At 37.9% G+C, this 53,048-nt stretch overlaps 1 protein-coding gene across 2 annotated transcripts; it reads left to right on the forward strand.

Moving 5' to 3' along the window:
• The first annotated feature begins 11,975 nt into the window (after positions 1-11,975).
• LOC127453666 (tubulin polymerization-promoting protein-like) lies at positions 11,976-45,019 on the forward strand. 2 transcript variants are annotated; one of them, XM_051720232.1, is made up of 5 exons: positions 11,976-12,119; positions 23,315-23,398; positions 28,707-29,039; positions 36,142-36,295; positions 39,190-45,019. In XM_051720232.1, exons 3-5 carry the CDS (start codon positions 28,711-28,713, stop codon positions 39,397-39,399), a joined length of 693 nt encoding a protein of 230 aa, XP_051576192.1. In that variant the 5' UTR covers positions 11,976-12,119; positions 23,315-23,398; positions 28,707-28,710; the 3' UTR covers positions 39,400-45,019. The 2 variants fall into 2 exon arrangements, with proteins under 2 accessions (XP_051576192.1, XP_051576191.1); XM_051720231.1 differs by lacking the exon at positions 11,976-12,119 and adding an exon at positions 21,938-22,055.
• The last annotated feature ends 8,029 nt before the right edge of the window (positions 45,020-53,048 follow it).

The following is a 53,048-nucleotide window of genomic DNA, read 5'->3' on the forward strand; positions in this document are numbered from 1 at the left end:
TCCAACTCCCTGTGCTCCTGGTCAGAGTACTCAGGCTCAAATAAATATGGCTGTGCAAAAACTTGTATCTCCTCTTCTCCTCTTAAATAAAAATCTAAAACAGCGCTGCTCTTCCGTGTGTCGCGCATGCATCACTTCTCGCATGAACATGCCAACGCCAATACGTCACACGAGAGACCACATGACCTCAGCCCTCCCGTGAACGCACATACTGCTGCTTACCGGACACGATGATTTATAGTTAAAAAGTAGTTAAATATTGATCTTTGCACCAAAAGTGATCGTATCGCTTTATAAGACATTCATTTAACCACTGGAGTCGTATGGATGACATTAATGCTGATTGTCTGTGCTTTTTGGAGCATCAAAAATCATGTTACCATCCACATCCATTATAAGGACCTACTGAGCTGAGATATTTTTCAGTTTTTCTTCAAATGTGTTCTGACGAAGAAAGGAAATAATATACATTATTGGGTGAGTAAATGATGAGAGAACATTCATTTTTTGGGTGATCTATCCCTTTAAGTTGATTATTTCTCTATAATAGATGTTGTTTACAATGTAAAGCTTGTTTATTTAAAAAACAATATATATTAATAACTCATTAAGGTTGAAATGCAAACAATGTTATACACTATTTCAGCTATTAGATGAATTAATGCACCACTGCATTCATGTTCTGCATTTGTTGTTGTTATAATTTAAAATAAATGCCCATAGGTTTTTTTCTCCAGATGCCTTATGATTCATACACCACATGATGGGGCTGTTGGGTGATGATGTCATCTTTACACTGCCCGTCCTGCTCATTTCTTTCACATCATGGCTGAAAAATCCTCTGAAAGTGTGCTCAGTTGCCTCATTTCTGTTAACAGGGGATCTTGGATTATTGCAGGCATTTTTAGGGACTATAATTATATATTATATATATTTTCTACTATTGGTATATACATTTTTACTGTGTAGAGGAGACCGGGGCTAGTTGTCACAGGGGCTTAATCTCAGTAACTATACAATTTTGAGCCAAAAGTCCAATTACACAAATGCTTGTTTTCTCTAGTAGTGGTGTTGTATGTTGGTTTCAAACATCTAGTACAAAAGTGTTTTATTAACAACAACAACAAAACGGTTATAGTGAAGCACTTACAATGGAAGTGAATGGGGCCAATCCGTAAACGTTAAAATACTCACTGTTTCAAAAGTATAGCCACAAAAAGTAAACATTGTACCTGTTAACATAGTTTTAGTGTGATTAAAAATGGATTACTAACCTTATCATTGTAAAGTTATAGGCAATATTACAATTTCGGTCACATAACACTGTAATACCTGTTCTTGGGTATAACTTTACACAAATAAGGATGGAAAACTATTTTTTCTTTTTAAATAGTCAAAATACTTCTTTGTGTAAATCAGCATTATGCTCTATTATCTTGTACCCAGAATATAGAGATTTTGTCATTCAAACTATAATGTAAATAAAAAAATATTTATTGTTTTATATATAGTAAAAGCTGTTGGGTAAGAAAACAATAAAAGCTCAGAACTCTCAAGAGAATATATTTCATGTTGAGGCAAGTTGTCTCAAAAAAGTTGCTACTAAGTTGTTTAAAATGTTGTAGCTTTACACAATACTGTACATTAACCCTCCTATTGTATTGAAAAATGGCACCTCCCTTTGGTATTCACGGTCATTTTTGACCGGAAGGTTCAGATGTGTAATTTTTTTTTTTTTTTTTTTTTTTTTTTTTGGATGATGATAATGATACCATTATCATGAGGAACAATACAATTATGCATTTCTTTTGAGATTTTATGCTATTTTCATCTTATTTACATGTACATTTCTAAATTTTAACATTAATTTGAATATACTGTACAAATAAGCAAATAAACAAAAATCAGAACCTACACTTCTATAAGTTGAAACATGAAGAAAATATGAGAATGTGACAAGATATCACAAGATTTGCATTTGGATATATATTTAGACATTATCAAACTATTATTTGCAAAGTTTAGCATTTTAAAATGGATTTGAAGTGTCAGTTTTTGCAGTTAAACCTGACCATGGCGTTACAAAAAGAAGACAGAGAATAAGCATTTTTCTACCAATTCTACCAATAATTTATTTCAAACATATAAATGTAATAACTTAAAGTAAATGCATAATAATGTCAAGAAAATGAACATAAAAACAAGAAATTAACTGCAAAATTCAGAAAATTAAATTAGAGTATAAAACAGAAGAATCAGAATAAACATTTTGCAATTTCAAACTTTCTATATTAAAAATGTATTTTGCAAACGTGTGTGTGTTCTGCATTATGAGTGTGTTATCATCTCATTCCTTAATTTCTGAGTGTGTGTGTTTAGCATTGTGATTGATTTATTTATATTTATTTTTTTGACAAAAGTGTGTGAGTGTGTGCAGGGTTGGGAGGGTTACTTTTGAAATGTATTCCACTACAGATTACAGAATACATGCTGTAAAATGTAATTTGTAACATATTCCGTTAGATTACTCAAGGTCAGTAATGTAATCTAAATACTTTGGATTACTTCTTCAGCACTGGTAGATTTTCACTTGTTTTGACTATAAAAACTCTGCCAGTACAGTAAGACAAAATACACATGTTAAAAAATGCAGTGTTGTTTCTAAAACAAGATATATCATAGTGGTGGTGGTGTAGTGGGCTAAAGCTCTGAACTTGTAAGCAAAAGGTTGTTGGTTCAATCCCCGCAGCCCCCACTGTTGTGTCCTCAAGCAAGACACTTAACTCCAGGTTGCTCCAGGGGGATTGTCCCTGTAATAAGTGCACTGTAAGTCACTTTGGATAAAAGCATCTGCATAAATGTAAATCAATTTGATCTTGTTTTAAGGATTTTTAGATATTTTTACAGGAAAACAATACAAAAATGTTTGCCCTAATATCAAAGGTCTTACTAGAAAAAAAATCATTATTATTCAATGTGAATTTTCTTGATAAAAAATATAATCATGCCTGGTAACATGTGACTGTAAAATGGCTAGAAATAGCATTTTATCTTAGCATAAAGTTGACAGTTTACACAAGGTTTATTTCTATTTCTTCTGCTCCAGACTTACTTCAAATTTACTTCTCTGTCTGCTCGTATGAATGTAACACATCATAAGAAAGTATTTCACCGCTGTTCAAATGCACTTTGGATCGCATCATTTATATGTATAAATGTTTTCCATCTGAAAGGACTAAATATTAAATGAAACAAATGACAATAAAAGACAAAGTAATCTCTTCAGTAATCTAAATACTTTTTGAATGTAACTGTATTCTAATTACCAATGATTTAAATTGTAACTGTAGTGGAATACAGTTACTTATATTTTGTATTTTAAATATGTAATCCCGTTACATGTATTCCGTTACTCCCCAACCCTGTGTTTGTGTGTGAGTGGGTGTGTATGTTTTGCACTGAGGATGTTTTAGAGTCTCACCCTGTAATTTCTGTCTGTTTTTTTCTGCAGTGTGGCTGATTTGTTGATTGTATTTGACAGATCAAAAAAATAATTGCTCAGTTTTTTGGTCTTTCCAATTCTTTTTTTTATGGTCGCTCAATTTTGCACCAAAGGTGTAGCTTTTTTTAAAGACCATTTAGACTTCTTGAATCAAGCCAAATTTTTTTTATTTATTTTTATTTTTTTTATTTTTTGTATGTTCAAATGGCAAATGGAGGAAAAGTCACCAAGTCTTGTACTGCTCAGATAAAGGAAACCATTTTTATTAAATGAGGAACATTTATTTTAATCAAAAATGCTTGAATACCATAGGAGGGTTAATTAGTACTTCTGATGGTCAAAGGAATTGTTTGATATTTTTGAACAGTATGTTACCTTATGTATTTTACTGTGTCATGAATCATTTTATGTTTCAAAATATATTACATATTAATTTAGTTAAAAAGCCAATAAAAGGCTATGCAATGACAACTTACCCCATATATTATGAAAACCTGTCCCACTATGGGTCAGCATTTGTTAAATGAACTGTAATAGCTTTTTTGTAGCCAAGAACAAGCTATGTGTCTATATAGAAATTGAAATTTCACAGTTGCAAAAAGTTTGACAACTAGCCCCGATCTCCCCTTTATATTATTCCGACTATTATGCATTCCCTGTCACTAGTGTAATGTTTAGTGGATTTTATGCTTTATTTTTTTTTATCTGTATACAACATATATCAGAATGCTGAAAACTGATACTGCATGAAAAGAGTCAAATCTGGAAAAATGCGGGAATAGTACAGTAGTGGCCAAAAATATTGGTACCCATGGTAAATATGAGCAAAGAAGGCTGTGAAAAAAAGGCTGCATTGTTTATCCTTTTGATCTTTCATGCAAAAAAATTACAAAAATCTATCCTTTAATTTAAGTAAACTAATTGAAATGGGGGAAATCTCTCATTAATAAATAAATATTTTTCTCCAAAATGCATTGGCCATAATTATTGGCACCCTTTTATTCAATACTTTTTGCAACCTCCCTTTGCCAAGATAACAGCTCTGAGACTTCTCTTATAATGCATAATGAGGCTGGAGACCACCTGGCAAGTGATCATTCCTCATTACAGAATCTCTCCAGATCCTTCAAATTCAGAGGTCTATGTTGGTGGACTCTCCTCTTCTGTTCACCCCACAGGTTTTCTATGGGGTTTGGGTCAGGGAACTGGGATGGCCATGGCAGAACCTTGATTTTGTGGTCAGTGAACCATTTTTGTGTTGATTTTGATGTTTGTTTTGGATCACTGTCCTGCTGGAAGATCCAACCACAGCCTATTTTAAGCTTCCTGGCAGAGGTAGTCAGCTTTTGATTTTTTATCTGTTGGTATATGATAGAGTCCATGATGCCATGTATCCGAACAAGATGTCCAGGATCTCTGGCATAAAAACAGCCCCACTACATTTAAGATCCAGCACCACATTTAACCGTGGGCATTGGGTACTTCTTCATCTTTGTGTGCACTAAACCTGTCTCTGGTGTTTGCTGCCAAAAAGCTCTGTTTTTGTTTCATCTGACCATAGAACCCGGTCCCATTTGAAGTTCCATTAGTGTCTGGCAAACTGAAGATGCTTGAGTGTGTTGCTTTATGAGAGCAGAGGCTTTTTTCTTGAAACCCTCCCAAACAACTTGTGGTGATGTAGGTGATGTCTGATTTTAGTTTTGGAGACTTTCTGTCCCCAAAACCCAACTAATTTCTGCAATTCTCCAGCTGTGATCCTTGGAGATTCTTTGGCCACTTGAACCATCCTCCTCACCTTGTGTGGAGACAATATAGACACACGTCCTCTTTCAGGCCGATTCTTAAGATCTCCAGTTGATTGGAACTTGTTAATTATTGCCCTGATGGTGGAAATGGGCATTTTCAATGCTTTGGCTATTTTCTTATAGCCACTTCCCATTTTGTGAAGCTCAACAACCTTTTGCTGATTAAGGGAATTTGGCTTTTGTATTACCTCATATTTATACCCCTGTGAAACAGGAAGCCATGGCTGAACAATTTCATGTTCCTAGTCACCCAGGTGCACTAAAAAATGTAAAATATGAATGGGAATATACTTCAGAAATATTTTACTCATAAGAATTTCTAGGGGTGCCAATAATTGTGACCAACATGTTTTGGAGAAAAATATTTATTTAATAATGAGATATTTCCCCTGTTTCAATTGTTTTACTTCAATTGAAGGATAGATTTTTGAAATTTTTTTGCATGAAAGATCAAAACTGTAAACTTCCACGTAACTTCAAGTTTGTCAAATGTATTAGGGGAAAAAAACAGACCCAAGTAACATGTAGCCTAACCGTTAACGTCCACAGAAAGCCACATACATTATTTCATTTTTATGAATTCATTTATTTTACTTGATATTTATGACAGATATTTCAGAAAAAACTTTGATATAAAAATTAAGAGATTTATCTGTATTTATTATTGTTTTTGTTATGTAAATTTTCAACATGTACACTGTTACCATTGTGCTGACATAATAGTTCACTGAAATGGATTATGGATAATTCATAACAACTGCCTAAAGCATTTGGTCAATAGCCATGATCACTTGGTCAAGAAATGTCAACCAAACTGTATTGCAGAAAATCGCATAACAGTTTATAATTATACATTTTATATATATATATAAAAATTATGGGAACTAAAGAAATTGAATGCAAACAATATAATCTGTCAAATTAAAAATATTTACTGTACAGTAGTAAAACAAAATTAAGAAGTTAATTAAATAATAATAATAATAAACATAAAATAAAAAGTAATAAAAGCAAAAGAGTAAAGTTAAACTAAAAATATCAAAAATGATCAAATTTATGTTGTTAGGTAGAAACATTGCTGCGGAGTCAGTCTCTGTGCCCTGCAAAGTCCACACCACCACAGGGCTCCCAAAAAATGTCTGTCTGGGCAAGGGTGCAAACATGTTACCTTTACAACAACATGCTGTTAGGTCACTGTGTGCTACAATGTGTATATTTTTCCTGGGCAATAATGTGGAGGAATTCAACAGCTTTTTTTGCAACCAACCCTGCTTAAAAGACTAGCTTAACAATTGCGTAAAATATATCTGAAGTATATTTCCATTCATATTTTACATTTTTTAGTGCACCTGGGTGACTAGGAACATGACATTTTTCAGCCATGACATCCTGTTTCACAGGGGTATAAATATGAGGTAACACACAAGCCAAATTCCCTTAATCATCAATCACAGTGGGTTAGACTAAAGAATATAGTTCTGATATGCGGCAAAAGGTTGTTGAGCTTCACAAAATGGGAAGTGGCTATAAGAAAATAGCTAAAGCAATGAAAATGCCCTTTTACACCATCAGGGCAATAATTAATAAGTTCCAATCAACTGGAGAGTTTAAGGATTGGCCTGAAATAGGACGTGTGTCTATACTGTCTCCACGCAGGTGAGGAAGATGGTTCAAGTGGCCAAACAATCTCCATGGATCACAGCTGGAGAATTGCAGAAATGAGTTGGGTCTTGGGGACAGAAAGTCTCCAGAACTACAATCAGACATCACCTACATCACCACAAGTTGTTTCAGAGGGTTTCAAGAAAAAAGCCTCTGCTCTCATCAAACAACAAACTCAAGCATCTTCAGTTTGCCAGACACTACTTGAACTTCAAATGGGACCGGGTTCTATGGTCAGATGAAACAAAAACAGAGATTTTTGGCAGCAAACACCAGAGATGGGTTTGGCACACAGAGATGAAGAAGTACCCAATGTCCACGGTTAAATATGGTGGTGGATGTTTAATGATGTGGGGCTGTTTTTATGCCAGAGGTCCTGGACATCTTGTTCGGATACATGGCATCATGGACTCTATCAAATACCGACAGATAAAAAATCAAAACCTGACTGCCTCTGCCAGAATGCTTGAAATGGGCTGTGGTTGGATCTTCCAGCAGGACAATGATCCAAAACAAGCATAACAATCAACACAAAAATTGTTTACTGACCACAAAATCAAGGTTCAGCCATGACCACCCCAGTTCCCTGACCTGAACCCCATAGAAAACGTGGGGTGAACTGAAGAGGAGAGTTCAACAGCGTGGACCTTGAAGGATCTGGAGAGTTTCTGTATGGACGAATGGTCTCAGATCACTTGCCATGTGTTCTCCAACCTCATTAGGCATTATAAGAGAAGACTCAGAGCTGTTATCTTGGCAAAGGGAGGTTGCAAAAAGTATTGAATAAAAGGGTGCCAATAATTATGGCCAATGCATTTTGGAGAAAAAGATTTATTTAATAATGAGATATTTCCCGTTTCAATTAGTTTACTTCAATTAAAGGATAGATTTTTGTACATTTTTTGAACGAAAGGTCAAAATGATAAACATGCAGATTTTTTTTCACAGACTTCTTTGCTCATATTTACCATGGGTGCCAATATTTTTGGCCACTACTGTAACATTTCAGCTGGGATGGCTTTAAGGTGTGTGTATATGTAATGGGATTTAGCTTGTACATGCTGTGCAGTGAGTAAACCTCACTCCCCTGGCCTCAAGAGGCGCACTAGTGACTGACGCTAGGGGCTGTAGCATGACCGCCTCCCATGCTGGAGACCCAGGTTCGAATCCCACTTGGAGCAGGTCAAGCAGGACTGGTTACAATGGTGCCGTGACCCAGGTGGAAGTGAGGTTTAGGGGGGTGAGTATAATGTTTGCCAGCTGGACGTAAACCTCAGAGTGTAAGCCTCACTCCCCTGGCCTCAAGAGGTGCACTGATGACTGACGCTAGGGGCTGTAGCGCACCCGCCTCCCATGCCAGGACTCTGGTTTGAATCCTGCTCGGAGTGGGTCAAGCAGGACCTGTTACAGTGGTGCTGTGACCTGGATGGAAGTGAGGTGTAGGGGATGAGTGTAATGGTAGCCAGCTGGAAGTAAACCACAGAGTGTAAGCCTCACTCCCCTGGCCTCAAGAGGTGCAATAATGACTGACGCTAGTGCACCCGCCTCCCATGCCAGAGACCCTGGTTTGAATCCCGCTCAGAGACTCGGAGCAGGACCGGTTACATATACTGTATACAGAAAAGACTTTAAAAAAATAAACCTACTCTGAGAAATATTTACTGGAGTAAAAAGTGTAACAACTAGCCCCAGTCTCCCACATTGTTGGCTATTCGTGATTGACCCCCCCCCATCCTCACATACACACCCCACCCCCTCCTGCATAGACTTGTGTTGTTTTGATCTCTGGTCAGACTTGAGTCATTTCAAACACATCTACAGATGCTACAGACAGACTGACAGGCTGCAACATTCAAAGAAGAATCTTCATAAAAATGTTCCTACTTTCATCCTGGAAAAGGCAGAGCTGAGAGACTCAATCAAGATTGTGTTGATGTATCTTTTTTAATGCATATGTTGTTAGGAGTTCTTTGAGTGGGTGTTTTCAGTGGTTAAATGACTGTTCTGTTTTGCAGTTGCTGGAGACCAGGTCAACAGAGACAGACACAGGAGTATTATGTGGACATGATGTCTGATGAAGAAGATGGTGTTTTTAGGCCAGTGTGGGTTGTAAAACCATCAGCTTTGAAAAATTCTGTTCCAGGAGATACAGAAGAGACTTGATGCAGACCCACATTATACTATACAGATGCCAGTTCATTTACTGAACTCTAATTGAAGCTTCACAATGTGTTTCAGATGTTTGTATATTTCATGTCTTCCTTTTAAATAAAGATCTTTTAACCCAAGTATTGTCTCTCAGCATTTATGTTGTGTCAACATTGATTAAAGGCCTGTAATAAGAGGCATAAGCTAAAAGCTATTTGGGATTGGGTGGGGTAAATTGAAAGTTTAACCAATAACATTGAACCCAATTCATGCAGTGGCCCAATAGCTGTCAAGATTTAGAGATGTGCTAAATAAACTGTAACCAGTACAATGAAAGCCATAGTATGCAGTGACCCAATAGCTGTCAGGATTTAAGGGTAGGCTAAGTTTAAGGGCAGCCAATTCAGTTTGAGATATATGACCAATAGGGTTGACCGTTTTATCTTGAAGGTGAGAAATGCAAGTGTGACTCAGGTGTGAAAAGTCTCCTGACAGACACTTAAAAAGATAACTTACTGTGGGAACAAATGGTATAACACATAAGGAATCGTCAGTCACTATACATCCAAAATAGTATTTAATCGGATGTATACGGACCTGTGGAATTTGAGACTCCGGGCCAGTAGATTTCTGAATACGTCTTAAATTCAGCGGTTTATACAGGAGTCTACTGTTCCAGATACAGCTCTTTTCGTGCAGTGTGAGCTCTGGAGAGATTAATGCATTCCCAGCGGTTTGTGAAGACATCTTTGCTGCATTCCAACATTACGATCTTAATCTTGTTTACTGTCTCAAAGGAAACAGTTATTCCCAAAGGGAAAAAAACATTGTCCAGACTACTGAAGATATTCTGTTCCAGGCTGCATGCCACAGCATATTTATCCTCATTTTAATTAAGTTGTTTTTAAGCATGTTTAGCTTAAGAAAAATTCACTTGGATGTAAGAATGTGAAGCTTTGCTTCTACTGTCTGTCTTTATGCATTACTTAATCACTCTTAAGATGCACAATTAGGGTTGAATTAAATTTGAAAAATCAATGTTTATATATTGTATAGAGTTTGACTCTTGGCTCACTGTTCAGGATGGCGTAATTGAAAGATTGTGGGTTTGAACTATAACCATTGTGCCCTGAACATCAGGTTATAGTGTTCTGAAACTCTAACAAGTGTACTCTAGGCTTTTTATTTTTATTGCTACATGGAAAAAACTTAACAGCATTTGAGCTTGGAAGGACACAAGGGTAAGTAAATAATTATACATTTTAATTTTTGGGTAAACAATTCCTGTAAATGTCTTTTGAGGGTCACTGATTTTTCTCTGTAAACACTCTAAAATATACCATAAACGAATGGTTTAAATAAGATTTAGTCAAATATGTTTAACATTGCTAAGTATAAAATGAGTTAAATTAATGCCAAAGCAAATGTACACCAAAAACACTAATAAGTTGACTTTACTCAATTGATTGAATAAACTTGTTCACTCAACTGAATTGAGTAATGGCGTCTCTAAAACTGGTGTAGTTAAGTTTACTTAACTTGGCGATCATATAGAGTGAACTTAACTATTTAAGTTAAGGTAACTTGATGCAAGTAGACAACTCAGATTTGCTACTTAAATGTTGTTGTTTCTACTTAATAATTTGAATTGAATGAACTCAAATTTAGGTCATGCAATAACACACCTTAAATAAAGAAGATTATATCTGATTCTAGGTTAATTATTAAATAAACGTATTTATCCACAGTAATGCATAGACACCTGTACTTCAGTTGCACATGCACAAGAAGAACTTAAATAGTGTAAACATGGTATAACTTGACACAGATTACCCTAATGGTGACATCACACCAAACAACTATTTGCAACAAAACAACATAAATAATATTGTAAAAGGGTTTAAACCTCTATGAATTCTTAATAACAACTATTTTAAAGCCCCTTTTAGTTCCCTTTCACCAAGGAAACATAATTAAATCATTCAAGCGCAAGCCATTGTGGGTATTCCCCATAGCTTCAATATTGTACTCAATTAGTTTGAGTTGTTAACACTAAAATCTCACACTTAAAGTGATAGTTCACCCAAAAATGAAAATTATCTCATCATTTACTCACCCTCATGCCATCCCAGATGTGTATGACTTTCTTTCTTCTGCAGAACACAAATTAAGATTTTTAGAAGAATATTTCAGCTCTGTAGGTCCATACAATGCAAGTGAATGGTGATGGGATGTTTCAAGCTCCAAAAATCACATAAAAGCAGCATAAAAGTAGTCCATATGACTCCAGTGGTTAAATCCATGTCTTCAGAAGCAATGCAATCATTTTGTGTGAGAAACAGATCAATATTCAATCTTTTTTTATTATAAATCTCCACTTTCACTTTCAGAATGTGAAAGTAAAAGTGGAGATTTATAGTAAAAAAGGACTTAAATATTGAACAGTTTCTCACCCACACCTATCATATCACTTCTGAAGACATGGATTTAACCACTGGAGTCTTATTCATTGCCTTTATGTGCTTTTTGGAGCTTCTAATTTCTGGTAACCATTCACTTGCATTGTATGGACCTACAGAGCTGAGATATTCTTCTAAAAATCTTCATTTGTGTTCTGCAGAAGAAAGAAAGTCATACACATCTGGGATGGCATGAGGATGAGTAAATGATGAGAGAATTATTTTTTTATTTTTTTTTGAGGGGGGTGAACTATTCCTTTAAAGTCAATGGGGGGTACAGCCTGAAGCATTTACATGTTTCCATTGATCATGGTATAATGGAGGGTTACTTCTCCCCCATCCCCCCTGGAATGTACGCCCATGGCCATATATGATGATTTATCATGTCTGAATGATCCACGCGGGTTTGTTGAGTATGAAGTGACGCGCACATTGCAGCGAGCGTTGTGTCTCGTTTCGTCTGTTATATTCCAACAGAAATCTCATGTAAACACGTTCTTTTAGACACTGAGAGCAGAAAACGACAGAGGAAACAGCATTCAGGTAAGCGCAGTCTGTGATTGTTGTTGAAGCGCATTTTGCCTTAATATCATTTGATTTAAACACGCGTTATGATACAATGTTGCATGCGGGTTCACAGGAGGGTGTTTGTGTTTGTCATTATCCATTTCCAAAAACAAACAGAGCAGTATTTATGCTTTATTAATGATGAACTTTGTCACGGAACTCATTTTTATTTGTTTGGTTTCATTTTCGCTCTGTGCGTTGCGCAATTCTGTGTTGTTGCGGGTTATGTAGGAGCAATATTGATACATTGTTGCGGGTTATTTAAGAGCAATATTGATACATATTTGCGGGTTATGTAGGAACAATATTGATACATTTTTGCGGGTTATTTAAGAGCAATATTGATACATTTTTGCGGTTTATTTAAGAGCAATATTGATACATTTTTGCGGGTTATTTAAGAGCAATATTGATACATTTTTGCGGGTTATTTAAGAGCAATATTGATACATTTTTGCGGTTTATTTAAGAGCAATATTGATACATTTTTGCGGGTTATTTAAGAGCAATATTGATACACTGTTGCACATAAGAATGCAATATTGCAGTTATACGTGCAGTGTTTATGGACAATAACAATGATCACGTGGATTTGTGCTCCCATCAGGAACATGGCCATGGTGAGTTTATGTAACGCCTCTGAGTGAATTCATAGATATTACATAAACATCATTCAGTGTCATGCTATCGTGTAGGATCAAATGAAATATACACATTAAAACATATGGAAAGTAATATTAATGATATTAGCTGAAGATGGCCTGCCCTTTAGATGTGGTATGAACCAGGTCTGCTTGTATTATGCTTCTATACTATGGATATTCATATAGGAATGCCTCCATCCTTCATTTCAGAATCAGAATGAGCTTTATTGCCAAGTATGCTTACACATACAAGGACTTTGTCTTGGTGACAGGAGCTGCCAGTGTACAACAATACAAAAACAGCAGCAAGACATAGATGATAAGAAAAAAGAAAAAATAAAAAATAATTATACACTTACGTACACACACACACATACATACACACATACACATGGGTAGTGCAAATCTAATACAATCTGTTATGTACAGTGAATGAAATGGCAGAAGAGGTTGGATGTGTTGGATAAATATAAGAAAGACTAAACTGTGTATTGCACATAGTTATTGCTCAATGGGGCAATTTAACTGTTCATGAGATGGATAGCCTGAGGGAAAAAAACTGTTCTTGTGCCTGACGGTTCTGGTGCTCAGAGCTCTGAAGCCTTGGCCAGAGGGCAACAGTTCAAAAAGGTAGTGGGCAGGGTGAGTGGGGTCCGGAGTGATTTTTCCAGCCTTTTTACTCACTCTGGAAGTGTATAGTTCTTGAAGGGGGGCAGGGGGCAACCAATAATCCTCTCAGCAGTCCAAACTGTCCTTTGTTGTCTTCTGATGTCTGATTTTGTAGCTGAACCAAACCAGACAGTTATAGAAGTGCAGAGGACAGACTCGATGACTGCTGAGTAGAACTGTATCAGCAGCGCCTGTGGCAGGTTGAATTTCCTCAACTGGTGAAGGAAGTACAACCTCTGCTGGGCCTTTTTCACAATGGAGTCAATGTAGGTCTCCCACTTCAGGTCCTGTGAGATGGTAGTGTCCAGAAACCTGAATGACTCCACTGCTGCCACAGTGCTGTTTAGAATGGTGAGGGAGGGGGGGGGGTCAGTGTTGGGGTGTTCCTCCTAAAGTCCACAATGATCTCCACCGTTTTGAGTGTGTTCAGCTCAAGGTTGTTTTGACTGCACAAGACAGCCAGCTGTTCAACCTCCCTTCTGTATGCAGACTCATCGTCATCTCGGATGAGGCCGATGACAGTGGTGTCGTCTGCAAACTTCAGGAGCTTGACAGAGGGGTCCTTGGCGATGCAGTCATTGGTGTAGAGGGAGAAGAGTAGTGGGGAGAGCACACATCCCTGGGGGGCACAAGTGCTGATTGTACAGGTGCTAGAAGTGAGTTTCCCCTGTCTTACAAGCTGCTGCCTGTCCGTCAGAAAGCTGGTAATCCACTGACAGATAGACATGGGAACAGAGAATTTGTGTAATTTATTCTGGAGTATAGCTGGGATGATGGTGTTGAAAGCCAAACTGAATTCCACAAAAAGGATCCTTGCATATGTCCCTGGTCTGTCCAGATGTTGCAGGATGTGATGCAATCCTATGTTGACTGCATTATCCACAGACCTGTTTGCTCGATAAGCAAATTGAAGGGGATCTAGAAAGGGTCCAGTGATGTTCTTCAGGTGGGCCAACACCAGTCTCTCAAATGATTTCATGACCACAGACGTCAGGGCTGCGGGTCTGTGGTCATTAAGTCCTGTGATTTTTGGTTTCTTTGGGACAGGAATAATGATTGAGTGTTTGAAGCAGCATGGAACTTCACACTGCTCCAGTGATCTGTTGAAGATCTGTGTGAAGATGGAGGGGCCAGCTGGTTAGCACAGGATCTAAGACATGCAGGTGAAACGCCATCTGGGCCCTGTGCTTTCCTTATCCTTTGTTTTCGAAAGACGCGGCTCACATCATACTCGCAGATCTTAAGTGCAGGTTGAGTAGCAGGAGAGGGGAGGAGGGGGGTTGCAGGAGGTGTTGGTGTTTGTGTGAAGTGAATGTCAGAGTGGGTGTGGGGTAGGTTGGAAGAAGATGAACCAGACAGTGATCAGAGAGTCCCAAAACTGCTCTAGGAACAGAGCGATATGCATCCTTTATTGTTGTGACCAGCGCGCCTGCTCGTCTCCCTCGCCTGCGTCTCTTGAACTGCAGAGCTGCGCCTCCAACTAAAATGTCCAGCAAAACGTCTGAATATTCAAAAACCAGGAAAACATTATCTGGTATATGCTGTCAAATGTTCAGCAGTTCGTCTCTGGTAAAAATTACTGGAAAAAGATTACTAAACACAGGACAAACAAACAAAAACAACAAAACAATAGGAGGAGCTCCACACCGAGGCAGCCATCCGTGGCGCCATCATGATGTATCCGCTATATCATCATTTCCACTATATTAATTAGGATATACATGGTGATGTCAACCAGATCTTCAGATTTGGATGTTAAATTTACATTCATATGTTTGAGAATTGCCTGTGCTGGTCATGTATGTGATAATGTTGTAATTTGTTTTATTTAAACATGCCATCACATTTGTTTTGTCACATATGGTTGCAAATGAGCTACGCTTGGCAAGAGGATGCAGCCATTTGCTGAATTTGCCTGAGATTTTTCACATCTAGGTTGCATTGTGACTGTCTGAAAAAACACATTGACCTTTGGCGCCATGTATTAACCCCAACATCCAGAATGTATGTTAAAATATAAACAATTATAGGCAAACACCTATTGGTGAAGACTCTAAAAAAAAAAAAAAAAACATCGATTTAACAACTGAGATGTCATAGTCTCCACTAACGCTTGTATTGTTACACACTGTAGAGCATTGTTACAAAATCAGGGTATGTAACGGTCATACTGGAGATATAAAAATAGTTTTGAGTCTTGAGAGAGTGTTCAGGGATGTGGAAGAGAAGAAAGACTCGTGCCCTTAAGACCATCATGTCGAACCGTTGCAGTGGGGTGATCTGAGGGCATCTCTGAATGCTTGGGCGTTTGTGCCGCTGTACAGAGCAGAGACTTAAAGCAGATGGTACACTACATGCTCAGGACATCATGGAGACACTATTCCTGATTTACATGTGCTTTTTGATTGCTAGTATAACAGACAGACTAGTACACAGTATAATAAACACTGCATTGTAGGAGACATCCATCCATCCAAAACAAAATAGAGTTTATGGGGGATTCGAAAATATAATATTGTGATACCTTACTTTTTTATTATTATTATTATTTCAAACAGAGTTAAAGAGAGATTTGGAAATGTATTATTTTGATGCCTTAATAAAATAAATAAATTTTATATATATATATATATATATATATATATATATATATATATATATATATATATATATATATATATATATATACACAGTATTCAATATATTATTTTGTGATAGCTTAAAAAATATTTAAAAAATATTTTTTATGATTTATGGGAGATTCTGAAATGTATTATTTTGATGCCTTCATTTTTTTTTTTTTTTTACATTTAATACAGAATTTCGGGGGAATTCTGTATTGTGATACCTTAAATTATTGTAAAATAAAATACAATGTATTATTATGAAATATTTAAAAAATATTTTATGGGATATTCAGAAATGTATTATTGTGAAATTGTATTTTTTTTTTTTTTTTTACAAAAATGTTTTTTTTAAAATTATTTATTATATATATTTTTTTTAATTTAAAACAGAGTTAATGGGAGTTTCGGAAATGTTTTATTGTGATACCTTAATTTTTATTTTTATAATTGTTTTAATCATTTACTATCAAGTTTATTGGGGATTTTGAAATATATTATTGTGATACCTTAAAAAAGGGTATTTTATCATTTATTATCAAATTAAGATGAACAAGTCCAACAAAATAAAGAGTAAACAATATATTCAAGACCCTTATGTTTGTTTTCATAAAATAAAGTATTTCAGTGTAAACATATTAATATAGTGAATTCACAATAATTCTAAATAATTCATAAGTTGTGCCTCAAAATCTTGAATAATGTTACAATCTAAAAATAAATGAGTTGGGGTTTCTTTTATATTATCATTACAGTGAATGCATACATTATTTTTACCTTATCTCTTCCTGTTTTCATGTGACATCATTCCCCTTTTTTTTTTTTTTTTTGTCAATCTTTTTATGTCACTGGCATTCCATTTGATTCCATTGCCATTTTCTCCAGATATGGATAGTTTATTTTTTGTTGTTTGTTTAAAATAGGTCAAATTATTGTGTGAGCACTGATCTGTGCCACGCATGATCAGAAGGCAGATGCATGAAAGCATGCACTCCACCAATCACAGCTGGATGGTCTGTATGCATACAAAAAAAGCTTTCTCTCTCCCTTACAGCTCTGACTGTCTGTCCCCTCATCTCTCTGTTCTCTTTATGAAGTAAAATCATGCAAGAATCACCTCCAGCATTAGACCGCACCAGATGTCTGCAACATTCGCCGCTTTCTGAAAGTTGTTTAATTGATTGCACATGTAATCAACATGATCACCTCATTTAATGCTAACTAAGAACTCGTTTATATTATTATCAATTTAATATTTACTCACCCTCAAGCTGTTATTTTTCATGGAACTTAAAAGGAGAATTTATTGAAGAATCTTCATGCAGCTCTTTTCTATACACTGAGAGTTCATAGTGACCACGATTGTGGATTTGGATTATCAATGCTTCCTTGTTTCGTGACTTGAGAGAATCAGAGCGTTAAGACAGTGATTTTAATAACAAAAACAATGATAGACTTCCAATCATTTGTGTGAATTAGTTTAAACTGATAAAGGATTGTTTATAGATAATCAGTAAAATGTGTTTGTGCACATCATTGCATGGAATTATTTTATACATATATACATTTATGTGCATAAATATTTTGATATTGGTGCAAAGAGTAATTCTCCCAAAACTTGCAAAGAAAGAATACTATTTTACTCCAAAATCAAAGTAAACAAATGAGAAACTGTATTTTGTATATAGAAAATAATTAAGATTTTTTTACATTGTGACATGATTTTCACCCCCAGTTCTCATCAACAAAACAGGAAAAAATGATATATTATTTAAATATTGCCAAGTATTTACAGTATACATCAGAGTAGTACTCTCTTAGTACTGCCTTTCATTTTCGCTGCTTTTAATACATTTTTTTTAATTTTTTTTTACTATAATATAGTAATGAGAATTACTATGTTTATATACAGTAACAATGTATATACAGTATATATAAATATGGAAGTACATTAATGACAAATGTCTTTGAAAAAAAAAGCACGCTGAGTTGCACAAATTGAAAAATAAATGCATTGCATTCACAGTGCTTGCATTTCTGGGGGATGCAGTTTTATATGGTTATATATTTAAGCTGTGAATATTTCAATGTAATTTTTTTAAAAAAAATTTGTTTTACAAAATTTCATCATTAAAAATTAAATAATACATTTTTATCTTCCAAAATTCAGTTCCGCATTTTTTATTTTTTTTAATTTATTATTCAACAGGCTACATTCGTTCCGTTATATTTATTTTTACAAATTTGCCTCTTAAATTTCAGTTGTTTAAACTGAGTTGGGAATTCAACATTCCAGCAATGACAGGATGTTCAAGGTTGAATTTGCAAAGCAAAATATAAATGGACCAAATATTACCTGTCAAATACTAAAGAGAAAAAAAAATACTGTAGCTATATTTTTGAACTTTGGAAGGTGAGTATTTATTATTGAATTTTTAATAATGACATTTTTTCATATTTTTAATTTAAATATTCACAGCTTAAATATACAACTATATGAAACTGCATTCCTAAAATATGCATGTACTGTTAATGCAATGGTTTTATTTCACAATTAAGTGAGCTTTTCGTTTCAAAGACATATGTCATTAATATACTTCCATAGTAATTAGAATCAGAATGAGCTTTATTGCCAAGTATGCTTACACATACAAGGAATTTCTCTTGGTGACAGGAGCTTCCAGTGCACAACAATACAAAAACAGCAGCAAGACATAGATAATAATAAAAAACAACTATACACATACGTACATACACATTTTTTTTTTTTTTTCCAGAGGAACGAAATGGCAGAAGAGGTTGGATGTGTTGGATAAATATAAGAAAGACTAAACTGTGTATTGCACATAGTTATTGCTCAATGGGGCAATTTAACTGTTCATGAGATGGATTGCCTGAGGGAAAAAACTGTTCTTGTGCCTGACGGTTCTGGTGCTCAGAGCTCTGAAGCCTTGGCCAGAGGGCAACAGTTCAAAAAGGTAGTGGGATGGGTGAGTGGGGACCAGAGTGATTTTTCCAGCCTTTTTTCTCACTCTGGAAGTGTATAGTTCTTGAAGGGGGGGAGGGGGCAACCAATAATCCTCTCAGCAGTCCGAACTGTCCTTTGTTGTCTTCTGATGTCTGATTTTGCGCTGAACCAAACCAGACAGTTATTGAAGTGCAGAGGACAGACTCAATGAATGCTGAGTAGAACTGTATCAGCAGTGCCTGTGGAAGTTTGAACTTCCTCAACTGGTGAAGGAAGTACAACCTCTGCTGGGCCTTTTTCACAATGGAGTCAATGTGGGTCTCCCACTTCAGGTCCTGTGAGATGGTAGTGCCCAGGATCCTGAATGACTCCACTGCTGCCACAGTGCTGTTTAGAATGGTGAGGGGGGTCAGTGTTGGGGTGTTCCTCCTAAAGTCCACAATCATCTCCACCGTTTTGAGCGTGTTCAGCTCAAGGTTGTTTTGACTGCACCAGACAGCCAGCTGTTCAACCTCCCTTCTGTATGCAGACTCATCGTCATGTTGGATGAGGCCGATGACAGTAGTATCGTCTGCAAACTTCAGGAGCTTGACAGAGGGGTCCTTGGCAATGCAGTCATTGGTATAGAGGGAGAAGAGTAGTGGGGAGAGCACACATCCCTGGGGGACACCAGTGCTGATTGTACAGGTGCTGGAAGTGATCTCACAAGCTGCTGCCTGTCCATCAGAAAGCTGGTAATCCACTGACAGATAGACATGGGAACAGAGAGTTGGTGTAATTTATTCTGGAGTATAGCTGGGATGATGGTGTTGAAAGCCGAACTGAAGTCCACAAAAAGGATCCTTGTTCTTGGATTCAGGTCATCAGCCAGTTGTTGGTTCCCTATAGGGTTGGGGGTAGGAGTCCTGTAATTCGTAAGTTGTTTCATGCCACTCCACACTGATGCAGGATCGTTAGCTGAAAATTAGTTTTTCAGCTTCTCAGAGTATCTTCTTTTAGCCACTCTGATTTCCCTGTTCAGTGTTTGGCCTGATTGTACAAGACTTTATCCCCACCCCTGTAAGCATCCTCTTTAGCCTGACGAAGCTGCCTGAGCTCTGCTGTAAACCACAGTTTGTTGTTGTTGAACTTTAAATAAGTCCTAGTAGGAATGCATATATCCTCACAGAAACTGATATATGATGTAACAGTATCTGTGAGCTCATCCAGGTCTGTGGCTGCAGCCTCAAAAACACTCCAATCCGTGCAATCGAAGCAGGCTTGTAGTTCCCACTCTGCTTCTTTGGTCCATCTCTTTACAGTCCTTAATACTGGCTTGGTTGATTTTAATTTCTGCCTGTAGGTTGGTAGAAGATGAGCCAGACAGTGATCAGAGAGTCCCAAAGCTGCTCTAGAGCGATATGCATCCTTTAATGTAGTGTAGCAATGATCCGGTATGTTCCTGTCTCTGGTGGGGCATGTGATGTGCTGTTTGTATTTGGGCAGTTCACGTGTGAGATTTGCTTTGTTAAAATCCCCAAGAATAATAATAACTGAGTCCGGGTATTGTTGTTTCATGTCTGTGATCTGATCAGCCAGCTGTTGCAGCGCTTTGTTCAAACACGCGTTTGGTGCGATATACACACTCGCCAGAATAAACAAGGAAAACTCCCGTGGCGAGTAGAAAGGCTTACAGTTAATAAAGAGCGCTTCCAAATTAGGACAGCACATCCTCTTTAACGTTGTTACATCTGTACACCAACTTTCATTGATGTAAAACCATGTTCCACTGCCTCTCGTTTTCCTTGTTAACTCCGTGATGCGATCCGCTCTGAACAGCTGGAAGCCCGGCAGATTAGAATAGAATGTGCTTAAGTGTCCTGAAAAAACTTCACAATCAAAACAAGCAAACATAATGTTCCTAAATGAAGGCTTCAGTTTTAATGCAAAATATAATATAATTGTATTTTATTTATCTATTTGTATTGATTTGGAGATAAATATGAAAAGGCCATTTTCTATTAAAAAAATAATATATACAGAAAACATGCCTTGATTGTATATCTTTTTTAAACAAGATTTTTACTGTATTTGACTGATACAAAATCAACATTTTAAGCCATTTCAGAGCAAATAATATATATATATATATATATATATATATATATATATAACACACACACACACACACACACACACACACACACACACACACACACACACACACCGATCAGCCGGGTCAGGGCTGTTTTGGCGGCATGAGGTGGACCTACACGATATTTTGCAGGTGGTTTTAATGTTGTGGCTGATTGGTATCTGTATATACTGTGTATATAATATATATTCACATATATATTATATTGTCAAAAGGCTAAAACGCAGGCCTAGTGTGTAGAGAACATGAATTCAAATTTGCTTAAGATAGCAAAAAATGTTATCATTTATTGAATAAGCTGCACTTTGCCCTGCTAATACCAGTGATAGTTGGCGATGTCACCATCGATGAGGCAGCGAGTATGTAGTACACTAGACAGCACTGACACATTACTGCACAATGGGCCCATAGTGCCGCTCGAACTGAATGGCATTATTGATAGTGAGTAATGAATCTTTGTTTCTTTGTTGAAAGACAAGTTAAACACAACGCTCTTGAATAGGGACATCTTCAAGTGGATTTTAAGGGTCCTCTTGAACATTGACTGTACTTCAGGAGTTCACTTTGGCCATACAGTGCTCTTCTGTGCAACCATAAAGACAGATTCAGTTACTGTAGGCCATGTGGCGTAAGAACTGTTCCAACCTCTCCAACTATACGGCTGTGTGTCAGAGACCCACAGTTTGGCTTGCAACCAAAGTTACTGCCCATTCCTGGTTGGTAGTGAAGGTCCAGACTCTGTCTTATAATGTTTGTGTAAGTGATTTAAAACTCCATTAACATAGGAAAGAAGAACCAGACCTGGTTTATCTTTGTAGAGGTGTACTTTGGCATGACAACACAGTGCTAGTGCAGTATGGGAACTTCCGAGAGGTGAGCAATTGTCCGATTAAGTGTGAAATGAATGGTGAGTTTGTTAGCAATACTGTTTGAAGTTGGTACGTGATCAAACATGTGAGGTGATGTGTTTATTGAAACTGAAGTTGTTTGAGACAGATAGTGTGTTTCGTAGTCTTTTGACAATTGGCATAAAGTCTAGTCAACATTGAAGCATATTCTAGACAAGAACCGCCCACTTAGACCGTCTGACTGACATTTGAAGTGGCCAATTACACTTTGTTTTTATGTGCTGTTAAGGGGCGGGTTTATCTCATTTTGACCTTTCAGGAATTGATTGTTGGTGAAAATTGGTAGCCTGTATTAGAGGTAGACCGGTATATCGGTTTTATCGATTAATTAGTGCCGATAGTTGCTTTTTTAAATTATTATTATTTATTCCTCCATGTTCATTTGATAATTAAGTTTTAGGGCATGCAAGAAAAATTTGACTTTGACGAGGGGAAACGTGCCCTTTGATGAGGGGAAACGTCCCCTTTGATGAGGGGAATCATCCGTTGTCACCACATACAACAAATGTCCAATATATTGTTAATAATAATAATAATAATAATAATATGAAGGCTTTGAAAAGCTTAATTTGGTAAATATAAAAAATAGAGCATTGTAACGGAGCCAAGTCTCCGTCATTTCAAAATAAGAGTCCCCAGTGTGTATTTCAGGCTTGTTTAGTGTTAAAAGTCCCATGTTATATACCTTATCTTTTTTTTTCCTGAATATTATTGGTTGAAAAAAAACTACATCTGGGATTTTTTTCATTTTGTACTCTGGTCTCTATGTCTGCGCCGACTAAGAAAATGTTGTGACATTCTATGAATCGACTTTAAAAACTAATGGCCTATTAATCGGTTATTGGCCTTATCCCCCACTTTAGTAATCCTATCGGCTAAATCCACTATCAGTTGACCTCTAGCCTGTATGATAGGTGGTTGTAGGGAATTGGTTGAAAATAAGAGGGAACACATTTTTACTTTTTCGATGAAAGATTATGAAGACATTTTTGTTTCTTGTGAATAACGTGCAATGATAAATACTTGAATACAAGAAGGTAAATGGGGTTGATTCTGATTCCATTTTGACTTTAATGATATCATGACATTGTATGTATAAGTGTAAAAGTGAAACTAAAAATTCTGTTACTGTGCCCTTTTGCTTTCATACCATGATAACCAACTATTAATCATCTTCAGTGCAAGTTTTCATTCAACACACACTGTTTGTTATTGTCGTTTCAGCTGCGTCAAGAAACACAAGGATCGACCGGAAGAGAGCAACACTGACGTGGAATCAGAGAGCTGGAGGGGCAGTAGAGGGCAAAGGTAAGACTAGAGATGCTAAAGTAATCAATGTCATAGACCAGGGTTATTATAGTTATTTCATTAGTTTTTATTAGGGCTGTAGATTTATTTCAGTGTGTATAAATATATAATGTTTATGCAATGAATCATGTTCCCAGACCGTAATAAGGAATATTCCTTCCAGAATCAGAATCAGAATTGACTTTATTGCCAAATAAGTTTTCACATACAAGGAATTTGCTTTGGTGTTTGATGCATACGATAACAATAAACAATAAACATAGTAAGATAAATAATAAACTATATTTAAGATACAATATACAGTATATAAAAAAAGTAAACTGACTGTTTTTTTTAATTTTTAATTTTTTATAAAGGAGCTGTGCAGTTGTGCAAAATATGTGCAGTTGTGCAGGGATCTGCAAAATATATGCAGAATATGAACCATAGGATGTGCAAATGTTCACTGTTCACAGTTGTTCACAGTTCACAGAAAAGTTATAATAAATATAATAAAAAGTGCAGTAGACCAGATAAATGTTCTTTACGTTGATGCAAGACAGATGTGGAAACTATGTAACGTGTAGTGTCTATGGAGGTGGGATAAGAGACAGTGTCAGGGGGGTCCTAGGCCTTGTTTATGAGGCCAGCTGCAGACGGGAAGAAACTGTTCCTGTGGCGTGAGTTTTTGGTCCTAATGGACCGTAGCCTCCTGCCGGAGGGGAGTGTCTCAAAGAGATTTTGTCTTGGGTGGGAGGGGTCAGCCACAATCTTTTCTGCCCGCCTCAGGGTCCTGGAGGCATACAGGTCCTGGAGAGATGGCAGATTGCAGCCAATCACCTTCTCAGCAGAACCTTGACCGTCTCAGTCCATCTGAGCAATTCAAGCTTGGAGTACCACTTGTTTTCTCCAGGGGGCAGTAAGCGAAACTCGCTGTATAGGCAATGTGCAGCTTATACAGAGAACAAACCCCACTTACCGAGAGCAGACAGCACAAGATGAGGACACGTTCTTGGGTACAAACATGGCTTGACGAAGTGCATATCTGAACACAGTGATCTCAAGATGTGTTTTTCGAAGTTTCAAATTAGTTTCCGTCTGATGCAGGTGTACATTGACGGGTCCTTAAACAAGCCCTAATAATAAATCTCAGACTGATTGATGAATTCAATTGCTAAATGGATTGCTGTGAACTGTAGGCCAATGATAGGCTTATATTTAATAATATGGAAATGAACAATATATTGAATTCTAAAGTCACTTTTTTTATTGTCTTTTTTAATGCTTCACTTGTGTGCCAAAATAATGTAATGCATTTTAATATCTGTATTATTATTATTTTTATTTATTTTTCAAATACTGCATATTTTATTTATAATTATTTAAATATAACTATTTATAATTATTTAATCATTATATTTTGAATTATTGTTATTTGAGGGGCTTTCTCAGCAAATATTTATATATGCGATTAATTTGTTTAATTAATCAGCATACCATGCAATTAATTCGATTCCATTAACAACCCTAGTTTTTATTTTTATTTAGTTTTGTGTTTTGGTTTTCAATTTCAGTTTCAGTTTAGATAGTTTTTAGTTTTTGAAAATGGCTCTTAGTTTTTGTTTAGTTTTAGTTTTCATCCATTAACATCACAAAATATCTGTAACACTTTACAATAAGGGTGCATTTGTTAACAGTAGTTAACAACATTAGTTAACATAACTAACAATACACAATACTTTTACAGCATTGGCATTGGCCAATGTTAATTTCAACATATACCAATACATTTGTTAAATTAAAAGTTGTATACATTAACATTAGTTAATGCAGTGTGAACTAACATGAACAAACAATGAACAATTTTATTTTTTATAAATTAACATTGCCTAAGATTGATAAATGATGTAAAAATATACAGTGTTATTCATTGATAGTTCATGATATCTAATGCATTAACCCATGTTAACGAATTAAACCTTTTTGTAATATGTTAACACAAATATTATTATTTTTTTGTTTATGATGCATTTAATAATTTTAACAAGTACAACCTTATTGTAAAGTGGTTGCCTGCATGTGAGAACACTTGATCAGAAGCTACTCTTGCTCAAAATAATACCTAGACAAGTTAAACACGGGTAGATGAAGACCCGAAGGGCCAGGGTGGAGCCGGAGGCAGCGAGGACCAAGGCGGAGCTGGGAGATCAGAAGACTGAGGCAGAGCCGGTGGGACTGAGGACCAAGGCAGAGCCATAGGGAAGGAGGTCCCCAGTGGAGCTGACGGATCGGAGGGACGAGGCACAGCCAGAGGATCGGAGAGCCAAGGCAGAGCCAGGTGACCGAGAGACCAAGGAGGAGCCGGAGGGGCAAGGGACCCCAGCAAAGCCGACAGGCTGAAGGACCGCAGTGGAGCCGAGGGAACGAAGAGCTGAGGCAATGTCGAGGGACCGACAGGCCAAGGCGGAGTCCAGGGCTCGGAGGGTCCAGGTGGGGTCGGAGGGTTGAAAGTTCCCCATGCCTGCTCAGGAAAACTAAGTGTGGGTACAAGGGTGGGAACCATCTCCTAGTCAGCGACCATGATGAGGAACTCTGGCTCGGCGGCCATGTCGTGGGACGCTGGCTCGGTATCCGCCTCCCCCCACAGTGAACGTGGAACCAATAATCTGCAGGGTGAGGTCGATATATTGAGCCAGGCTGTGGGTACTCTGACCGCCTGGCATCAGCAAAGAGATAGACTCATACAGTCCTTGAGGGCCACCTCATTAAAATCCTCCCGGTATGCCAGAGCGCAAAAATCCTCCCCATAGTCCTCCAGGGGACGATTCCCCTGACGTAGGCGGAGGAGCTGGATTGCTGGGTTCATTTTAGGTCAAGTGTTTTGTAACGTTGGCTGCTGGTGCTGGCAATGACGATGACGATAAATTGAAGAACCCTAGTGCAATTTATTACAAACGTGAAATCCCAAAAACGTAAATCCAAAAATGAACAGAACATGGACTTGACTTGACTTGACTTGACTTGGCATGACACATTACCAAACTCAACCAAAGTTACATTCAACACATACTTGACAAAGCACAATGGAAAACACGAGGGCTTAAATACATGAACATGGGAGAACATAACCAATGAAAAAACAGAACTCTAAACAAGATAATCAAACAATGAACCAATGAAAACAAGACACATGAACATGGAGGGAAAATAGGACATCACATGACTAGAGAAACACATGACATGAAACAGGAACTAGAAATAAACTTTTCCAAAATAAAAGACATGAAAAACACAAATGAACAAATTACACATGACACCATCAGGGGACATGATTAATTGCGTAATGTTTTTTTTTAATGCATTATTTCATGCATTCACTGTTTTTCAGTTGAGGGAAAGGACGTTTCAAAAGGAAATGGAACAGACCTAAATGTTATGTGCATTTCCTACTTAAACGTGCCAAACTGATCGAGCTGATACAACAGTCAGTATTCACATCTGTGTTAACCTACCCATACTGTTCGGTAATTTTTGACCGAAATAAATTTTTCCGATGTAATAAAAATGATTTAGTTTATCTGAGCAGTACAAGACTTGCCATCTGAACACACAAAAAAATGTGGACTTGATTCGATAACTCTATTTGGTCGTAGAAAAAAAGTGACACCTTTACTGTTTGCAGTCAAAATTGACCGACCATAGGAAATGAATGGGAAAGACTAAAAATACAATAAATAAATCAGCCACAATGCAGAAAAACACATACAGAAATGAAGGGGTGAGACTTAACAACATGGAGAGTATAAAACATACACCACACACATGCACAAAAATGAACTGGTGACATTATAACACAGATCATTTTTTATTTTATTTTATCAAATAAAATCTATAAATCAGCCAAAATACAGAACACATACACACATAAATGAGGGGGTAAGACCATAACACACCCACAATGCAGCAAACACACACACACACACACACACACACACACACACAGAACAAAGATCCAAGTCTGAGTTTTCTGTTTTATCCACTAATTGTATTTTCACATTCCATTGGTGTTCATTTCTGTTTATTACTGTTAATTTTCTTGACATTTTTATTTATTCACTTTATTACATTTTGATGTTATTTTGAAATTATAATTTTTTGTCTTCTCTTTGTAACACCATGGTCAGGTTTGACTGTAAGCATAAAGTGACATTATTACAAAAACTGACACTTCAAAACAGTTAAAAACAAAACAAACAAACAAAAAACAAAAAAAGCTAAAATTTGACAAAAAATAGTTAGATCATGTCTAAATGTATATCTAAATGCATAACTTGTGATAAAATGTAGAATTACTACAGTAGGTGGCTGCATAGAACACTGCAGCAATCTACTGGCTATTCTTTTTTTAATTGTATTTATTTCTTTTTTTATTTCCTTTTCTCCCAATTTGGAATGCCCAATTCCCACTACTTAGTAGGTCCTTGTGGTGGCGCTGTTACTCACCTCAATCCGGGTGGCAGAGGACAAGTCTCAGTTGCCTCCGCTTCTGAGACCATCAATCTGCGCATCTTATCACGTGGCTCGCTGTGCATTTACATTTATGCATTTGGCAGATGCTTCTATCCAAAGCGACTTATAGTGCCCTTATTACAGGGACAATCCCCCTGGAGCAACCTGGAGTTAAGTGCCTTGCACAATGGTGGTGGCTGTGGGGATCGAACCAACAACCTTCTGCTTACCAGTTCAGTGCTTTAGTCCACTACCGCGGAGACTCACAGCACGCACCCCACTGAAAGCGAGAACCACTAATCACGACCACGAGGAGGTTACCCCATGTGACTCTATCCTCCCTAGCAACCGGGCCATTTTGGTTGCTAAGGAGACCTGGCTGGAGTCACTCAGCACACCCTGGATTCGAACTCGCAAATAAAAAATAAATAAATAAATAAATAAAATATATTATAATTTCTTTTTTTTTTTATGACTGTGAACAGCAAGTAAGCAACCCTACTTGATCAGAATAGGAGGGTTAATCATATGACCTCAGAATTATTCTACATTTTCACCATCCACTAGCACTGTATTTGACTGTTTATTTGTGTAAATAATGAGGAAATGTGTCTGGAAGTTTGATTGTCCATCTACTGCCCGACAGCATCGACTTGTGATGTGTTTGCCTTGTGCACTGACATAAAAACATAAAATTGCATACATAAAGTTAACACTTGTTTTGCACAATATTTTCTCAAATTTGACTAAAACCAGTATTATTCAAGTTCCAATAATATCAGCAATAATATTAACCTTTAATATTCCTGTTTCTCACCAGCAACATGGAGGAGTTTAAAGTTCAAACTGCCAAACACCCGGTGCCGAACAGCTCACCAATGAGGCCGCACAGCGAGCACTCTAAAGAGCATGCGGCTAAACGTCTGTCGTCTGCATCCAACGGCACGAGCGACGGAGGCGCTGGTGCTAAAACACCTGTGGAGATCGCGGCGCTGGAGGAGTCGTTCCGCAAGTTCGCCATTCACGGAGACACACGGGCCACCGGCAAAGAAATGCATGGCAAGAACTGGTCCAAACTGTGTAAAGACTGTGGCGTCATCGATGGCAAGAACATCACCCTCACAGACGTGGACATAGTCTTCTCCAAAGTCAAGTATGTCATCAGCATTAACACTTATAAACGAATATAAGTGTTAGACCTGTATGGTATAAAATAATGTTTACTGTAGCTAAATGTCAGCAAAACAGGTTTGGGTCATATTTCATCCAAAAACATTGACAACCACAAATGATACCAGAGATGATCGCTAGAAGGACATTGAGTATGCTTAAGCGAATATGAATAACACATTTGCTTTTAATTAGTATATATTTGAATATGAAGCAACAAGGAGATGTCCCACAGTCAGAAGTTACGACTGCTCATTCTGAATAACCCTGATGACTTCAGGCCAGAGAGAGTCATCGCTGTCTGAATACGCCCAGCTTTTCATAATGTAGAGCTTTCTACACACAGATCTGGTCTTTAAACCTAGGGTAGAATTGTAATGTTTAAACATAAACCGTTGAATAAAACTAGGATCTCAATTTTTATTTTTTTTTATTTTTTTTATTTTAATTTACACATACAGGAATGTGTATTTTCTGTGGCTTGAAGTGCAACTGCAGCGAAGAACAGTTGGGGTTTCTCCCCGGCTGAGTGTCAAGAATAAAGATTATTCTGCTAGACAGCATCAGAACAACGTGGCAGCAGAACACATGCAGAAACGAGTTACAAACTGAGCGGAAGGGAGAAAAAAATAAATGCAATATATGAGCATGCTGCTTACATGATACAGAATTCAGTACTTTGAACATTTAAAGCGATAACTCATCCAAAAATGAAAATTCTGTCATTATTTACTCATCCTCATGTTGTTCCAAACCTGCATAACTTTCTTCAGAACAAGGAAAGTTATATGGGTTTGGAACATAAATGTTGGTGAAGTATTCCTTTAATAAATAAACCTCTTGTTCTGTAGATATTTTCTTGTTTGCATTTGTGTGCATGGATGAGCTCAAACAGGATCAGGATTGTAGTAAAGTGTGTAATAAAGCAGAATGCAGTCATAGATCGCATGTCTCCTTTAATCAGTGCAATCTGTGAGAGATTAAACCCCTCATGAGCACCCACTCATGTTAATGATGCCTGATAAAGCCACATGCATGTAAAGCTACAGCTCATTTCTGTACCACTAGTGGGACCAAACAGAATTGAGTATTCGAGAGAGCTGCGTAATAAAGCGCAACAGTGCCTGCACACTTTTCAGCCATCTTTGTTCCAGAAATATTTTTCCAGTTCATTTTTTCCACAGAGTTGTAAGCCATGAACCAAACCAACCAGCTTTGAGGTGAATCACAACATTAATAATGTTTGAAAGTCAGACAAAAAGTGAAATATATTTCATTTCTTTATTGAGGGAATGAACTACAGTCCCATGAAGCATTGTGAATTATGTAACCGAATTAAAAACAATGAAAAAATATAAAACTACTATGATATATTTGAATTCTGTTGCTAAATATTCAGATATATATAAATATATATTGTAAGTAATTTGAGAGTGAATCATGGGAGTGGGCGGTCGCTGCAGAGCTCTTTTAGCACGCTTTGTTCGCCGCAAATCTCTGATTGGTTGATTTCTCTTCAGGATCATGGGTAGAGTAGTTCTTCACCAGGAATTCCGTTATTAAACGTGTATTTAAACGTTTATAAGTTATCAATAAAAATCAATTTTCCTATGTAAAATATTAAAGGAATTTTTAATTCTGGAACCTGACAGTTTTTACATTTTGTTTCTTATTAATTAGTTAAAGTCGGCATGAAACGGAAGTTGCGACCGACTTCCGTATTGTGATGTATTTCCGAGTGAAACAGCTTAACGAACAAGAAAAAAATGCAGGTCAGGGATTTTTGAGTTTATCCATTGGTTGTTGATTGGATTGTGAAAATATGGGCATTGCATAGTGGAATGGAGGCAGATCTGAATGAGAGTTTGCAGTGGACACACACCCCTATCACCGTGCTGCGTGAGTCAGAGCCGGTTATCGGTGAAATTGAGTAGCGATCTCAACTCATTTATGATCATTTACATTTATGCATTTGGCAGACACTTTTATCCAAAGCGACTTACACAGTGCACTTATTACAGGGACAATTCCCCCGGAGCAGCCTGGAGTTACGTGCCTTGCTCAAGGACACAATGGTGATGGCTGTGGGGATTGACCCAACAACCTTCTGATTACAAGTTATGTGCTTTAGCCCACTACGCCACCACCACTCACGATCAAACTGACAACATACAACGATCAGTCAGAACATTAAAACCACCTGCCTAATATCGTGTGGGTCCCCTCGTGCCGCCGAAACAGCTCTGACCCGCTGAGGCATGGACTCCATAAGACCTCTGAAGGTGTCCTGTGGTATCTGGCACCAAGATGTTAGCAGCAGATCCTTCAAGTCCTGTAAGTTGTGAGGTGGGGCCTCCATGGATCGGACTTGTTGGTCCAGCACATCCCATAGATGCTCAATCGGATTGAGATCTTGGGAATTTGGAGGCCAGGGCAACACCTTGAACTCTTCATCATGTTCCTCAAACCATTCCTGAACTATTTGTGCAGTGTGGCAGGGTGTATTATCCTGCTGAAAGAGGCCACTGCCATCAGGGAATACCATTGCCATGAAGGGGTGTACCTGGTCTGCAACAATCTTTAGGTAGTTGGTACATGTCAAAGTAACATCCACATGAATGCCAGGACTCAAGGTGTCCCAGCAGAACATTGCCCAGAGCATCACACTGCTTCTGCCAGCCTGCCTTCTTCCTATAGTGCATCCGCTGCCATCTCTGCCCCAGGTAAACGACGCACACGCACCCGGCCGTCCACATGATCTAAAAGAAAACATGATTCATCAGACCAGGCCACCTTCTTCCATCACTCCATGGTCCAGTTCTGATGCTCACGTGCCCATTGTAGGTGCTTTCGGTGGTGGATAGGGGTCAGCATGGGCACTCAGACCAGTCTGCACCAACGCAGCCCCTTAAGCAGCAAGCTACGATGCACTGTGTGTTCTGACACCTTTCTATAATTTTCAGCAATTTGTGCTACAGTAGCTCTTCTGTGGGATCGGACCAGACGGGCTAGCTTTCGCTCCCCACGTGCATCAGTGAGCCTTGGGCAACCATGACCCTGTCGCCGATGCACCACTGCATACCGGAAACACCCCTCAAGACCTGCCATTTTGGAGATGCTCTGACGCAGTTGTCTAGCCATCACAATTTGGCCCTTGTCAAAGCCGCTCAGATCCTTACGCTTGCCCACATGAAATTCAAGAACTGACTGTTCACTTACTGCCTAATATATCCCACCCCTTGACAGGTGCCATTGTAATGATATAATAAATGTTATTCACTTCACCTGTCAGTGGTTTTAATGTTGTGACTGATCAGTGTAAATGTACGAGCACATCGCGGTCTTTGCTTATGAAGAGGCTGTAGAAGTTGAAAAACGAGTGAGTAAAAGAACCATATTTTAACATTTTACATCACAATACACTAAATATAAAGGGGGAAAAAACACTTACTCGTGCTGTGCATCCCAGGATAAATGCATTCAAAAATATAAATAAATTCCAGAGGCATCCGAAGCATTGTATTCATTAGTGATCACCTCAGCAATTCAGCAGTGAAATGTCTCGAACACAACCGCGAATTTGCCAGTATTCCTCCTCATTCGAAATGTAAATTCAAGCCAGCTGACCCGTAACCAAGGAAGTTTGGGTTAAGGAACGATAGGTTTGAAGGAAAATACACCTTGCCATCTTCACCATCATGCGATTGACGCTTCGTTCAACTCTACGCAAGGTTGTGGTATTTATAAGAAAGGGGCGGGGTTTAAGCGGACTCAATGATTGGAGAAGTCCTGCATACGTCACCAGAGAGAAGTCTGTCGTTTCACCGGAAGATCGTGTTATTACATTTTTATTAAAGATTACGAGGTAAAAAAAATAAAAAATAAAACGTATGCATAGATGAATTGTTCACAATAAGATCAATAACATGCACTTAGAAAATAGATAGGGTGAATTTTCATTTCATGCCGACTTTAATAATTTTTTTACTTCCGGATTCAGACTGTTTTGTTGTTGTTGTTGTTTTTTAGATTTCCTCCCCTTTTCTCCCCAATTTGGAATGCCCAGTTCCCAATGCGCTCTAAGTCCTCGTGGTGGCGTAGTGACTCGCCTCAATCAGGGTCATGGAGGACGAATCTCAGTTGCCTCCGCGTCTGAGACCGTCAATCCGCACATCTTATCACGTGGCTTGTTGAGCGCATTACTGCGGAGACGTAGTGTGCGTGGATGCTTCACGCTATTCTACACGTCATCCATGCACAACTCACCACGCGCCCCACCGAGAGCAAGAACCACATTATAGCGACCATGAGGAGGTTATCCTATGTGACTCTACCCTCCCTAGCAACCGGGCCAATTTGGTTGCTTAGGAGACCTGACTGGAGTCACTCAGCACGCCCTGAATTCAAACTTGCAACTCCATGGGTGGTAGTCAACATCAATACTCGCTGAGCTACCCAGACCCCGGAACCAGACTGTTTTAATCAATTATTATTATTATTATTTTTACTTTTTTTACTTCCGGAACCAGACAGTTTTAATATTGAATATCATCAAAAGGCTGAAAAATATTGAGCCCAGCCCTAACTGATATAAAATAAAAAAATAAAAAAGAATAATACAAAATTTCAATCATTATAAGAATGAATGTAAACTAGATTGGCACACATATTATGACTGTACTCTACCTTGGCCCAGACAATCTGTGCAATGGATTTAAACATGTTACAATATGTCAAACGGAGCTGAGAGCACTACACTTTTAATTGGAAGCTGAAAACATAATCAAACAAGCCAGAATGTTTAATATAGCAGGCGTACAACTTTCTGTGAGCACAGATGACACGTGGGCCTGTTTGTACCTTAAATTTTCTTGCTGATGAGTTCAAAATGAAAGCATTTTTCTCACTTAGAAACACAAAATGATGTGATTGCTCATGAGAGAGTATCTGAGTTACACAGCTGACATTAGGCAGCAGGCGACAGTCGCGCAGGAATGGGCACAGAAGTCAATTTAATTATAAAGCCGAAGAGACATGTTTACTGAAGCTTTTTGCTATGACAGCAGGTTGTCGGGGGAGACCGCAAGCTTTATGAAGTTTTGTTTAGGTGCTTTATCACCACGGCAAGGGCTGTTTGTATATGTGTTACTATGCACTGTTTTACAGTGGAAATGAAAAGTATCACAGTGTGATTAAACAGACTTGTGTTGCTTTATGGGGCAAACGTGCTCGCTGAAACAACGGAAACATCAGAGTGCTTCTGGAAATGTAGGCATTCTTTAAAGGGGTAGTTCACGCAAAAATGACAATTGTGTCATCATTTATTCATTGTCATGTCGTTCTAAAAATGACTTTCTTAGTTTTGAGAAATTTTGAAGAATGTCTTTTTGTGTTGCACGGAAGAAAGTCCTTCAAGCATCATGAAGAGTTTGTTTGCCAAATGACATGCAATAAAAGTTATGTTTAATCAGAGTTTTTGTCCTAAGCGCAGCTGCGACGAGCGACGGGACATTCTGTTAATCGCTTGGTAACTCTCTGGTTCTTCCACTTTACTTTCAGTAAGTGAAACCTCCAAAGAACTGCGGTTGCCTGTTCTCTCTGTCTGACTGTAGCATCTGGGTGTGTATGTATAGCTACCTTCAGCCACCTACATCTCTCTGTTTGATTGAGGACTCTGGTTTAAAAAAATAAATAAGGCTGGGCATAGAAATGCATCTATTTTTCGACTACAAACTCTTCAGACATGTTTGTAAGTTCTGTACTCTGGTTTGTGTGCAGCTATGTTGCGTTTTCTGTTGTTAATACCGCTGCTGGTCCTGTTGGAGCGAAACAAAGCGAGTTTTTGCTTGAACGCCCCATCTCACTGTTGCTCTCGTGCAAAGTGCTCTAAAGCTCGCTTGCAGACTCATGAACGTGCACAGGATATCAACGGTTGGTCAAGAGTTTTACTTAATATGCTAGATTTCGGTTTGTTTCTCACTAAACCTTATCATATTCCTTCAGAACAAGACATGAGTCGCATACAATAATTCATTATACTTCTGAATTATACTTTTGTGTCCTTTTGTCACCATAAACTGCCATTGTATGACATCACCGAGCACAACATTTTTTCATAATTTCTTCCTTTGTGTTCAGAAAAAGAAAGAAAGTCATATAGGGTTATAACAACACAGGGGTGAGTAAACAATGAATATTCTCTCATTTACTCACCCTCATGCCATCCCAGATGTGTATGACTTTCTTTCTTCTGCAGAACACAATTGAAGATTTTTAGAAGAATATCTCGGCTCTGTAGGTCCTTATAATGCATGTGAATGGTGACCAGCTCTTTGAAGCTCCAAAAAGCACATAAATGCAGCATAAAAGTAATTCATTAAACTCCAGTGGTTTAATCCATGTCTTCAGAAGAGCTATGATAGGTGTGGGGAAGAAACAGATCAAAATGTCAATGCTTTTTTAAAAAGGTTCTCATCCACACCTATCATAGCTCTTCTGAAGACATGGATTAAACCACTGGAGTTCATAAGATTTGTGCACTATATATCAAGTCTTCTGAAGTCAGTATTTGAGGAACAGAGTAAAATTAACAAAGTGGCACCTTTAGACACGCTGCACCAGATTTGACGTCATTGTTTTTTGCATGTCACATGAATGATTGTGAAGCTGAAAAAAAAATTAAAATAAAAAAAGCACAACCGCAAATGAGATTTGAGAGCTTTGGCAGAGGGGAAGATATTTAGTGAACAATGACTAATATTTTGGTTTGTTTCTTACGCAAAGATTCTTCTATAGACTGTGTTTGTTATAATTTTATGGTGGTTTCTGGAGCTTGGCTGAACTCGGACATTCTGCCTAACATCCGCTTTTGTGTGTAATGGAAAAAAGAAAATGATATGGTTTGGAATGAGTAAATGTCACTCACTGGACAAAAACCGGCCAATCAGGTTTTTTTTTTTAGATGTTCTTTTTATCAGGCCTCACAGTTTTCTGCTTTGCTCTGTGTTTACATTTGATGCCACAATGTGCACTGCTAAATGTATCTTAAGTTAGTCTTTTGCTTTGTTTATTTCATTGTTTTTTAGGAACAAATCCAGCCGCACTATCACATACAGCCAGTTCAAAGAAGCTCTCGCGGAGCTCGCCAGGAAACGTTTCAAAGAGAAAAGCAGCGAGGACGCCGCACAAGAGGTTTACAAAATGATAGAAGGGAAATCGCCTGTTATATCTGGAGTTACGGTAATGTAATGGATAAACACTGATAGTATCCTATAGTAGATATAGTACAGTATCTACCCACTTTTCATTTGAAAGGATTGTTTTTAGATGTATTATTAAGTGGATGAACATCATGCCAAATGAATAATTTCATCCAGTCTTGTGTTTACGGTTAAATAATGAAAATTAATGATAATTTTTTCCTAATTTCAAACATGCTTATTGCTAGAAAGATCTCCATAAATATAGTAACTGTATGTAGTAAATATGATACTTTATAGATTGTTTTTAATTTTATACTGTAAGTAATTTTCTTTATTTCTGACATGCTTAGTGAATTAGAAAAATTGCAAAACCTCCAAAAAAATATAGTAATTATATATATTAAATATTAGATTTTTCAATGGGTCTAATAGGTAATTGTTTTTTTTTTTTTACTTATTTAGTTGTATTTATTTTAAATTCTTCCATTTTTCAATGGGTCTTATAGGTAATTTTTCTTAATTTACAACATGCTTAGTGATAGAAAATTGCAACACACCCAAAAATATAATTATTATATATAGTAAATATTTGATTTTTCAATGGGTCATATAGGTCATTTTTCTTAATTTACAACATGCTTAGTGATAGAAAATTGCAACACACCCAAAAATATAATTATTATATATAGTAAATATTTGATTTTTCAATGGGTCTTATAGGTCATTGTTAATTTATTTTAATTTTATATTTAATTTTTTAATTTATTTATTTTTCATTTTTCAATGGATCTTATAGGTAATTTTTCTTAATTTCCAACATGCTTAGTGATAGAAAAATTTCAGCACCTCAGAAAATATAGTAATTATATATAGCAAATATTAGATTTTTCAATGGGTCTTATAGGTCATTTTGTATTTTCTATCTTTATATTTTAGTTTTCTAATTTTCTTTACTTTTTTTATCTATTTTATTTATTTTTTTGTAATTTTTCAGTGGGTCTTATTGGTAATTTTTATACATTTTCAACATGCTTAGTAATAGAAAAATATAGTAATTATAGTAAATATGAGATTTTCAATGGGTCTTACAGGATATTTTTAATTTATTTATTTATTTTAAATTTGTACATTTTCCTAATTTCCAACATGCTTAGTGATAGAAAAAAATTGCAACACCTCCAAAAAATATAGTAATTATATATAGTAAATATGAGCTTTTTCAAAAGCAAAAAAAAAACAGATTTTTGATAACTTTGCAAATTTATTAAAAAGAAAAAACTGAAATATCATATTGACATCAGTATTCAGACCCTTTGCTATGACACTTGAAATTTAGCTCAGGTGCATCCCATTTCTCTGGATCATCTTTGAGATGTTTCTACACTTTGATTGGAGTCCACCTGTGGCAAATTAAATTTACTGGAAATGTCTCACAGCTGAAAATGCATATCAGAGCAAAAACCAAGCCATGAGGTTAAAGGAACTGCCTGCAGAACTCAGAGACTGGATTGTGTCGAGGCACAAATCTGGGGAAGGATACAAAAATTTCAGCTGCATTGAAGGTTCCCAAGAGCACAGTGGCCTCCATAATTCTTAAATGGAAGAAGTTTGGAACAATCAGGACTCTTCCTAGAGCTGGCCGCCCGGCCAAACTGAGCAATCGGGGATAAGGGCCTTGGTAAGAGAGGTGACCAAGAACCCGATGGTTACTCTGATTGAGCTCCAGAGATCATGTGTGGAGATGGGAGATACTTGCAGATGGACAACCATCACTGCAACACTCCACCGATCTGGGCTTTATGGCAGAGTGGCCAGACAGAAGCCTCTCCTCAGTGCAAGACACATAAAAAAGCATCTAAAGGACTCTCAGACTGTGAGAAACAAGATTCTCTGGTCTGATGAAATGAAGATTGAACTGTTTGGCCTCAATTCCAAGCATCATGTCTGGAGGAAACCAGGCACCGCTCATCACCTGCGCAATACCATCCCAACTGTGAAGCATGGTGGTGGTAGCATCATGCTGTGGGGGTGTTATTCAGCAGCAGGGACTGGGGGACTGGTCAGGGTTGAAGCAAAGCTGAACGCAGCAAAATACATAGAAATCCTTAATGAAAACCTGATCCAGAGCACTCAGAACCTCAAACTGGGCTGAAGGTTCACCTTCCAACAGGACAACGACCCTAAGCACACAGCCAAGACAACGCAAGAGTGTGTGGCCCAGCCAGAGCCCGGATTGAACCCAATCGAACATCTCTGGAGAGACCTGAAAATGGATGACGGTCCTCATCCAACCTGACAGAGCTTGAGAGGATCTGTAGAGAAGAATGGCAGAAAATCCCCAAATCCAGGTGTGCAAAGCTTGTCGCATCACACCCAAAAAGACTTGAGGCTGTAATCACTGCCAAATGTGCTTCAACTAAGTACTGAGTTAAGAGTCTGAATACTGATGTCAATGTGATATTTCAGTTTTTTCTTTTCAATAAATTTGCAAAGTTATCAAAAATCTGTTTTTTGCTTTGTAATTATGGAGTATGGAGTGTAGATTGATTGATTGAAAAATAATTGAAAGCATTTTAGCATAAGGCTGCAACATAACAAAATTTGAAATAAATGAAGGGGTCTAAATACATTCTGAACACACTGTATTTATAAAAATGTTGCAACCTTGAAAACATAGCATTACAATTTAGCAAGTTTCACCCTAAAACAAAATATGGCTTTCTAAAAACACTTTCAATTAGGAAAAAAATTAAATATATGATCAACATCAAAGTTTGGGTCTCTGAGGTTTAATGACGATTATGACAGTAATGATAAAAACTATAAACTTCACTATTTCAAATTAACATGATGAAATGTTGTCTGTGCAAATTAATTACGAAAAATGCTGATGATGTTGCATTGAGTTTCCTTCTTGTTCTCCACTCTCAGAGAGCTGTGGCTTCGCCCACCGTGTCCCGTTTGACGGACACCACCAAGTTCACCGGCTCTCACAAGGAGCGTTTCGACGAGACGGGGCGCGGGAAGGGAAAGGCGGGACGAGTGGAAATGGTGAACACATCGGGATATGTGCCTGGATACAAGCACGCAGGGTCGTACGAGAAGAAAGTACAAGGGAAACCGCCACAAAAACCCATGTGAGATAAGACAGAAGACAAACCCCCGACTCTATAAAGCAAAAATGGATTTTCTGTTTTCTTTAAAGATATGTCTTTTCCTCTGTGGTTTTGTGTTCTTCTTCCTATATTTGTGGGGGTTTTTTTAACTGGAACGCTGTTTACAACCGAACAAAGTCGTCTCCAGCTGGTACATTCCTAACAAACTGCATGTTGATGCAGTGCACCAAAACAATGATGGCAACAAAAAAGAAAAGAAAAATGACTACAGTATTGCACGCTCTACTAGTAAAGGTTTTTCTGTTGTGCTATTGAAATGAAATGCAAATATGAGCATTTGGCATTTATGTTTCATACTAGAGACATACTAAGCGTTAGTACGCAGACACTTGCGAAGAGTATTTTTCTGGCTTAAGTAAAAAACAAAAACAAATCCAAATCAAAGATATAATTTATTTGAACAGATACGTTCATAATGTTTTTTTAGGGGCCAATCATTGAAAGTGCGTAGGCACCTATTGTATTCGTTAGTGTTCAAATTATTATTATTATTCAGCCATTGAAGTCTGTGGCAGCCCATAGGAAAGTTATGAAATTTGGCACACTGATAGAGGACACTTTGAACTATAACTGACCCCAATTTGGTGTCTCTAACGCCAACGCTGTAGTGCCACCAAGTGTTCAAATTTGCACTTATGTTTACGCTCATAACTTTTGAATTGTAAGGCCTAGAATAAAAAATGTTTGTCCTTGGCTCATGTCGAGTCGAATGCACACCATGGTTTCAATTTCACCCTGACTAGATTTTACAGCATTTTGAATTTACAGAACAAAAAGTTATCAAAAGCTTTTTGATAGACCAAACTGTTCTCAAATAACGCTTCAACAAATTTGAAGGCGACCACGGCAAAATGGACTTGAGGCTGTATCTTTACAATGCTTTGGTGTATTAACACAAAACTTGGTGTATGTCATAGCCATTATGACTTCAGGGTACCTGCACAGTTTCAGAACAGCACCATCCAGAGGTCGGGAAATATTAAATTTTTTTGCTTATAACTTCTGGAATAGTTTGGCCTAAAATCATGAGACTTGTCTCTAAAGATTCCTTGGGGTATACAGAGTTGACTTATACCCAGTTTTCCTATGTCAGACATTTTGGCCATTTTGAATTTAGATGTAAAATTCTGTATTTTCCAAACGCATTGGCGTACCATTATGAAGCTCGGTATGCATCATCGACACTATGACCTGAGGGTACCTATAACGCTTTGGGCCAATGCCACCTTGTGGTCAAAAGCTGTAACGAAATGTCTAAAAATGCTTATAACGTTTTAATTAATCTCACCTATTGTCCTGTGACTGCACTCTAAAGATTCCTTGGGTCATGCCGAGTACGGTGAATTTTCCATGGTCAGCCATACTTCCTGTCCGCCATTCTGAATTTAATTGAAAACCTACTTTTTCAAACTCCTCCTAGGCCGTAAGTCCGATTTGCACGAAATTTGTCGTGTATCACCTAGAGACACTCATGACAAAATACTACTTTTCGATTGACAAAACGGTTCAAAAAGTGCACCAACGAACAACGAAGTTGCCAAAAAGCATCTAAGGCTGTATCTCTAACACTTCGCCGTATTTTCATGAAAATTTTTGTGGGTCATAATGACCACACCCTGATCTTACCATGTAAATTTGGTGACTGCGCCACCTATTGGTCAAAAGTTATAATTAATCGTATTTTAAATTCAGCAATTCTACCAATGTTTTTTATGCTGCTTTTCTTAGAGTCATAATGACTGATGTCCAGTGAATTGGCCCCGTAATTGCTGCTTGCAACTATATTTCTGCTTTGTTGTTATTAGATTGGTCTCGACTACCTAAGCCTACATGTAGATCATCCAGATTTTAAACTAAAGAAATTCTACTGATATTGCATTTCATATATTTTTTTTGACATATCTTTGATCATTAACTGAATGCAGCTGTTGGATTGATGCATAAAGAATTAACTGCTGGTGCTCAGGATTGTATATCTAGTAGTTTGGTTGATGTTTCTATCCTTCATGTCATAACTATGTATTTCTAATCCTATAATGGAATAATATGGAACACTGGCTCTGTGTTGTTTTGAGGTAATTGTGGAATGATTATTAAATATTATCTGAGAGAATCCGCCATCAGAAACGGACTTCCCTATTTGCTGTTGATAAAATGTTGCCTCAATAAAAACCCAACAACGTCAATCAAATAGGGATCATGCCCTTACAGAACACTTCTGTCTATCCTAACTAAAAGATTTGGCCGAATGTGAAAAAAACACCAATATAGTTGGTAGTTATAATGATTTTAACACAGAGAATCTGCATGCGCTGAACTCTCCCGGAAAGTTAAATTTCTGCAGATCTGTTGAAATAGTTTAGATAATTTGATAATGCTTTTAGCTACCAATAAAATTGTAGTACTCTCAGGTCCATTTTATACATTTTACCATATTTAATTTAGTTCTGCAGACCACAAAATTAACGCAGAAAATGCTATTTAATCTGCACGTTCCGTCTGGGCCAAATTAAAAGAAATGGATCAAACTCGGAAAACTAAGGTATTAAAAGGTTTTTTATATTCTGCTGTGGATTTTAGTTTGAAAACCACTGTTATTATTATCTAAAATGTTATATGAAGGCACTTTGCAGTTTTTGTTAGTACGTGCAATGTTTCTGCCAAAAGAACTATGTTTACAAGAGTCAAACTCTAGCCAAATGACATGCAGTAACTAACATAAGTGTTAAATCTGAATGAAAACATTCCTTTTACTGTACTGGTGTTCGGAATTCTTTAAAAACGCACTGACATCTGAACACAAGATTCAACTTTCAGGTTTCCCACACTTTTTGACCCATGCATTTTCATGGCTTTTCCACAAACTTTCCAGTCATTTGGATTTTTATATTCGCACAGATTCGCATATTAATCATTCAGACTGATTCACTGAAAAATAAAAGTGGCGCATAAAATATTTTAGAGCAGAGTATAACTAGAAAAATGTACAGTTGCAAGAAAAAGTATGTGAACCCTTTGGAATTAGCTGTTTTTTTTTTTTTTTGTTGCATTAATTGGTCATTAAATGTGATCTCATCTTCATCACAAGTATAGACAAACACAATGTGCTTAAGCTAACAACACACAAACAATTATAATCTGTCATGTATTTATAGAACACATCCTATTAAACATTCACAGTGCTGTGGAAAAAGTACGTGAACCCTTAGATTTAATAACTGGTCGATCCTACTTTGGCAGCAGTAACCTCAACCAAGCGTTTCCGGTAACTGCAGATTAAACCTGCACAACGTTCAGAAGAAATTCTGGATCATTCCTCCTTACAGAACTGCTTCAGCTCAGCCATATTCTCAGATGTCTGGTGTGAACGACTCTCTTGAGGTCATTCCACAGCATCTCTATTGGGTTAAGGTCTGGGCTCTGACTGGGACACTCCAAAAGATGGATTTTTTTTTATGAAGCCGTTCTGTAGTGGATTTACTTTGATGATTAGAGTCATTGTTCTGCTGCATCTCTCAACTTCTCCTGAGCTTCAGCTGGCGCACAGCAACCCTGATATTATCCTGTAGGATATCTTGATAAACTTGGGAATTCATTTCTCCCTCGATGATGGCAAGCGGTCCAGGCCCCGAAGCAGCAAAGCATCCCCAAATCATGAAGCTCCCTCCGCCGTAATTCACCGTTGGGATGATGTTTTCATGTTGGTATGCGGTGCCCTTTTTACACCATACATAGTGCTGCATGTTCTTCCCAAACAATTCAACCTTACTTTCATCAGTCCACAAAACATTTTCCCAGTAGCGTTGTGGAGGTCAAGGTGGTCATTGGCAAACTTCAGGCATGCAGCAATATTTTTGTTGGAAAGCAGCAGCTTCCTTCATAGTGTCCTGCCATGGACACCATACCTGTTTAATGTTTTCCGTATAGCAGACTCACAAACAGAGTCAGTTCCAACCAGTTCCAATGATTCCTTCAAGTCTTTATCTGTCACTCTAGGGTTGGCTGAACAGCCACTTCTAGATAGAGTACCTATAGTACTAAATCGTCTCCATTTATAGACAGTTTGTCTAAATGTGGACAGATGAATATCTAAGCTCTTCGAGATACATTTATAACCCTTTCCAGGTTTATGAAAAGCAACAGTTCTTGATTGTAAGTCTTCTTGCAAGGCATGGTCCATGTCAGCAGATACTTCTTGTGAATAGCAAACTCAGAATGATTGAGTGCTTTTTATAAGTAAAAGTAGCTCTAACCCACACCTCCAATCTCATTTAATTAATTGGATGCCAGGTTTGCCAACTCCTGACTCTAATTAGCTTTTGACATCATTAGCCTTGGGGTTCACTTACTTTTTCCAACCTACACTGGAAATGTTTGAATGATGTATTCAGTATGTACAAGAACAATACAGTAATTTGTGTGTTATTAGTAAAAACAGATTGTGTTTGTTCATTATTGTAATTTAGAAGAAGATCAAACCAGATTTTAAGACAAATGTGTTAATAAATGCAGGTAATTCTTTTTCTTGCCACTACATACTTCATTATAAAAAGTTCAGGAACACTTTACAGTAAGGTTCAATATGGTTATATTAGTTAATGCATTAAGTATCATGAACTAACACCGAACAGTAATCTTTTTCTGCATTTATTGATCTTGGTTTAATGCAAAATATACAACTGTTCAATGAGTTGATAATGCATTAATTTAATGTTAACATATATATCTTTTAATGTAATTTTTTTTTAGTATATGTATATATGCAATCAACTATTGCATTAGCTAATGTTAACGTATACAACATTTTTGTCAAGTGTTACCAGTTTTTTTAAATTTCCCATTTAACCCATTTCAATTTCCCTGATATTTCCATTTTCCAGTACTGTGTGAAAACCTTGAATTTTGTTATAGATGAAATTGTTCACTTCTATGGAGGAAACAAAGAATTCATCCAAGGGTTTAAAGGGATGAGTAAATAGTGTATATTCTTCTATAGAACATCTATTTTTCAGACATGAACAGTGGCATATGGTTCAGATCATACACGTCATGCTCACCTGTAGATTCTGCTTAGAAAGTGACTCATATTTATGACAATAAACCATAAAGTATATTTGTTGTCGTATTTTACGTATGCTTTTGATGTTGTGTGCTTAATGCCAAATACTGTTGTTAACCATCTGTTTTGAGGTCTTATTTTTTTAAATAACTTTTATTTTAATGTTCTACAGTATCCTGATATGCATGTTTTATGGTGATGATAAAACCAGTTTTAACGTGTCAGTGTTCTGTAGCAATTTATTGAATAAAAAACAAACTGCCTGGTTCTCCTTAATTTCCAATTCACCATTTCAAATGGAGACTGGGGCTAGTTGTTACACAAATGCTTGTTTTCTCTAGCAGTGGTTTTGTATGTTGCCTTCAAACACTAGTTCAAAACTATCTTAAATGAGAATATTTTTTTCTGAAATCTGTCCTTCAAATAAAAATGTCAACATTGTAATAGCAGCTTGGTAAATGATTACACTGGCATGCATTAAGCTAAAAGGCAACTATACATAATAAAGGTAGATTTAAGATTTAAAGGTATAGTCATGTTTTATATTTTGTAATTTTTTTACAACTGATATATTACAATTTGTGTTGGCAAAAGCAACCGAAGGTTCCCATTGTGACAACTTACCCCTAATAGTGTGACAACATGCCCTGCTATTGAGTCATCTGCAATAATGGTAGAAAGGTTCAATAGCCAATTTAAATGAATAATTAAATTTACAGAATTACAGAGATTGACTTAATAAATAAACCTACCCTGAGAAATATTCACTGGAGTAAAAAGTATTACAACTAGGCACATTCGTATATAATATTTAACTTGCTTATGCTTGGTCTTGTTGAGGCACAGAAAGTGTTATACACATTTTCTAATTTAATATATTTGTGTTGTGTTAATGTTTTTTTTTTTTTGGATTTTTCCCCTTTTTCTCCCAATTTGGAATGTCCAATTCCCAATGCGCTCTAAGTCCTCGTGGTCGCATAGTGATTCGCCTCAATCCAGGTGGCGGAGGACGAATCCCAGTTGCCTCCGCGTCTGAGACAGTCAACCCGTGCATCTTATCACGTGGCTTGTTGATCGCGTTGCCACGGAGACATAGCGCGTGTGGAGGCTTCACGCCATCCACCGCGGCAGCCACGCTCAATTCACCACACGCCCCACCGAGAGCGAACCACATTATAGCGACCACGAGGAGGTTACCCCATGTGACTCTACCCTCCCTAGCAACCGGGCCAATTTGGTTGCTTAGGAGACCTGGCTGGAGTCACTCGGCACGCCCTGGGATTCGAACTAGCGAACTAGCGAACTCCAGCGTATTTTACCACTGAGCTACCCAGGCCCCTGTGTTGTGTTAATGTTTACGTCCAGCAAATTCGCCTCTCGTCATTGTTATAGGATACATTATTTTTCTCCCTCTTCCCTTTTTCTCCCCAGTTTGGAATGCCCAATTCCCAATGCACTCTAAGTCCTCGTGGTGGCGTAGTGACTCGCCTCAATCCAGGTGGTGGAGGATGAATGTCAGTTGCCTCCACGTCTGAGATCGTCAATCCGTGCATCTTATCACGTGGCTTGTTGAGCACGTTACCGCGGAGACGTAGCGCGTGTGGAGGCTTCACGCTATTCTCTGCGGCATCCACGCACAACTCACCACGCGCCCCACCGAAAGCAAGAACCACATTATAGCGACCACGAGGAGGTTACCCCATGTGACTCTACCCACCCTAGCATCCGGGCCAATTTGGTTGCTTAAGAGACCTGGCTGGAGTCACTCAACACACCCTGGATTCAAACTCGTGACTCCAGGTGTGGCACTCAGCGTCTTTACTCGCTGAGCTACCCAGACCCTAAAATTTATAGGACACATATGAATAAGTTCAAGTTCCCTAATAATGTCCTCAGATGTAAAAATAAAAATAAAACATGCTGCCTTGCACAAAGACAGTATTTGATATATGAGATATGAAGAATCACTATTGACTGTCTGGTGAAAAGCAGCTGTTTAATAAATTATAAAAAACCTCTTCACTTCTACAAATTCTGATATTACTCTTAATGGCATCTCTCAGCTCATCAGAGCTTCTTCCAGCTGCTGCAGCAAATATTCATTTCTGGCAATTAAAGACCTGAAAAACAAAACAAAATTAAAATGTTGTCTTTCAAAAGAGACTCAGAGAGTCCCGAGACCCTGACACCTACTTGTAGCTTTCTCGTTGCTCATGTGCAATCTCGTTCGCTCTTTAACCATCCTGAACAGTTTGTCTCTTCCTGTTCAGCTCCTCAGGGTCAGACAGCTCTCCTTAAAACCCCCAGCAGGAACATTATCAAAGCATCCTCTTGTTTGAAAACCTTATGTGGTGAGGCAGTAATAAGGGCACTGTAAGTCACTTTGGATAAAAGTGTCTGCCAAATGCATAAATGTAAATGTAATGTAAATGCAGTAAACTCACCTCTGTCCTCCATGTTTGTCACTTTCTTCAGTCAAGAGGAGAGCAGCTTCTTTTCGGCTCTGATCAGCTGTTTCTGTAAAAAAACATTCTCCTCCAACACAGTCTTCCATCAAAAGTTGAAAAATGTTATCTTGAATAACTTTCAACATTAACTATGCAATATTCTCCGTAACATTGTTTGGGATGCAGACACACTCACTCAGTTTAAGTGTAGACTAAAGACTCATCTATTTAGCCAGGCATACACCTAATTTATTCTTCACCACACAATTAGGCTGCTTTAGTTGGGTCTGCCAGAATCAGAAACATTTCTCATAATCTATAATTCTACAATAAATTGAATGGTAGAGCCGACCAGATCCACCTCCGTTCCTGCTTGGTGTCGGACTCCACTGCTATGTGTCTCTGAGTGAAGACATTAGTCATAAGACTTACAGTTCATACAAAATCTTTGTTTAAACACTGACCCGTAACACTTACTTATTTTACTAATTTTAAACCATGACCTGCACTTCATATAAATAACTAATATTGGCATTATATTCATGCTGTTAGTCAGAGGGGAACTGGCCCCCACAGTGAGTCTGGTTTCTCCCAAGGTCATTATTCTCCATCAACCAACATCTTATGGAGTATTGTGTTCCTTGCCACAGTCGCCTTCGGCTTGCTCACTGGGGTTCTAAATACAATTATTATTTAATTATTTATTTTTATACTCAATTTACAATCATTTTTAATCAAACTACACAATGATGACTAAGACTTTATAGATACTACAGTTTAATTTTCTGTTCATGCATGATTTTCAGCTGCTTTGAAATGATGTGTGTTGTGAAACGCGCTATACAAATAAAAATTACTTTTGCATTTATGTTACATAAAATAACAAAATAAGGCCTTAAAACATCCGTGTCGCAAAATAAGTGCCACCTTGAGGTAATGTGGTAGAAATATTAATGACTTATGTATTCGGGGTCTTTGAATCTATTAGGCAAAAATGGTTAAAATTATGGTTAAAATCCCCCAACCCCTTAAACTCTAGGGGAGCACTATATTGCAAAGTAAGTTTACGTTTAAACGTTAAAGACCCTGAATACATAAGTCAGACATTTCAGGTATCATTTGAAAGCTTAGAATCTGAAATTTTCACAGAACACCATCACTTTTGCATTTATGAGAATGAGAACGCAAAACTTATTTAGAGGAAACGCAAACTATTTTGATAGAATGCAAAACTTATTGCAATGGAACGCCAACTATTGTGAGGGAATACAAACTATTGCAAGGGAATGCAAAACTTATTGCGAGGGAACGCAAAAGTTATTGTAAGGGAATGCAAATGTTATTGCATGGGGACTCAAAACAATTGCGAATGAATGCAAAACTTATTGCGAGAGAATGCAAACTAGTGCGAGGGAACGCAAAACTTATTTAGAGGAAACGCAAAATATTTTGATAGAACGCAAAACTTATTGCGAGAGAACACAAATTATTGCGAGGAAAAGCAAAACTTATTGCGAGAGAATGCAAAACTAAAGCGAGGGAAAGCAAGACTTTTTGCGGAGGGACGCAAACTATCGCGAGGACATGCAAACCATTGCAAGGAAATGCAATATGTATTGTGAGGGAACGCAAAACTTATTGCGAGGGAACACAAACTATTGCGAGGGAACGCAAAACTATTTCGAGGGAACGCAAAACTTATTGCAAGGAAATGCAAACTGTTTTGAGAGAACGCAAAACTTATTGCGAGAGAACGCAAAACTATTGCTAGGGAATGCAAACTATTGCGAGGGCACACAAAACTATTGCGAAAGAACGCAAACTATTGTGAGGGAACGCAAACTGTTCCAAGGAAACGCAAAACTTATTGCGAGGGAACGCAAACTATTGCGAGAGAACGCAAAACTAAAGCAAGGGAATGCAAAACTGATTGCGAGGGAACGCAAAACTATTGCGTGGGAATGCAAAACTTATTGCGAGGGAACGCAAAACTATTGCGAGGGAACGCAAACTATTGCGAGGGCACGCAAAACTTATTGCAAATGCACGCAAAACTATTGTGAGGGAACGCAAAACTTATTGTGAGAGAACGCAAACTATTGCGAGGGAACGCAAAACTTATTGCGAGGGCACGGCAACTATTGCGATGGCACCCAAAACTTATTGCGAGGGAACTCAAACTATTGCGAGGGAACACAAACTATTTCGAGGGAATGCAAATCTATTGCAAAGGAACACAAACTATTGTGAAGGAATGCAAACTATTGCAAAGGAACGCAAAAGTTTTTGCAAGGGAACATAAAAGTTATTGTGTGCACACAAAACTATTGCGAGAGAACGCAAACTGTTGCGAGGGAACGCAAAACTTATTCAGAGGAAACGCAAACTATTTCGATAGAATTAAAACTTATTGCGAGAGAACACAAACTATTCCAACGAAACGCAAAACTTATTGTGAGGGAACGCAAACTATTGCAAGAGAACAAAACTTATTGTGAGAGAATGCAAAACTAAAGCGAGGGAACACAAGACTTACTGCAAGGGAATGCAAAACTTATTGCTGGGGAAGGCAAACTATTGTGAGGGAATGCAAAACTTACTGCAAAGGAACGCAAAACTTATTGCGAGGGAACACAAAAATATTGCGTGGGAATGCAACCTATTGCGAGGGAATGCAAAACGTATTGCGAAGGAATGCAAACTATTGTGAGGGAACGCAAAACTTATTGCAAGGAAATGCAAACTGTTTTGAGAGAACGCAAAACTTACTGCGAGAGAACGCAAAACTATTGCTAGGGAATGCAAACTATTGCGAGGGCACGCAAAACTATTGCGAAAGAACGCAAAACTTATTGCGAGAGAACGCAAACTATTGCGAGGGAACGCAAGACTTACTGCAAGGGAATGCAAAACTTATTGCGAGGGAACACAAAACTATTGCAAAAGAATGCAAAACTTATTACGAGAGAACGCAAACTATTGCGAGAGAATGCAAAACTTATTGCGAGAGAACGCAAACTATTGTGAGGGAACGCAAACTATTCCAAGGAAACGCAAAACTTATTGCGAGGGAACGCAAACTATTGCGAGAGAATGCAAAACTTATTGCGAGATAACGCAAAACTAAAGCGAGGGAACGCAAGACTTACTGCAAGGGAATGCAAAACTGATTGCGAGGGAACGCAACCTATTGCGAGGGAATGCAAAACTTTTTGCGAGGGAACGCAAACTATTGCGAGGGAACGCAAAACTGTTGCGAGGGAACAAAAAACGTATTGCGAGGGAACGCAAAACTTATTTAGAGGGAATGCAAACTATTGCGAGGGAACGCAAACTATTGTGAGGGAGCGAAAAACTATTGCGAGGGAACGCAAACTTATTGCGAGGGAACGCAAAACTTATTTAGAGGGAATGTAAACTATTGCGAGGGAACGCAAACTTATTGCGAGGGTACGCAAACTTATTTAGAGGGAACGTAAACTATTGCGAGGGAATGAAAAACTATTGCGAGGGAACGCAAAACTATTGCGAGGGAACGCAAAACTTATTTGAGGGAACGCAAACTATTGCGAGGGAATGAAAAACTATTACGAGGGAAAACAAACTATTGCGAGGGCACACAAATCTATTGTGAAAGAATGCAAAAATTATTGTGAGTGAACGCAAACTATTGCGAGGGAACGCAAAACTTATTCGAGGAAATGCTAACTATTTTGAGAGAATGCAAAACTTATTGCAGGCGAACGCAAACTATTCCAAGGAAACGCAAAACTTATTGCAAGGGAACACAAACTATTGCGAGGAAACGCAAAACTGATTGCGAGGGAACACAAACTATTGCGAGGGAACACAAGACTTATTGCGAGGGAACACAAACTATTGCGAGGGCACGCAAAACTATTGCGAGGGAACAAAAAACGTATTACGAGGGAACGCAAACTATTGCGAGGGAACGAAAAACTATTGCGAGGGAACGCAAACTTATTGCGAGGGAACACAAACTATTGCGTGGGAACGCAACACTTATTTAGAGGGAACGTAAACTATTGCGAGGGAACACAAAACTATTGCGAGGGAACACAAGACTTATTGCGAGGGAACACAAACTATTGCGAGGGCACGCAAAACTATTGCGAGGGAACAAAAAACGTATTACGAGGGAACGCAAACTATTGCGAGGGAACGAAAAACTATTGCGAGGGAACGCAAACTTATTGCGAGGGAACACAAACTATTGCGTGGGAACGCAACACTTATTTAGAGGGAACGTAAACTATTGCGAGGGAACGCAAGACTTACTGCAAGGGAATGCAAAACTTATTGCGAGGGAACACAAAACTATTGCAAAAGAATGCAAAACTTATTACGAGAGAACGCAAACTATTGCGAGAGAATGCAAAACTTATTGCGAGAGAACGCAAACTATTGTGAGGGAACGCAAACTATTCCAAGGAAACGCAAAACTTATTGCGAGGGAACGCAAACTATTGCGAGAGAATGCAAAACTTATTGCGAGATAACGCAAAACTAAAGCGAGGGAACGCAAGACTTACTGCAAGGGAATGCAAAACTGATTGCGAGGGAACGCAACCTATTGCGAGGGAATGCAAAACTTTTTGCGAGGGAACGCAAACTATTGCGAGGGAACGCAAAACTGTTGCGAGGGAACAAAAAACGTATTGCGAGGGAACGCAAAACTTATTTAGAGGGAATGCAAACTATTGCGAGGGAACGCAAACTATTGTGAGGGAGCGAAAAACTATTGCGAGGGAACGCAAACTTATTGCGAGGGAACGCAAAACTTATTTAGAGGGAATGTAAACTATTGCGAGGGAACGCAAACTTATTGCGAGGGTACGCAAACTTATTTAGAGGGAACGTAAACTATTGCGAGGGAATGAAAAACTATTGCGAGGGAACGCAAAACTATTGCGAGGGAACGCAAAACTTATTTGAGGGAACGCAAACTATTGCGAGGGAATGAAAAACTATTACGAGGGAAAACAAACTATTGCGAGGGCACACAAATCTATTGTGAAAGAATGCAAAAATTATTGTGAGTGAACGCAAACTATTGCGAGGGAACGCAAAACTTATTCGAGGAAATGCTAACTATTTTGAGAGAATGCAAAACTTATTGCAGGCGAACGCAAACTATTCCAAGGAAACGCAAAACTTATTGCAAGGGAACACAAACTATTGCGAGGAAACGCAAAACTGATTGCGAGGGAACACAAACTATTGCGAGGGAACACAAGACTTATTGCGAGGGAACACAAACTATTGCGAGGGCACGCAAAACTATTGCGAGGGAACAAAAAACGTATTACGAGGGAACGCAAACTATTGCGAGGGAACGAAAAACTATTGCGAGGGAACGCAAACTTATTGCGAGGGAACACAAACTATTGCGTGGGAACGCAACACTTATTTAGAGGGAACGTAAACTATTGCGAGGGAACACAAAACTATTGCGAGGGAACACAAGACTTATTGCGAGGGAACACAAACTATTGCGAGGGCACGCAAAACTATTGCGAGGGAACAAAAAACGTATTACGAGGGAACGCAAACTATTGCGAGGGAACGAAAAACTATTGCGAGGGAACGCAAACTTATTGCGAGGGAACACAAACTATTGCGTGGGAACGCAACACTTATTTAGAGGGAACGTAAACTATTGCGAGGGAACACAAAACTATTGCGAGGGAACGCAAACTATTGCGAGGGAACGCAAAACTTATTTAGAGGGAACGTAAACTATTGCGAGGGAACGCAAAACTTATTTAGAGGGAACGTAAACTATTGCGAGGGAATGAAAAACTATTGTGAGGGAACGCAAAACTATTGCGAGGGAACGCAAACTATTGCGAGGGAATGCAAAACTTATTGCGAGGGAATGCAAAACTTATTGCAAGGGAATGCGAACTATTGCAAGGGAACGCAAAACTATTGCACGGGAACGCAAAACTTATTGTGAGGGAACGCAAACTATTGTCGCTGAATGCAAAACTTATTGCGAGGGAACACAAACTCTTGTCGCTGAATGCAAAACTTATTGCGAGGGAACACAAACTCTTGTCGCTGAATGCAAAACTTATTGCGAGG

Source organism: Myxocyprinus asiaticus, chromosome 16 (assembly GCF_019703515.2).
Source record: "Myxocyprinus asiaticus isolate MX2 ecotype Aquarium Trade chromosome 16, UBuf_Myxa_2, whole genome shotgun sequence".
Lineage (NCBI taxonomy): Eukaryota > Metazoa > Chordata > Actinopteri > Cypriniformes > Catostomidae > Myxocyprinus > Myxocyprinus asiaticus.

Coding starts and splice junctions, on each gene's coding strand:
- LOC127453666 (XM_051720231.1), top strand. Junction 29,040..36,141: donor ATAGTCTTCTCCAAAGTCAA/GTATGTCATCAG, acceptor ATTGTTTTTTAG/GAACAAATCCAGCCGCACTA. Junction 36,296..39,189: donor CTGTTATATCTGGAGTTACG/GTAATGTAATGG, acceptor CTCCACTCTCAG/AGAGCTGTGGCTTCGCCCAC.